Genomic DNA, 63,573 nt, shown 5'->3' with positions numbered 1-63,573 from the left:
CACAAAGTGAATTCACTACAGTCTCCACTGAGGATAATTCTATGAGGAGAGACTTGAAATAGTAGTTTCAAGAAATGTTGAGAAGTGGGAGGAAGCCTTTGGTAAAAACATGAAAAAGTCTCCAAAGTCTTTTGGAAGTGGGCAGCATCAGTAGCAAATCAGCTGCTCCAGGAAGGCGTCGGAAAGGAAGATTTAATGTCCTTGTCACCCACACAGACGTCACCGTGATTTCGCTAAAGTCCAAATCGGTTCACATAACCCCCTTGCTTGAAATCCTTTAAGGGCTCCTCACCTTACATGGGATTGGGCCTCAATGCCCCAGCAAGGCACGCAAGGCCTTTAGTGGGCTGAATCCTCACCTGTCCGTCACTCCAACCTCTCTACTCCCACCCACCCACCTCAGCAACAGGGACCACAGAGAGTTCTCCAAACACATCTTTCCACCTTGCTCATGCTACTCCCACTCCCTGGAACCTTCTTTCCCAGGAAACCCTGACTCAGTGCATCCTCTGTGCAACTCCCCATGACCTTTCCTCTCTCCTCCACAGCAAGAGGAGCTCCTTTATCTTCTGGGTTCCTAAAACCCTTTGTAGACACCCTTCTAATCTATCCCATGACAACATAATTATTTGTTAATTGCTTTGTTTCCCCAAAGGTCTTCAAGGGGAAAGCCTGAGGTCTGAGCTTTTTAAATCCTTAATGCCTAACATTATGACAGGAACATGGTAACTGTTTAGAAAATGTTTGATGAATGAATGAAGGTTTGCCTGCTAAGCCTCTGCCAGAAAAATGTGAAAAACAGAATGTAGTTACACCAACGTTCCACTAGAGGGAGGGATGTAAAACTTTATCCCCTCTAGTGTAGCATTTTAGCCTTGTTCTCAGTCAGATGAATATAATCTGATAAAATATTTCAGTTTTAGGCTAGATCTAATATAAAACAACCTCTGATAAGCTTGAGGAAACGTAATTATTACAGGTCACTCTATGCCAGGCTCTGGGTTTGACAATGGGTAGTTCTTCTGGGTACAGATGAATAGAAAGGGTAGGCACTATATATAACAGTGTTTTACATTTTCAAGTTATGTAGAGTGCATTGAAACGCATTACAAAGCTTTTCTCTTTCCAGACATAATCTTGTTATCTAAAACATGCTCCACCTAGAAAGCTCATTGCTCCTTACACAATAAACGCTGTGGAATCCGATGACTACCCAGCTTTCTAATTTCCTGTTGCCCTATATATATCCCTCATATCCTGTCTTGAACACACACACATGCTGTTCATGAAGTCAGCTGAAACAATTCATACAGCCTAAAATCTAGAATCTAGATTAATCTCAAGTTCAATACCGATGTTCAATGAACGTGACAGACTGACAAACTCTCAAGGGCAGCAGATGACCCTCCCCCTCAGCCCCCCAACCCCCAGCGGCCCCAAAACCCCGACCGAGCTGCTTCCTTAGCACCCAGCATCTATCAGTTTAGCATTTATCACAGTGTCTCGTAACAGTCTGCATACTTATCCATACCTGGGTGAGGCTGAGAGCTCCTTGAAGAGGCTGGACTGGATCTTATTCTTGCCCCCAGCCTCAGCTGCTAGCACAGCACCTGGCACATGGTGTTTAGTACATTTTTTTAAATGAATAAATGAGCTCATTTCATTATACGGGTAGCAAGAGACTGATTTCTGCCAGCAGTCTCAGGAAGAGGCTGGATGGCTTTGGGGTGTATACAGACATGTACGCATACATGTGGTGGAGGAGACGGTCTGATTTGAGGCATCTAGCAGACAGATGTGTGGGTGCACACACACCTTCCCCAGAATCTTCCCAAATCAGTAGCTAAGGTGTCGGAGCTTTCATAATTAGAGAGTCATACCTTTGGATTATTTATGGCTCCTTGTCAACATATCTTGAACACATGTGCCCTTGTCATCACTTATATTATCACATAAATTTCAAAACTCAAACTTCCGCAGCATCTGATCTGTATCCTCAAATTGTGCTCCTTCCCCACCTTCCCATTCCTGCTCTGTTGAGAATCTCAGATAGACTCCTGTTTACTTTCTGTGGTTTGTATTAGGACATAGTTTGTCTTTTCAAATACATCACCATATGTCAAATAAGCTCTTTCAAATCATGTACACCATAATATTTGCAAGGGATTAAAACACATCAATTTGTATAATTCCATGAGTTCATAATGATACTAAAAATTTTTTTGAAAACTTGATTGGTCAACATTAGAAGATCTAGTGAATTGACTCCTTGTGTTGAAAATTAGTAAATGAAAGGAGAGAATCAAGCATTTCTTCTGCTTTTCCTATACAAACAGCACCACTGGGTAAGCAAAATTTAGGGGAAGGAAAAGCTTGCTTTCATAGAAATAGTCCAGCAAGTAAGTGAAGAAGAAATGATAGAATATCACCTCATGATAGAATTAGAATGTGACCTCTAATGAATGAACGAATTTAGACATTGACTACCAATGACTGGTAACATCACAGAATGAAAGGCAACCAGACGGTATACGCCTCCTGATGGAAGTATAAAATATTAGCTATAATGAAATCTGATCAAAGTTCTAAATCCCACAATGTATTCACGAGAAACACAGAGAACAGCAGAACATGTTCAACTAACAGTGTAAAAAAAAAAAAAGACGACAATTATGAGACAATCAGAAATCTGAATACTGACTGGTTATATGATGATATTAAATAATTGTTATCACCTTTTTTTTCCGGGTGAAATAGTGCCATTGTAGCTATGTTAAAGAAAGAACCCTTATCTTTCAGATATTTAAAAATAAATATTTACAGATAAAATAATACACTGTCTGGGATTTGCTTCAAAAATAATACGGGGGCGGGAGTTAGGGGTAGTGTGTGGGCATACAAATGAAACAAGATGGCCTTGCATTGAAGCCGAGGGATGGGAACATGGGAGTGTGTTATACTGTTTTGTCTACTTTTGTATATACTTGAAATTTTCCAAAGAAAAAGTTTTTAATAAAGAAAAACTAACACTTTTCTAAATATTCTGACCATCTTGTCCTAAGGGACAGCCACCCCCCTCCCACCCCTTGAGATCGTTATCCTAGGGAGTCTCCCCGAATTGAAAATACCCAAGTAACATTAATTCATCAGCCTCGCTTTACAAACTAGTACAAAAGATTATTTCCTGGACTGTTTTTACCCCTGAAAATACTGAGTCCCTGAGGGCAAAGGTCAAAGAAAACCCTGCAGGAGGGAAAAGGAAGGGCTGAGTGTGGGAAGAAGAAAAGGAAGAACAAATTTTGCCTTTATTACAATTTTTCCAGGGCCTTCACTAGTTGGCACATGCATCTTCTTTGTGTGGGTTTTACTAAGAGAACTTTCACTGGAGGCATGAAAAATATGTTTAAATTCTGAACTCTCAGGTTAAAATTTCACACAGCATACCCTTTTATGTTGTCAAAGGCTAATATAAATATTTTCAGAAGCAGGCTCAGTGAGCCAATGATGAGAGCACTTGGGTGGAGCTAGGGCACAGTTCTGTCTGAACCTGGGAACAGTCTAGACCTGTCCATAGGACTACAATGACATGGAAACCAGGAGAGAGTAAAGAGTCACATCAAATGCTCAAGAGTATAGCTTTTCATAGCAGATCTCTGGAAGAACACCAAGAAACTGGTTGCCTCTGGGGAGGGAAGCTGGGGCACTTGGAATAGGGTGGGAGGAGAAAAAACATTGTATGACTTTATTGTCATAGCGCCTTGATATGTATGATGACATTTGCAAACAGCCTTTTGTTGATGTAAGTGACTGTACTTTTTATCTTGAAATTAGACAGAAGACAGATGTCTCTTTGTTTATGGGTTCCTTGGCTGGGCCATCTGCTGGCACTACCTGCTGTTTGCATATTTTCTTGATACTCCCTCCCCTCGCCTCCCTACCCCACCCTAACCTCCCAGAATCTAACCACAAAAATAGGATTTTAATAGTTTTAGTGTGACTTCTATAGGTGTGACATGGTATTGGACAAAGGTCAGATTCTCTCACAGACGCTCCTCTAATAGCAGAGCCAGTGAACACTGTCTTTGATGGCTCCTATTTCACCTTATTCAGGTGAATTCTGTGGTTTATGATTGACATTGTAAGTTACTATTAGAAAAAAAGTGTCTCTGTGTTTATCCTGTGGTTTTTAAGTATCCCTGCACACTCTGCCTGTCTCTAGAGTATTCAGTCCAGTTGCATTGTTTTTTCCTCTTTGTTTATTGAGATTATTATTTACTTGCATTAAAATGTACCCATTTTAAAGGTACAGTTTGATTAATTTTGTTAATTGTATACAAGGTGTAACCACCACCACGATCCAGATATAGAAAAGTTACTTACCCTTTAAAAGTTTTTCATCCCAATTTGCCCCAATTCAGTTTTGAGACACTTTACTGAGTTTTACTGCTTTCTCTAACATCGACTCTCCGGGTGATTTAGGAAAGGCACTTTACCTCTCTGGATGTGTTTTTGCTTTTATAACATGAAAAATGCCAGAAGACATTTGTTACCAGGGGCCCTTGCAATACTTTCAGAAAATGAGGGGGTAGGGTAAGGGCGGGAATCTCAGCCTTGCGCCCCCATTCTTCACATAGCAGACGCATGTGGCAGATCCTAGTGGGAAAAGCCTGTGGTCGCCTGTGGTTTCCATCTCCTCTCTTGCTAGTGTGTATGTAACCTTTTGTAAGCATCAGCTTTCTCGTCTCCGATATCAGGCTTATTAACAAGGCCTATTTGTTTACTGTTGTGAGGATGAACTGAGATGCGCCGGCAGCCTTAAATGTTAGTTGGTATTTGTATTATGGCATAATATAAAGGCACTGCATTCAACCATCTCGGTTACTACACGTTTATGCAGTCTGATTCTCACAGCCAAAACAGACGCACAAAGTACACTCACCCATTTACCCACCTGGGTAAGCCCGAAGCCTGCCTGCCGGCCTTCCTTTCGGGGCTCGGAGAAAAGCTGCGCACGCGTGCATGCGCTTCCAAAGAGCCTCGCTAGGGGACGGAATGGGAAACAGAAGTTCTAACGCCTGTCGTACAAGCGCGACGTAAAGCGGGTCTGCTTTACGGCACCCTGCTTCCGCCGTAAAGCGCCGTCAGAAATCCCGCGTGAGTGGGTTGACGAGACTACTTCCAGGTGGAAAGTGCGGTTCTTGGAAGTTGGCTGACTTGACGTCTACCCCATGGGCAAGCGCAGGAGCCGGAGCCAGAGCCAGCTGCTCAACTCCCTAACCAAAAAGCAGAAGAAGCATCTAAGGGATTTCGGCGAGGAGCATCCCTTCTATGACAGGTATGGAGAGGCAAGGCTGGGACCGGCGCTGCCGGCGTCCTTTCCCGGTGGGAGCCCGCGTGTCCCCGCGTTTGGTCCGCCGGTGCCCCGGGGATAGTGACAGGGCAGCTCCCGCCGCGTCCCACGCTGCCCCGGCGCCGGCCTAGCTCGCCCGGGGATCCTGGCGGCTTCCCGCCTGAGATGGGGTTCTTCACTCGTCTTTCTACCTTTTGTTTAGCCGGTAGCTTTATGCTAGACGGCACGCCTCCTGTGTGGCGACTGGGCAGAGATTTTATAAGCTTCTTTTCGTTTTATATGTTTTTAAAGAATTGCTTGGGGGCTTCCCTGGTGGTGCAGTGGTTAAGAATCCGCCTGCCAACGCAGGGGACAGGGGTTCGAGCCCTGGTCCGGGAAGATCCCACATGCCGCGGAGCAACTAAGCCCGTTCGCGCGCCACAGCTATTGAGCCTGCACTCTAGAGCCCGCGAGCCACAACTATTGAGCCAGGGTGCTGCAACTACTGATGCCCGCGAGCCTAGAGCCCCTGCTCCGCAACAAGAGAAGCCACCGCAATGAAGCCCGCGCACCGCAACAAAGAGTAACCCCCGCTCGCCACAACTAGAGAAAGCCCGGGCGCAGCAACGAAGACCCATAGCAGTCAAAAATAAATTAATTAAATAAGTTAAAAAAAAAAAAAAAGAATTGCTTGGGACCCTGGACATCACCGATCTATTCAATGACAATGAGGAAACTAATGTTTGGGTAGTTGTGGGTTCCTCTATTAAGTGTCCAGACTCTCAGTTATGATCTTTGCGCTCATCCCACCACTTTGAGCTGCTTTATCAACAGTTAGAAGGATAGTCTACTTAAGAAATTTGCTAGAAAAGGTGAACCCCGAGGGCTTTTATTTGCCAGAATTTCCCATCTTTTGGATGAGAGCCTGTTACTGTGTGACTGTAGTATTTGTCATGTGGTCTTGTTAGACTTTTTCATTTGTCTGTTATTATCTATTTGGCATATTGTTACAAAACCTGTCCAAATGCATATGGAGTTTTTACTTGACAATAGATATAATGTATTTATAACGGTATAGTCTGCCATGTTCATTTAAAGTTGTATCATTAGACTTTTCCTAAATGCTACATGCTAGTAGTTAAAGTTTAACATTACCTGTTTCTTCTCAGGGTTTCCAGAAAGGAAGCAAAACCACAGAATTGTCAACTGGTAATGCTTTATACCTTCTTTATGATAGTTGATTCTGGACTGTTACTTTTAAGATTATATAGTAATAAAGTTTGGCTATATTTCCACTCTTTGATTTTAGATGTAAGCTATATTTTAGTAATATTGCTTAGTTTTAAGTGCAGATGTCTGTTAAAATGCCATTGTGATAACTAATATAGTATAGAGTATGAAACTGTCCTGAGAGATAAGCCTGTTAGAACCTGTTAAGGAAGCTTACCAGAGGGCTCTTGGTGAATCCTAAGAGGGAACGTCTTGTTTGCTTAACATAAAATAGAGTGCAAAATCATCAAAGGTCTTATTTCATTACCACAGACTCAAAAGTAAACTACACTTTTTAGTTGTAAGTTTTCCTGTTGCTCCTTTAAAGGTGCCACATGTCTGACACATAGGTTAGATCGCCTTATAACCTAAAGCTCCATGTGTTTAGTTGGCTGTCTTTCCACGTGGAACATTAGCAGTTCAAAGAAGAGGAAGAGCTTCTAGAATCATAGCTAGATTAGCTGTTTTAAACAAATTTGGTGCTAGATTTGGTTGAATAGATAGGATTGCATATTTGCAGAAAAGCTAGTGTTTATTTAGAAAAGTCTGAACTTGGTTCCACTGTGGGCCTGATAGTCGTGGGGTAGCAACAAGAACAATATAATTTTTGTTTTTAAAATCCCTATTTTCCTTTTAGTCAGAGAGTTTAGATACTTCAAGTTCTGAAAGTGAAGCAGAGAGTGAACCAGAACAAGTTTCTGGTTACAACAGACTACTTGCCACATTAAAGGATGTTTCCAAGGAAGATGAGGAGGAGGAAGAGGAAGAAGACAGTGTTATAGATGAGACAGAAATGAATCTTGAAGATGGCGATAGTGACATCAGTGTGGAGGAAGAGACGGCAGTAGCGTCTACTGACGTGCAGAAGAGTAAGTGTCTTTGATGTGGGTTTATCATCTTTGCAGGGACCACAGACAGATTGCCCCAGGGGCATGGTGCCTTGTACTGTATGAGCTGGGTGAAAGCACATGGATTCAAAGCAGAGATTCTTAACATTGTTGGGCTCTGTGATATCGTCAAGAATCTGATGAAAACACAGGACCCTCTGGCCATAATAATGCAGAAATGACATTTTTGCTTATGATTTCCAGGATTTCATCAATCCTAGTTCAAATTCCCCTGATTGAGAGGAAAGGGAACATAATTCTGTTTTTGTAATGGTCTCAATTTATGAAAGATTATTGTTCCTCCCCTAGAGGAACCAAGTTTAATGGAAGATAGACATAAAATATACAAAACTTTTCAAGCATCAAATTTGAATGGAACCGATAAATATAAGGTGTTAAAGAGATGCAAAGTGGTCACATGCTGCCAGGGTAAATGAGGGGAGGCTTCAGAGAAGAGCTGGGATTGAAAGCTTCAAGGAACTCTGTCTCACTCAGACATCTAGGTGACTATTTTTTTATTATTATTATTTATTTATTTATTTTTGGCTGCATTGGGTCTTTGTTGCAGTGCGCCGGCTTCTTACTGTGGTGGCTTCTCTTGTTGTGGAGCATGGGCTCTAGGCACGTGGGCTTCAGTAGTTGTGGCACGTGGGCTCAGTAGTTATGGCTCGTGGGCTCTAGAGTGCAGGCTCTGTAGTTGTGGCGCACGGGCTTAGTTGCTCCGCAGCATGTGGGATCTTCCCAGACTAGGGCTCAAACCCACGTCCCCTGCATTGGCAGGCGAATTCTTAACCACTGTGCCACCAGGGAAGTCCCCATAGGTGACTTTTTAATTTAACTTTAAAATCATCTTTATTGAGGTATGAATTACATTCAACAAGGTGTACCCTTTTTAAGTATGTAATTTGATAAGTTTTGACAAATGTGTATATCTATATTGTCACCACCAAAGTCAAGATACAGAACACTTCCAATACCTACAAAAGGTTCCTTCTTGTCCTTTTACAGTCAGTTTCCCAGGCCTGGCATCAGGCAACCACTGACATCTTTCTTTCTGTATGTATTAGTGTTTCCTATTCTAGAAATTCATATGAATGGAAGCATACAATAAGTACCCTTTTGCGTGTGGCTTCTTTGGCTCCTCATGTTGTGACTCATCCGCGTAGTTCATGTTAGTAATTCATTTCTTTTATTACTGGAATAGTAGTCCATTGTCTGAATATATCTGGGTAACTTTTTATATCCTATTATCTTAATGCCTATTTGCATTACTGTATTTTTTTCTATACTTTAAGGTGTCACACACCATTCTTAGTATTTTAATTTATCACTTGTACTGGGATAAAAAACTCGTTGCCTCAGACTTAGGGGTTTTTTTGTTTAATTTTGTTGGTTTTCCAGTTTTCTTTCATGTTTTGGGTTTTTAAAAATGAAAAGTTTGTCTTTTTTAATTATAAAAGTAATATATATTTACTGTAAAATTTAAGAGGGTAATATAGTTAACGTATATCTCCTCCACCCTGAGATGAACACCTTTAACATTTTATAGAACCTTCCAGACTACATTTTTATGGATATGAGTGAATACAAGTATCTACATATATTTGTGTGTATGTGCATAATGGTCTTGTACATTTCTGTAACTTACTTTTTTCTTTAATAATATAACGTGTGTAACTGTGGGTTCACATTAGCTTAATCACATAGTATTTCATTGTAAATAATATGTGGTAATTTAATTAGTACCCCATCGATAGAAATGACGAAATCATTTTTTTTCTAGTTATTTGTTATATCAACGCTGATTTGAACATCTTTACATGTACTGGGTCAGTAGTCAAGCTCAATTTTGAAACTTATGTCTTCTACCTGAATTTGCTTAAAAGTAAATGATAGCCTAAGGAATTCGATTTCATTTGTCAACAGAAGTGTAATTATATTTATGAGTAGTAAATAATTTCACAAAATGTTTTATCAAAACTGCAGATGCGGCCTTACCTGCTGACCCTAAGGGAAAAGATGGGCACGGGCCACCTGGCACATTAGAGGAATCCCCAGAGGAGTTTACAGATGCAAAACATGAGTCACTCTTCAGCCTAGAAACCAACTTTCTCGAAGAGGAAAGAGAAGGCAACTGTTCTCTGAAAGCATTACAAGGTCACAGCACAGCTCGTGATGTTTGAATTCAGCTGGTGCTTAGTATGGGTGGTTGTGGTCTAATACCTGTTAAATCTCCTGTTATTGGAATGAGCAGTAATAGAAACAGATAGTTTAGCAGCTAGATGTAGAGCTGGAAAGAAATGCTTCTCCAAGATCTTTTGTGTTTTTCAGGGTTAGGCAGTGTTGGGAGTGGGCGCGGCTGTTCAGGAGAACAAACAGTTGAAGAATGATAGCAGGGAAGGCCAGTTCCCCAAAGCTCACATCCACAGCTGGAGTCAGGGGAAGACTTCTGATTTTTTTCCCCAAGCAGGGAAGGGAGAGAAAGAGGAGAAAAGTACTTTGCAATTTTCTCTCTATCCTTCACTTGCTCTTCCTCATTGGAGCAGTAATTTTCCAGATTTGTGAGACACGGCAGTGGCTAATCTGATTGGTCCTTATTACCAGGAAGCACCTCAGAAGCCAGAAAGCTCCACCCTGTCTCCCCAGTCTCTCTCTTTATTTTTGGCTGCATTGGGTCTTTGTGGCAGTGGGCAGGCTTCTCGCTGTGGTGGCTTCTCTTGTTGTGGAGCACAGGCTGTAGGCACGCGGGCTTCAGCAGTTGTGACACGCGGGCTCAGCAGTTGTGACACACAGGCTCAGTAGTTGTGGCTCACGGGCTTAGTTGCTCCGCGGCATGTGGGATCTTCCCAGACTAGGGCTCGAACCCGTGTCCCCTGCATTGGCAGGCGGATTCTTAACCACTCTGCCACTGGGGAAGTCCCCATAGGTGACTTTTTAATTTAACTTTAAAATCAACTTTAATGAGGTATGAATTACATTCAACAAGGTGTACCCTTTTTAAGTATGTAATTTGATAAGTTTTGACAGATGTGTATATCTATATTGTCACCGCCAAAGTCAAGATACAGAACACTCTGGGCCATGCCTCTGTCCCCATGACTGTCACTTAGACAAGCCTCTGGTAGGCTGAGACAGGGCTCTGCTGTCTCTCAGATCCCTGTGTCTTAGCCTGTGCCTGGGTGGGCGAGTCAGGTTGGTCTCATTCTGTGTCCTGACTGCCTTTTTTTTGGTCCCAGTGCCATTCTTCAACCAGCTGTGCCATTGAAGTTGAAATTTTAATCCTCCTTTGGTTCTGTTAGCTATTCTAGACAAGAGGAAGAAGTAGCAGGTAGAATTTGGGCACAAACTGCATTCTGAACTCAAAAAAACTTAAAAAAAAAAAAACCTGGAGGAAACACTAGGAAGCTTGACTATCCTGAAGTTTCTCTGGTTGTTTGGTCTGTACTGATATATTATTACCTAGAATTCTTATTTCCTATTGTTCACCTTTATCTTAGGTCTTAATGTAAGGTGCACTGCATTTGAAGTTTTACTACCTGGGTCCTTGAATGGGTCATTTAACTTTGTTTCTTACATGAGTGGGACTGGAAGAGAAGATTGGGTGGCCAGCGCAGAGCACTGATACCCTGAGCAATGACCCTACCATTTTGATCATTTGTTCACCTCAGTTGAGTGTTGAGCATTTATATTTGTCTTCCAGTGCAGGTTAAATCAGACATGGAATCTGCCCTCAGGGATCTTGCAGTCTAGTTAGGTGAGGTAGGACATGCACATATATGTGTTGGTGTGGATAACTGAGGGCAGGGTGGGGCACTTGAGAGAAAGTGATGACTGTCTATAGGGGACCAGAGATGGCTTCTTTGGAGCCAGAACTGTGCCTGACACAGTAGGCTCCTGGGAAATAGCTATTTATTGTGATAGCTATAGGGGGTATAGCTATCACAATAGGGGGTAACATTCAACTGATACTATTTGGATATATAGAAATGTGGTGAACCAGAGAATAGAATTTTCAGTTAAAGGAAGGAAAGCCACAGTGGCAGAAGAATTTGAGAGCCATGTAATTCAAAAATTACATTAGAGAGGTAAGTTAGAGGTGTATGTTGAATTTCAGACCGAGACGTTTCTTCAAAGGTTTTTGAGCTGGGGAATAATGTGATTAAAGAAATGCTTTAGGGAGATGAACCTGTCAGAAACTTTTAAGCTCTGGACTGGGATAAATGATGGGGAAAGTTGATGGGGAAAAAGATGAGTTAACATCATGAAAACAGGATGTCATTCACAGGGGAAGACTGGAAAATCCCTGTCATTTGCTCTAAGTGTTCTAATATTCTTTATTTCTGAATTAGATCCATTTGCACAACATGTAAACAAAGAACTGAAAGAAAAAGAAATCCAGGCTGTTGCCACAAATCCCAAAACTACCCACCAGCTAAAAGTAAGCATTGTTCCATCATCACAGTCACAAATGGAGAAAAGCAGTGGTCTTGGGTTTTAGTGGTCTCCCTGAATGTATGATACACACCCGTGGCAGATGGCTTGATAGGGAGCAAGACAGAAGAAGACTGGAAGAGCCCAGTAAGGCACAGACATAGCTAGCAAAGGCACTGGGAAGCTGGAAGGTGGGGACCAATAAGATAAGAATGCTTTGGAGACAGGTACACCAGGGTTTAGACCAACGTCTTCAAGGGGCTATCTCATGACCTAAGGCAAGTTAATCTACCTTTTTAATCTTCACTGTTCTCATCTGTTAGAGGGGGACAGTAATGCCTGCATCAAAATAAAGTAATTTATTTTACTAGAAGATACATACAAAGTGTTCAGTCAAACAGTAGCTACTGCTGTTCATTTGTTTGAAATATCTGAGATAAGTTCACACCTAAATTATTCAGTATGGAGCAGTTTTTGCTTCTTTTTTTGGTGATTTTTTTTTTTCACCACTGATGCTATTCATAAGAATTGGTCATCCTTGTTTCCTTGTTTCATTGAAATTTTTATTGAGATAATAATTATAGATGCAGTTGTAAGAAATAATACAAAGGTATCCCATGTGCCCTTTGCCCGGTTTCCCCCAGTGGTAGCATCTTACAAAACTGTAGTACAATATCACAAGTAGGAAATTTCCACTGATACAATCTACCTGTCTTATTCAGATTTCCTCACTTTTGCTCCTGCTCCTTTGTGTTATTTAGTTCTATACTGTTTTATCACGTGTAGGTTGCCCTGGCCACCACCACAGTCAACATACAGAGCATTTCCAGCACCAAAGATCCCTCCTCTTCGCTGGTGCCATTTTATAACCACACCCACCTCCCTTCCCCCATTCCTAACCCTTGGTAACCACTAATCTGTTCTCCATTTGTATAATTTTGTTATTTCAAAAGCGTTATATAAATAAAATCATACAGGTTGGCTTTTTTCACACAGCATAATTCCCTGGAGATTCACCCAGTTGTTGGCATATATCAATAGTTAATTCTTTTTTATTGCAGAGGTCATCCTTTCTTTATTGCTAAGATCAGCAGTTTTGTTACAGTGCAAAAATTCCCAGACTGGTATTCCACAAAATATTATTCTTTACGATTCTAATATATGTCTCCCCAAAAAAAAAAAAATCCAAAACAACAACAAAAACCTTGTTCTATATCCAAGTAAATTTGGAAAACTCTGGGTCAAACGAAGTGGAACAGAGTCCTTGTTACAGGACTCAGCAGAACCTTTAGTGTCTGATCTTCATGTGACTCTTCCTGAGGGGGATTAGGTTTTGTGGTGTTTACCGAAGTTATTTGACCGTCGGGCCCCCTTTTCTTTTGTCTAGAGTAAATTTTGACTTCCTACAGTGTGGTCCACAGGACAGTTTGTGACCCACTGATCTAGTGAAGAGCTCACAAGGTTTCTAAAGTCAGAAACCTTGGGCTCTAACCCTTAGCTCTGTTCTCCCCTGTTTGTCTGACTCCTATAACCTCTGAATCTCAGCATTTCCTAAACTGCAAGAAGAGCATTATAGTGTTTACCTTGTAAGGTTGTTGTGAGGATAAAGTGAGAGGATCTGTAAGTTGTGAAAGGCCTTGGTAAATTATAAAGCACTATATGAATGTAAGGTACTATAATTCATTTCTAACTTAGTTCTTGATCATTTCTCCCACAGTGGCCCATCCTGGGCCAGCTTGTCTTTTCATCCAGGTTTCAACAGTTGGAAACCTTTAAACCCCCAAAGGACATTGACTTAAAGTCACTTCATCTCCAGAAGCCTCTGGAATCCACCTGGATCAAGACCAACAGCCAGTTCCTCTCTGGCCCCCCAAATTCAAGTAGCCCCTTCACACCCCTCCAGAAAGAGCTCTTCTTAATTATGAATTCTTACCGGGACCTATTCTACCCAGAAAGGACTGCCCTGAAGAATGGGGAAGAGATCCGCCACGTGTACTGCCTGCATGTGATAAATCACGTCCTCAAAGCCAATGCCCAGGTGCTTGCCAACAACAGCAGATGCCGAAGCCAGAAACTTGGGGTGGGTGATGATGATGACTTCAGGGACCAAGGGCTAACGAGGCCCAAGGTGAGTGGCAGCAGCAGAACTTTGCCCTCAAAGAGGCTGTAAGGCACTAACATATAGGTCCTGGCACTTAGCAGGTTCTCAGATGTTTTAATGATTGGAATAATGAATGAGTCCAAGAATGAGCATATTAGATGGGCCAGGTAATGTCAGAGCAGTGCTGCAGACAGCTCAGTGGACTGTCTCTAACAGCAGATCTAACTGGAAACTGGAAACATGGAGGTACCTCCATGATAATTCTCTCCTTAAAGATAAACCCTGATCGTACATAAGTAACACTCCACTGTAAATCTCTTCTTTGTGATTGTCAGAGCTGGATGGGACCTTAAGGAGCCTTTTATTCAATCCCTACTTATTACACATGTGGACAGAGACCAAGGACTCTCTTCACTAAGCCACATAAATATGTAAACCTTGGAAAACAAAATCCCTATTTTTGCATTGTATCATTATTGCTGCTTAAAGTGATGATTACATTTATGTGGGCTCATAAGCCTAAGCTCCAGTGGATTGGGGGCTTACATCTTTTAATTCTGTCTACATTTTTCATGATGTCCTGGAGCTAGATACTGTGCCGCCCATACCCCCTTACCCCTTAGCCTCTGTGTCTATATTGAAGAAGCCTCATCTTCTTAGATTCTTCTCATTGAGCTTAATAGGATTTTAGGATTTTAATAGTGATATGGCTCTTAGAGATTTCTTAGTCCAACCCTCTTGTTTGATAGTTGGGGAAACCAAAGCCTAGACACTTACTTAGTGTGACAGCCGGGACAGTAACTTGGCCCTCTTCAAAACTGATCCATCATCCCTGCACTGTACCAAACTGAATCACTACACCCATCTGGCTGTGCTGGTTGCCCTTCTGGGAAACTACCTCAGAATCTTGAACATCAGGATAATAAGATTATCTGTTTCCATTTAGAATTGCAAAATAGAATATGAGGTAGATTACCCATGAATCACATTCAGAATTTGGTGAATTGCCTGATCTGACTGGGGTTATATCCATTGATTGTATTGTTTACACAAGGGTAGTTAGAAGTTAATCATTTGTTAAGCATCTTCTGGGTTTTTACCTCAACAGTTAAAATTAAGCACTTTTGGAAATGTTTGGAAAACTGAATCCTATATTTCCCATTGAAATATGATCTTATTTCAGAAATCGTTTATCATTTCTGAAAAATATACTAGGAAATGTACTAGAAAAGTAATGATGTTTTAGTCCTTTCCTTACTAGCTTTATTCTCTACTTAATACATCTAATTCATTTGTTCAGCATATTCCTTGGGTCTTACGGATCAAAATACTGAACTTAGTTCTGTGGGAGACAGAAATGAGTAACATTTCTTGTCCTGAAAGACCTTTGTGTGTTTATGCCCTTGAGTTTTTGCTAATGGACACCTCTGTTAAAGGCATTGACTTAACCTCAAAAAGTATTTCTACGTTCTGCTTAAGAATTGCCCCCCCCGCAAGGAGCCATGAGATTGAAGTCCATAGGACATGGTGCTGTGGGTCGGAAAGATGCTCAGCCTTCAGTACTGAGCCAGGTCCTGTGTAAAGAGGGTGACACGGATGTGGTCCTTGGCCAGGGGCTGCGGAACAGAGGGCTCCTTAGGTCCTCAGCAGGCTCACCTCGAGCTGTCCTTCCTTCCCCTTGCCCGTCCAAGGCTGCCCATCACTCCCTCCACAGGTGCTGATAGTGGTGCCATTCCGGGAAGCTGCTTTGCGGGTGGTACAGCTCTTCATCAGTCTTCTTGAGGGCGACAGCAAGAAGAAAATAACTGTAAGCAACAAAAAGAGGTTTAATGGAGAGTATGGCTCAGATCCCGAGGAGAGACCACCCAACCTGAAGAGGCCTGAGGATTATGAAGCTGTATTTGTTGGCAACATCGATGACCACTTCAGGACTGGTAATTCCTCCTTGTCAAAACTGAGACCCTGAGGGACCTGAGGTGTGAGGTGCGCATAGCTGGAAGCTAGAAGCGTGGAATTAGGCATTCCTTCAGAGGGTCACTGACTCAGCCTCCTAGCAGAACCAGGATGCATTTGAGACGACTCATCTGCCAGGGGAGAGTCTTGCCTTGGCTAATGGGGTACATACTCGGCTAATGGGATGGAGTGTCTGTGAAGGCATGTATGAAAGGCACATGCATGTTTATAACAAATGTCTCAGCATGCCTATAGCTGGTAGCTCATGGTCAATGCTACAGGGGTTCTTGGGGGAGTTGGAGGTGATGGGGCTGGGTGGGTCAGTCTGGGGAAGATGAATAAACTAGATCATCTGTACATAATGGACTTCCCTCCTGCCTGCCATGTGGAGTGCCCACATCTGAATTATCTCCACTCTGTACTTACTGACTCCCACCCAGCTTTGCACATTTTTGCTTGTCTGTCATTCAGCTCCCATGTACTTGGCTGGTTGTACATTGAAAAAGTTCCTGGAAAATATTTTTAGTCACGTATGCCCAGTTACCAATTATTAAGCATCTACTATGTGCCAGGCACTGTTAAGAAGCTGGAGACATGGTATTAAAAGTTACTGTTAAACAAGTCCAGCCTTAAGACAAATCAGACAGTATGGGATGAGATGTGTTATGGTTAGAGGATAGTGGGTGTTCTATTTAAAGTATTTAAAGCAAATATCCTTACTCAAAATGGGCACAGGACTGTTAGGGAAGGCCTTCTGTTGGAGGTACCTTCCATACTAAGTTGAAACCTGAGTAGGATTTAGCCAGGTACAAAGTGTGGTGATGAGAGTGGAAGAAAAAGTTTCAGACAGGAAACTGCATGTGTGGAGGCATCAGGGCGAATAAACCAAATAGACCTAAGATTCAGAGGCTGTAGCATGGCTGGAGTGTGCAGTGCAAGGGGATGAGAGCTTATGGTTAGTTTTGAACATATGCAGGTGGCCAACAAGCAGCTGGTAAGTCAGTCTTTTGTTTAATTGATATATAATTGACATATTAGTTTCAGGTGTACAACATAGTGATTCAATGTCTATACCTTACAAACTTATCACAACAATAAGTATAGTTACCATTTGTCACCATACAAAGTTAATGCAATATTATTGACTATATTCCCCATGGCATACATTGGATCCCTGTGACCTGTTCACTTTATAACTGGAAGTTTTATACCTCCTGATCTCCCCCATCCATTTTGCCTACCCTCCAACCCCGCCCTCCCTTCTGGCAACCACCAGTCTGTTCTCTGTATCTATCACTCTGGTTTTTTGTTTGTTTTGTTTTTTAGATTCCACATCTAAGTGAAATCACATGCTATTGATATTTGTCTTTGTCTGACTTATTTCACTTACTGTGATACCCTCAAGGTCTATCCTTGTTGTCACAGATGGCAAGATTTCATTCATTTATGGCTCAGTAATATTCCATTGTGCGTGTCTGTGTGTGTGTGTGTGTGTGTGTGTGTGTGTGTGTGTGTGCGCGTGTGCACGTGCACACCACATCTTTATCCATTCATCATCTGTGGACACTTACGCTGCTTCCATATTCCATATCTTGGCTATTATAAATGTTACAGTGAATGTAGGAGTGCATATATCTTTTTGAATTAGTGTTTTTTTTTCTTTGGATAAACACCCAGAAGCTGAATTGCTCAATTGTATGGTGGTTCTATTTTTAATTTTTGAAGAACATCCATACTGTTTTCCATCGTGGCTGCATCAATTTACATTTCCACTAACAATGCACAAGGATTCCCTTTTCTCCACATCTTTGCCAGCATTTGTTATTTCTTGTCTTTTTGATAAGACCTATTCTGACAGGTTTGAGGTGATATCTCATTGTTTTTTTTTTCTCTCTATGCTTTGGTTAATAGCAACTTATAATACATGGTGGCTATAAGAATTTATAACTCCAAAATCACAGCCTATCATTTTATATTATTTCATTTTGATCACAGCACTTACTAGCCACCTGATACATTCTTCTTCTTCTTCTTCTTCTTCTTTTTTCTTTTAATTGGAGTAGGTATAGTTGATTTACAGTGTTGTGCTAATTTCTGCTGTATGGCAGTGACTCAGTTATACACATATATACATCCTTTTTTATATTCTTTTGCATTATGGCATATCCCAGGAGATTGGATATAGTTCCCTGTGCTATACAGTAGGAACTTGTTGTTTTCCCATTCTAAATGTAATAGTTTGCATCAACTAACCCCAGACTCTCAGTCCATCTCTCTCTCCCCACCCCTGACCTTGGCAACCACAGGTCTGTGAGTCTGTTTCTATTTTGTAGATAGGTTCATTTGTGCCATATTTTAGATTTCATATATAAGTGATATCATATGGTATTTGTCTTTCTCTTTCTGACTGACTCCTCTTAGTATGATAATCTGTAGTTGCATCCATGTTGCTGCCAAATGGCATTATTTTGTTCTTTTTTATGGCTGAGTAGTATTCCATTGTATATATGTATCACATCTTTATCCATTCATCTGTCAATGGACATTTAGGTTGTTTCCATGTCTTGGCTATTGTGAATAGTGCTGCTATGAACATAGGGGTGCATGTATCTTGTTGAATTATAGTTTTGTCCAGATATATGCCCAGGAGTGGGATTGCTGGATCATATGGTAATTATATTTTTAGTTTTCCAAGGAACCTCCATACTGTTTTCCATAGTGACTGCACCAACTTACATTCCCACCAACAGTGTAGGAGGGTTCCCTTCTCTACACACCCTCTCCAGCATTTGTTATTTGTAGACATTTTAATGATGGCCATTTTGACCAGTGTGAGATGGTACCTCATTGTAGTTTTGATTTCTCAGTGTGATTTTGATTTGCATTTCCCTGATGATTAGTGATGTTGAACATCTCTACATTTGACTGTTGGCTATCAGTACGACTTCTTTGGAAAAATGTCTATTCAGGTCCCCTGCTATTTTTTAATTGGATTGTTTGGGTTTTTTTTTTTTTTTTTGCAGTACGCGGACCTCTCAATGTTGTGGCCTCTCCCATTGCGGAGCACAGGCTCCGGACGTGCAGGCTCAGCAGCCATGGCTCATGGGCCTAGCCGCTCTGCAGCATGTGGGATCTTCCTGGACTGGGGCACGAACCCATGTCCCCTGCATTGGCAGGCAGACTCTCAACCACTGCGCCACCAGGGAAGCCCTTTAATCCATTTTGAGTTGATTTTTGTAGATGATGTAAGCTAGTGGTCCAGTTTCATTCTTTTGCATGTAGCTGTCTAGTTTTCCCATCACCATTTGTTGATGAGACTGTCTTTTCCACATTGTATATTCTTGCCTCCTTTGTCATAGATTAATTGACCATATAAATATGGATTTATTTCTGGGCTCTCTATTCTGTTCTGTTGAACTGTGTCTGTTTTTGTGCTATTACCATACAATTTTGATTACTGTAGACTTGTAGTGTAGTTTAAAATCAGGTAGTGTTATACCTTCAGCTTTGCTCTTCTTTCTCATAATCAGTTGGGCTATTCAGGGTCCTTTGCAGCTCTCTACAAATTTTAGAATTATTCTAGTTTTATGAAAAATGTCATGGGTATTTTGATAAGGATTGCATTAAATCTGTAGATTTCTTTGGGTAGTATGGACGTTATTTTTGAATTTTATTTACTTTTTTATACAGCAGGTTCTTATTGTCCATTTAATACATATTAGTATATACATGTCAGTCCCAATCTCCCAATTCATCACACCCCCACCCCCACCACCACTTTCCCCCCTTGGTGTCCAGTATGGACATTTTAACAGTACTAAATCTTCCAATCTATGAGCATGGTGTATTTTTGCATGTTTGTGTCATCTTTAATTTCTTTCATCAATACCTTGTAGTTTTCCAAGTACAAGTTTTTTACCTTCTTGGTTAGATTTTTTTTCTAGGTATTTTATTCTTTTTGATGCTATTGTAAATGGATTGTTTTCTTAATTTCTCTTTCTAATAGTTCATTATTAATGTATATAAATGCAACAGATTTTTGTTAATTCTGTATCCTGCAACATTACTAAATTTATTTATTAGTTCTGACAGTTTTTTGGTGGAGTCTTTAGGGTTTTCTCCATAAAGTATCATGTCATCTGAAAATAGTCAGTTTTACTTCCTCCTTTCCAATTTGGGTATCTTTTATTTCTTTTTCTTGCCTAGTTGCTGTGGCTAGGATTTCTAATACTATGTTGAATAAAAGTGGCAGAAGTGTGCATCCTTGTCTTGTTCCTGATTTTAGAGGAAATGCTTTCAGCTTTTCACCACTGAATATGATGTTAGCTGTGGATTTATCGTATATGCCTTTGTTATGTTGAGATACATTCCCTCTGTACCCACTTTGTCAACCCATCCTTGCATCCCTGGAATAAATTCTACTTGATTATAGTGTATGGTCCTTTTAATGTATTGTTGGATTCAGTTTGCTAATAATTTGTCAAGGATTTTTGCATCTATGTTTATCAGGCATAGTAGCCTGTACATTTCTTTTTTTGTGGTGTTTCTGTCTGGTTTCAGTATCAGGGTTATGCTGGCCTCATAAAATGAGTTTGGAAGTGTTTCTGCCTCTTCAGTTTTTTGGAATATGTTTGAGAAGGATAGGTATTAAATCTTTAAATATTTCGTAGAATTTACCAGTGAAGCTCTCTGGTCCTGGTCTTTTGTTTTGGGGGAGTTTTTTGATTACTGGTTCAATCACATTACTAGTAATTGATCTATTCACATTTTCTGTTTCTTCATGATTCAGTTTTAGAAGATTGTGTGTTTCTAGGAATTTATGTATTTCTTGTAGGTTATCTGACTTGGTGTATAATTGTTCATAGTGGTCTCTTATGATACTTTGTATTTCTGTAGTGTCAGTTATAACTTCTCTTTCATTTCTTATTTTATTTGGGCCCCTTCTCTTTTTTTCTTATTGAGTCTGGCTAAAGGTTTGTTAATTTTGTTTATCTTTTCACAGAACCAGCTCTTAGTTTCACTGATTTTTTTTTTTGTCTCCGTTTCATTTATTCAGTATTTCTCATCTGGCTTTTATTATTTCCTTCCTTCTTTGTTGGAAGTTTTTTTTTCCTTTCAGCATATTCGAACATATCATGCCATCTCCTTCTGGACCACAAAGTTTCTGATGAAATATCAGCTGATATTCTTATGGGGATTCCCTTATCTGTAATTAGTTGTTTTTCTCTTGCTGCTTAAGATTCCCTCTTTACCTTTGACTTTTGACATTTTAATTATAATGTGTCTTGATATGAATCTCCTTGGGTTCATTTTGTTTGGGACTCTTGGTGCTTGCTGGACCTGAATGTCTGTTTCCTTCACCAGGTTAGGGACATTTTTAGCCATGATTTCTTCAGATAAGTTTTCTGCCCCTTTCTTTCTCTCTGTCCTCCTTCTGGGACCCCTATAATGTGGATGTTAGTACCCCTTTCTCTCTCTTCTTCTGTGACCCCTTAACACCGATGATAGTACACTTGATGTTGTCCCACAGTTCCCTTAAACTGTCCTCATATTTTTAAAATATTTTTTCTCTTTGCTGTTCTGTTGGGGTGATTTCTACTACCTTGTCTGCCAGTTCACTGATCTGTTCTTTTCTACCATCTAGTCTGCTGTTGATTCCCTCTAGTGTATTTTTCAGTTCAATTACTATAATCTTCAGCTGTGTGAGTTCTGTTCAGAACTTTCTTATATTTTCTATCTCTTTCTTGAGTTTCTCACCGTGTTCGTTCATTCATCTCCCAAGTTTGATGAGCAACTTTATGACAATGACTTTGAATTCTTTATCATTAAATATTTTTTCTGGGGTTTTATCTTGTTCCTTCATTTGGAACATGTCCTCTGCTTCCTCACTTTGCTTGACTTTCTGTGTTTGTTTCTATGTATCATGCAAAACAGTTATTGCCCCCTGTCTTGAAGGAGTGGCCCTGTGTGGGAGATGAACTGTGTTTTTAACTTTTTCCTAGTTCTTGGTTGTCTTATAAATTCTCTCTCTGTTTGTTTCACTCCCATGGAGTCTAGAAATGCAGTCCCACCCCCATCTGCCTGAGCCTGGTGCTCAAGGAGTGTCCCCTGTGTGGGCTGCATGCGTTTGTTGCCTCAGGTCGTGTCCTGCAAGTGGCATGAGATGGGGTAGGCATGGCTGCTGGTTGGCCATGTTTGTCAGTGCTGCACACAAGTAGTGCAGGGAAGTGGGGTGGGGGTACTCACCCACCACCACTGTTAGCAACTTAGAGTGAGAGTGCAAAAAACGGCACCCACCCGTGCCATCACGGTAGAGGGAACCTGTAAAAGTAGCATCTGCCAGCATTCTGTCCCCAGAGAGAGTCCTAGCCAGCTTCTGCCCCTCTGGTAGGTGCTTTAAGATTAGCAAGTGAATCTCCTTCACGTATGATCTGGGCTCTCTACAAACTGCTACTTGTTGCTTAGGAGAGAGATGTCGGCAGGAAATATAAATTTTTGTGATGATAATGTCAAAGCCATAATTAGTGAATATATTTATCCAAAGCTTTATGTAGAGTGAAAGAGAACTTGTGGGTGAATCCAGGGATTTGTAGAAGAGCTCTTTGAATATGGAAAAATAGATAAGGACCAGGTCAGTAATAGGAGAAGTAAGTGTTAAAGTCGTGGAAACCACCGGTAAGGAAAAGAACATTTCAAGGAGGGTGTGCTTATGCGTTCGTGACAAGAAACACTAAAGTGCCATTGAATTGGGAACTGAGAGCTGTTGGTGACCTTAGCAAGAGTCATTTCAGTGGTGTCCTGAGACTCAGAGGCAGATTGCAGTGCATTAAGGAGTGAGTGGGAGATTTTAAAGTAGAGACAATTTTCTGGAAGGTTTGCCAGTGAAGGAAAAGAAGAGGGTGGGAGCTAGAAGGGACCGTAGATGCAAAGGAGGGATGATGATGATGATTTTAATAATTAAAGCAGTTTGAGCACAATTATATGCAAAGGGGAAGATGTGGAAGGTACAAGGGGAGGCTGCAGTTTGAGAGGGTGGAAGCTAATGGCTTGGTGGTGACTCATGAACTGATGTGTGCTTGGCTGTTTTGTGTATAGGAGTGGCAATACTGCAGAGAAGCATCCGACTTTATGCCCCCTTCTATTCGTCAGACATCCTCATTGCCTCTCCTCTGGGCTTGAGGACCATCATTGGTGGAGAAGGAGAGAAGAAGAGAGATTTTGACTTTCTGTCTTCTATTGAGCTTCTCATCATTGATCAAGCTGACATTTACCTGATGCAGAACTGGGAGCATGTCTTGGTAATGCTGGTCATTAACATTTACAGACAAGAAGCTCAGTGGTTTGAGTCTGAAATGGTTATTAAAGTCCATATTAAAACTCAGCTTGGAAATGGAAATATTCCACATTTTCCAATTTGAAAATGGGAAATGTTGTCCCCTCTTCTACCCACAAGTTGGTCAGTAAAGTATCCAGAAAGATAAAAATTCTTGTCAACATTTTCAAATCTCCAGAAAAGATTTCTTCCCCTTAAAAGTTGCTTCTAGTAATAGACCAGTTTAGTGTGGTTGGTTGGTTGGTTGGTTGAAATTCCTCCTCACCAGGAATGTTTTTATCTAAAATAGTTCCTCCTATTTATGCTCGTTCTCTTTTGTTTGGTCTTCTCTTCAGTGGAGATGGGAAAACATTGCTCATGGTTTCTTAATTTGTGATGCTTTGCAGAGAAATGTAAGATGTTTTTGTCCCCCTACTATAATTTGTGCTGTAATTTTTTTTCTCCCTCTCAACATACCCTGCAGTGTTTTGGGGTTTAGGGTTGTGCTTTGGAACAATCCTCATCACAGAACTATAGGTTTATTTTTCTAAGGCATGTGAGAATTTACCTTTTCTGCAACCCCAGGACTTGGAGTAAGTTTGGGACAAATAAAGGGGAGTACTTATTTATAAAGTAGGGAATAATCTTATAGTACTTGTGACCCTTCAATATACATTACAAGTTAAAAATATGATTAAAATAAAAAAGGCATGTCGATGGATGAGTCATCTTTATTTTGAGCAAAAGGCACATGTAGTCACTCAGGGAATTTTCTAACATTGTTGGGAACTAAGTCATGGAAGGACAGCAGCTCTGTTTTCCATGTCATTTCCCTTCTTGTCCAAATCTGGAACTGAGTTGCTTATAGAGTGACCAGAGTGGCATTTCAGAATTTCCTTTAAAAGAAATATTCTGTATAGGTAGCATCTTGATCCTTTTTGAAAGATCCACGAGGTGGCCAGTTTGAGCTTTTCTTCTTGTTCACTTGACTATGGGCAAGTCACTCAGCCATCTGAGCCTGTTTTCTTGTAATTTGGGAGATGATAGTATGTACTTCATGGGGTTAAATAAGATGATGGGCTTATAGAAAGGTTAGCAATGCCCAACAGGTAACTGTTCAATAAGTATTAATAGAGTATTATTTCTGCTCAAAGCATTTGATGAACCACATGAACCTACTGCCCTTGGACTCACATGGGGTGGACTTTTCTCGAGTGCGCATGTGGAGCCTCAATAATTGGTCCAAGTACTATCGTCAGACGCTGCTGTTTGGGGCCCTGCAGGATGCCCAGATCAACTCTGTATTCAACAAGTACTGCGTCAATGTGCAAGGCCAGGTGGGTTCTCTCCTTCTTTCTCTGAATTTTCATGAAGTATTGTGTATTGTTTGGGTCATGAGGCAGAAGGAGAGGATAGCATTTGGTCAACAATGGGGATAGCTCACTTCCTAATGTTCTCACTGACTCCTGGCAGGTGGCTGTGAGGAACGTCCCGATGACAGGCTGCATCAGTCATGTCCTGGTGCAGCTCCCACATGTCTTCCAGAGGATGGAAGCTGAAAACCTAGCTTCAGTGATTGATGCCAGGTACCCTCCCCTGTCCCATTGGACCCCTGGGGGTCACAGAGAGGGATTTTACTTGGGCATTCAAATTTAGAATTGTATTCCATGTTGGCTTTATTAGTTAACCATTTACAAAATGAAATGAGATAGTTGAATCCAGTCATGCCATTGACAGAGGAGGACACTGAAGGCCAGAGAAGTAGTGTCTTGTCCTAGTTCCAATAGTGGCAGGGTTAGTAAATCAGGGGTACTTTCCCCTAGACTGTGGCATTTTAAAATTACATTAATTTTTTAATGCCACATGTCAACAACTTAATTCTAAGCCCTTCAGGGCAAGAACTGTTTTTCTAATTCTCTATGTAATTTTCCCCTGTCTTCTCATTGTGTTTAGTCAGGGGACCCATGGTAGCAGAATGGTGCTTAACACATGGTAGGTGTTCAGTAATTATTTGTTGACTGACTGATTGACACCTGAATGAATGAATGATACAGTTATGTACTTCCTAGAATAATTCTCTGGGATATACCAGCATCACATCTATTCTTCATGATGAATAGTGTTAGCACTTGCTTTTTAATGTGCTTAACAAGTTTTATCCTTACATAATCTCTTTGCAATGAGGTAGGCCAAGTTGGCCTCTTAGGGGAGGTAGAAGGAGATTGTGACTTGCCCAGGGTCATGCAGTCGGCAGTGGCACTATGGCTCACCTCTAGACCACTGACTTTGCCCTTTGCCTTTCCAAATCAGGTTTAACTTTTTCGTCAACAAGATTTTGCCTCAGTATCGTGATGCAGTCATGTCTCACACGCTTATCTATGTCCCCTCCTACTTTGACTTTGTGCGTCTCCGAAATTACTTCAAGAAGGAGGACCTGAACTTCACTCATATCTGCGAGTACACCCAGAAGTCTGGTGTCTCCAGGGCCAGACACTTCTTCCTTCAAGGAGAGAAGCAGTTCCTGCTCCTCACAGAGCGCTTCCATTTCTACAAAAGGTAAAGTAGGGCCAGGTTTCAAGTGTCCTCTCTGGAGGGCCTGCTTCCAAGTGCATGGTGGGCTTTGCTGTGTTATAAAGTCCTCCCTTGCTTCACCTCCTGCAGACAAGCCAGAGTCTGGGGGGCTGGACAGACTTTTCTTGATTGGTTGGTTGGTTTTCTTCCAAAATGGGCATTGTTGGAAAAGGTGGTAGAAACGAATGAGTGACTACAGCATAACCTGTATATAGATCTGGAGTGGGTCCATACTTAGGGTACCTCCTGTAGCTGTGGGTATACCCCTCAAGAAAGACATTACAGAGTTGAGCAGCTCTCAGCTGAATACAGGAAAGGGAGGAACCTGTCACAGAAGCACAGATGAAACATTGGGGACTGTGTGGTCTGTGCAGATGGAAGTTGAGTACAGTGTCAGTGTTCAGAAAGTTCTCATTTGTCCTGAGGCAGTGCACACACAACTTCTGCACCAAGGAGAACCAGGACTAAGGGGCTCCTTGAAGTTTATGAGAAGCAAAAGGTGAGGGGCTTAAATCAATAGAATTAGAAATGAAAAAGGAGAAGTAACGACTGACACTGCAGAAATACAAAAGATCATGAGAGATTACTACAAGCAACTCTATGCCAATAAAATGGACAACCTAGAAGAAATGGACAAATTCTTAGAAAGGCACAACCTGCCAAGACTGAATCAGGAAGAAATAGAAAATATGAACAGACCAATCACAAGCACTGAAATTGAAACTGTGATTAAAAATCTTCCAACAAGTAAAAGCCCAGGACCAGATGGCTTCACAGGCGAATTCTATCAAACATTTAGAGAAGAGCTATCACCTATCCTTCTCAGACTCTTCCAAAATGTAGCAGAGGGAGGAACACTCCCCAACTCATTCTACGAGGCCACCATCACCCTGATACCAAAACCAGACAAGGATGTCACAAAGAAAGAAAACTACAGGCCAATATCACTGACGAACATAGATGCAAAGATCCTCAACAAAATACTAGCAAACAGAATCCAACAGCACATTAAACGGATCATACACCATGATCAAGTGGGGTTTATTCCAGGAATGCAAGGATTCTTCAATATACGCAAATCAATCAACGTGATACACCATATTAACAAATTGAAGGAGAAAAACCATATGATCATCTCAATAGATGCAGAGAAAGCTTTTGACAAAATTCAACACCCATTTATGATAAAAACCCTGCAGAAAGTAGGCATAGAGGGAACTTTCCTCAACATAATAAAGGCCATATATGACAAACCCACAGCCAACATCGTCCTCAATGGTGAAAAACTGAAAGCATTTCCACTAAGATCAGGAACAAGACAAGGTTGCCCACTCTCACCACTCTTATTCAACATAGTTTTGGAAGTTTTAGCCACAGCAATCAGAGAAGAAAAGGAAATAAAAGGAATCCAAATCAGAAAAGAAGAAGTAAAGCTGTCACTGTTTGCAGATGACATGATACTATACATACAGAACCCTAAAGATGCTATCAGAAAACTACTAGAGCTAATCAATGAATTTGGTAAAGTAGCAGGATACAAAATTAATGCACAGAAATCTCTGGCATTCCTATACACTAAGGATGAAAAATCTGAAAGTGAAATCAAGAAAACACTCCCATTTACCATTGCAACAAAAAGAATAAAATACCTAGGAATAAACCTACCTAAGGAGACAAAAGACCTGTATGCAGAAAATTATAAGACACTGATGAAAGAAATTAAAAATGATACAAATAGATGGAGAGATATACCATGTTCTTGGATTGGAAGAATCAACATTGTGAAAATGACTCTACTACCCAAAGCAATCTACAGATTCAATGCAATCCCTATCAAACTACCACTGGCATTTTTCACAGAACTAGAACAAAAAATCTCACAATTTGTATGGAAACACAAAAGACCCCGAATAGCCAAAGCAATTTTGAGAACGAAAAATGGAGCTGGAGGAATCAGGCTTCCTGACTTCAGACTATACTACAAAGCTACAGTAATCAAGACAGTATGGTACTGGCACAAAAAAAGAAATATAGATCAATGGAACAGGATAGAAAGCCCAGAGATAAACCCACGCACATATGGTCACCTTATCTTTGACAAAGGAGGCAGAAATGTACAGTGGAGAAAGGACAGCCTATTCAATAAGTGGTGCTGGGAAAACTGGACAGCTACATGTAAAAGTATGAGATTAGATCACTCCCTAACACCATACACAAAAATAAGCTCAAAATGGATTAAAGACCTAAATGTAAGGCCAGAAACTATCAAACTCTTAGAGGAAAACATAGGCAGAACACTCTATGACATAAATCACAGCAAGATCCTTTTTGACCCACCTCCTAGAGAAATGGAAATAAAAACAAAAGTAAACAAATGGGACCTAATGAAACTTAAAAGCTTTTGCGCAGCAAAGGAAACCATAAAGAAGACCAAAAGACAACCCTCAGAATGGGAGAAAATATTTGCAAATGAAGCAACTGACAAAGGATTAATCTCCAAAATTTATAAGCAGCTCATGCAGCTTAATAACAAAAGAACAAACAACCCAATCCAAAAATGGGCAGAAGACCTAAATAGACATTTCTCCAAAGAAGATATACAGAGTGCCAACAAACACATGAAAGAATGCTCAACATCACTAATCATTAGAGAAATGCAAATCAAAACTACAATGAGATATCATCTCACACCAGTCAGAATGGCCATCATCAAAAAATCTAGAAACAATAAATGCTGGAGAGGGTGTGGAGAAAAGGGAACCCTCTTACACTGTTGGTGGGAATGTAAATTGATACAGCCACTGTGGAGAACAGTATGGAGGTTCCTTAAAAAGCTACAAATAGAACTACCATATGACCCAGCAATCCCACTACTGGGCATATACCCTGAGAAAACGATAATTCAAAAAGAGTCATGTACCAAAATGTTCATTGCAGCTCTATTTACAATAGCCCAGAGATGGAAGCAACCTAAGTGTCCATCATCGGATGAATGGATAAAGAAGATGTGGCACATATATACAATGGAATATTACTCAGCCATAAAAAGAGACGAAATTGAGCTATTTGTAATGAGGTGGATAGACCTAGAGTCTGTCATACAGAGTGAAGTAAGTCAGAAAGAGAGAGACAAATACCGTATGCTAACACATATATATGGAATTTAAGAAAAAAAAAAAATGTCATGAAAAACCTAGGGGTGAAACAGGAATAAAGACACAGACTTACTAGAGAATAGACTTGAGGCTATGGGGAGGGGGAAGGGTAAACGGTGACAAAGCAATAAAGAGGCATGGACATGTATACACTACCAAACGTAAGGTAGATAGCTAGTGGGAAGCAGCCGCATAGCACAGGGAGATCAGCTCGGTGCTGTGTGACCGCCTGGAGGGGTGGGATAGGGAGGGTGGGAGGGAGGGTGACGCAAGCGGGAAGAGCTATGGGAACATATGTATATATATAACTGATTCATTTTGTTGTGAAGCTGAAACTAACATACCATTGTAAAGCAATTATGCTCCAATAAAGATGTTTAAAAAAAAAAAAAAAAAAAGGTGAGGGGCTTAGAGTTGAATATTTAAGGGTTTCAGGGTTTGCTTAGCTTCCCCACCATATGCCTTTGACAAAATAAGTTGTATTGACCTTTTTTTTTCTTTTTCTTTTTTTTAATTCTAATTAGAGTGTTAGTAATATTGAGCCTTCTGTTACTATTTGGATTAGTTGCAGCCCTTTGTGCCCCCAGAGTTTGGTTATTTTATTGTTTTGCTAATTCTCTCTGCTGCCAAATGTAAAAGCCCCTTTTAAGCTCTTACCTAGAGAGACTGGAAATTGCATCCTATAACCTTTTCTTTCCTGATTCACAATAATGTCCAGTGAGTTTAAGTTCTGACTTTACTGTTTTATTGATTCTCAATTATAAGCTAATGAGGGGCACGTTTCCTCAGAGAATCCCTAACATCTAAGCCTGAATCTTCTAGGCTTTGGAACATATTAGATGATACACCTTGGCATTGCATTGCCTTTTAGTTCATGCCGATATTAGGATGGTGTTCCTCCGAAACGTTCTCCTTACCAGGATGGGGAGGGAGGGATCCAGCAGCCTGCCGGAGCGCAGCAAGCTGGCGTGACATGACTTCTTTGGGTATTCTGCTGCCTAGATGACCTGCTAGTGGAGAGTTGAGGAGTGACTACATTTGTGTTTGCTGGGCTTCATTCTTGGCTACCCAGACAAGGCTGTTTGGCCCAAGAGTGTTAACGAATGCCTTCTTGCTGGTATCATTATTTGCTTTGTTCCAGTGAGTTGTTGTTTTCATTCATGTTGGAGATGGTATTTTGGGGGAGTTTGCACTCAGCAGGTCTAATGAGCCCTTAGTTTTCCAAAAGCTTGATACATCAAAGCAAGTCCTTTAAATGAAGTGGATGGATTGGGAAACTTCCCAGCGTGATTGTCTGTAGCAAGTGTGAACTAAGCTGGGATGAGGACTGCTCTCAAGTAGCAGCTTTTCAAGGAGAGGGCATGATGTCAAAGGAGCCCTTTCTCTTAAGTAGGCAGGACAGTCTCCTGTCTTACACTGTTCATTTATTGACCAAACTGTTTTGTCCCCAAAGTCACTATAAAGACAAACCGAACACATGCCATTGGCTTTATACCCTGGACCAGGTTAGTGGGTGTTTAAGTTGAATGGAGATAATCTACAACTGCCAATTATCTCAGAGTTCCTAGCTATAGATTTTTTTGCTTGAGAGGTCACCAAGGTGATGATGGGTATTTTGATCTGCAGTGTCTTTGTGATTTGAGTTTTTTCATTTTACCTTGGGAAAAGTACATGTATTTTAAACTTTAGTATCCAGCTTTAAAATTCTGTATTTATATTCTCTATGGAAGTAGGCAGTGTTAGACATATTGCAGTTCGTTTGTGAGCGAGCAAAAAACTTTCAACCTGAGGATTTGTTTTCTTTGGGGAGATGAAACCAGTAGATTCTTAGGATGGGATGGGCATTTGGTCATGATGGCCCTCCTGAGGGGAAGACAGTTCACAGTTCTTTCTTTGAGCATTATCAGTGGGTTAGCACAGGAAGGAGGATTCTTAAGCAGGGGGCAATCAGAAACTCTGGAGGTAGGATTTCTGGAGGTGGGAAACGCTAGTGGGGTGTTTCTGAGTGTTCCCTGCCCCAGGGAGAACCCCAGTTGTAGAAGTAACAGACCTAGTCTTTATAGACTGTATGCAGGAGCCAGCCTTGCAAGTCAGTTGTGGGTGCCTCATTTATCTTTAACAGTTGTCAGATAACATAGACATCTGGAATGTCCTTAGTTTTAGGTCCTGTCACAGTGTTATGCCATATTTGTAGGGGTCACTGAAGACCCAAAGCACATACAGGAGAGGAGGAAGGCAGGGGAAGAGGTGCAGAAGATCATGGGAGTTGGTACTAACTGCCCCTCTGAAGGGGTTCTGGTCACGTTCTCTTATTTCCAGGAGATGCCTAGTCTCTACTGTGGACGATTTGGTACTAAGAGAGATTTTTTTGGTTTTTAAATGTAATACCTATTGGAATTGGTTTTGTTGTTTTATTTTGCTTTAAAAATACTCTCATTATAAGAGTATTAAACAATTATTGTAGAGAACCTAGAAAATCTAGGTTAAAAAAATGGGATCACCGGGCTTCCCTGGTGGCGCAGTGGTTGAGAGTCTGCCTGCCGATGCAGGGGACACAGGTTCGTGCCCCAGTCCGGGAAGATCCCACATGCTGCGGAGCGGCTGGGCCCGTGAGCCATGGCCGTTGAGCCTGCGCGTCTTGAGCTTGCGCGTCTGGAGCCTGTGCTCCGCAACGGGAGAGGCCACAACAGTGAGAGGCCCGCATACTGCAAAAAAAAAAAAAAAAAGGGATCACCTATAATCTTATTGATATAAATACCCATTTTGGTGTATTTCTTTCCTGTCTTTTTAATGTAAAAAACGTGCACGTGCACAGACACAGGCATTTTAAAAAGGATACCAAAATTGGGATCACAGTGGACACATTTGGATTTTTTTCTTTTATCTTGAATATTTTATGTGCTTATTGAAAAAAATCTTAAACAAGTTAGCATTTTGGTATATATTTGTATGTTATGGATGTATTTTTAAGTTAATATATATATAGTTCTACTATATGTTGCCCCCACTCCAACTTTTTATTTGGGAAGATTTCATTTCAAAGACATGCCCTTTGCCTTTTCTTGACAGTGAAGACTCTCCCAGTGAACATCTCTAACTCCTTCCACTTAGACTCCACCAGCTGTTAGCATTTTGCCACATTCTCATGCACCCACATTCTCTGTCTCTCCTTCTCTCTTTCCACTCACATCTCGTATTTTTTCTTCCTGAACCATTTGAGAGTAAATTACGGGAGGCTTCATGACACTTATTAACTCCTAAATCTTTCAGCCTGTAGAGCCTAAAAACAACATTCTTTTATCTAACCACAACACCATTAACATACCACTTGACATTACTGCAGTAATACCATCTAATATTTAGTCTGTATGCAAATTTTCCTAGTTGTTCCCAAAATGACTATTACAGCTGTTTCTCACCACCACCACCCCCAATCCAGGATTTAGTTAAGAATCCTACATTGCATTTGCTTGACATGTTTCTTTAGTCTATTTTAGCAGTTCTCAAGCAGGAGCAGTTTTGCTCCCCAAGGGACATTTGGAAATATCTGGAGACATTTTTGGTTGGTACAGTTGGAGGGTTATTTTAGTGGTCTAGTGGTTCAAGCGGGTCAAGGCCTGAGTGCTGCTAGACGTCCTACAGTGCACAGGACAGCCCTTACAACAAAGAATTACCTGGCTTAAAATGGCAGTAGTGCCAGGGTTAAGAACCCCTGATCTAGAATAATTCTCTTCCTTTGTTCCTTGTTGTGATACTGATATTTTTTGAAGAGTCCAGTCCAGTTTCCTGTAGAATGTCCCACATCTGGATTTGGCTGTTTTCTTATTATTTAGATCAGTGTTCCCAAACTTTGCTACATATTAGAATCCCCTTGGGGAACTTTTAAAAATCTGAATGCCGGGGCTTCCCTGGTGGCGCAGTGGTTGAGAGCCCGCCTGCCGATGCAGGGGACACGGGTTCGTGCCCCGGTCTGAGAAGATCCCACATGCCGCGGAGCGGCTGGGCCCGTGAGCCATGGCCACTGAGCCTGCGCGTCCAGAGCCTGTGCTCCACAACGGGAGAGGCCACAACAGTGAGAGGCCCGCGTACTGCAAAAAAAAAAAAAAAAACTGAATGCCCTGGTCATACCCCAGTATCAATTAAATCATGGTGTTTGGGGATGGGGACCAATTACAGGTATTTTTCAAAAACAAATAGGTGATTCAATGAGCATCAGAGTTCAGGGACCAAAGATTTAAACATTATTTTAGTAAGAATTCTACATAGAGGATATTGTGTTCTTCCCCCTGCATCTCCTCAAGAGGCCCAAGGTGTCAGTTTATCCCATTTTTGGTGATACTAAATGTAATCATTTGGTCAAGGTAGGTCTGCTAAACCTTTACATTGTAAAAATACCTTTTCTGTGTAATTATAAGTAATCTTTAAGGTGTGTATAGCATCCTTTTTAATGGTTGCATAGTGTTACATTGTATGGGTATATAATTAAGCCAGTTTCCTTTTAATGGGCATATTGACTTGTTTTCTGGTATTATATACAATAATGCCAAGAGCATCCCTATGCGTAGTTGATGGCATAGTTGCCTGGGCATTTCCTTAGGATAAATTTGGAAAGGAAAACTTACTTGTTCAAAAGCTGTACCCAGTTTACAATTTGCTGTGTGTTGCCACTCCCATCTTCTCCCCTCCCCGCTAAAATACACACTCACAATAATTTATACTCCATTAGCCTATTTCTGTAAAACCCTACTTTTTTCCAGTGACTTGATAGTCAAAACGATACCTCATGGTTTTAATGTCTTTTTCTTGCTTCTGTGTTTTTTGTAATTGTCAGTTGAACGTAGTGCCTGAGTAAGTAGTTGGCCTGGACACCTCTTCTGTCAGGCCACTAGTGTGGCAGGTGTGAATCTAGTTAGGATTTGGTTGTTACCATAGTTACCTTCTATTTACCACAGACTGCCAGTTCCTCCAGCAGACAGTGGCCCACTGTGGGGCCCGGTGCTGGAGGGCCTTGTCTCAGTGTCCTGCTCCCCTCTCAGCTTTCACCATGCCCTGCACCCCTGTGCCGAGGGAGAGCCTCTCCCACGCTCGGGCCCCTCCCCCAGCAGCAGGCTGCTCCTGCTCGCTCCTCCCCTAAGGCTTGAAGTGGGGCAGGTGTTCTCCTCCTGGTCCAGCTCAGATGCAGGCAGGTTCTGTCCATCCTGGGCTTTGGAGCTGGTGCTTTCTCAGGGCTCCTGCACCAGCCTCCACGGCGGCCAGCCTCTGCCTTGTTCTACGAGGGGTCTTGGTGGGAAAGAGTTCCCAGCTTCTCTGCGGTGGTGGCAAACATCTGCTTCCATCAGTGCAGGATCTTGGACTGAACAGGCTTCATGCCCTTTCCCCAGGACAGACTGCTCTTTTCACTGGATGTAAGTCCTGTGGTGGGGAGGAATGGGGTGAGGGGTTAATGCCCCTCCCTTAAGGCACACAGTTTTGCTGCTTCTGACTCCACCCTGGCAGTTGACCTTTGCCCCTCTCATTGGCTTCAGGCTTTAGCTTCATGTACAACATGGCTCTGGGAAGAGAGTGAGTTTTCATGTCTGCACCACCATCGGGGTGTCTCAGGTCTTCTGCCTTGCCTCCAGTCTCTCCAGGGCTCCCAGTGGAGACCTAGGAAAAGCCCTCATGACTGTGAAGTAAAGGAGTGTCCGGGAATCCCAGGGATTCTGAACTGCCGTGCAAGCCCATAATTGCCCTTTAAGAACTTGTTAAAAGTGTAGCTTTTTTCTTCCTACCCACTTTCTTAGCAGCTGCCCTCTTCCCCACTGTGCTCTGCCAAAGGTGAAATGGTTCATATGTCCTGTCTTTCTTCAGACAATCTTGTCACTCTTTGGAATTCAGTCAGTGATGGGCTGAAGCTGGCTCATACCAGCTCTTAAGGTATGGTTGCACATCTCTTCCCAGTTCCAAGTTCAGCAACATGACACTGGTAGCTTGAAATGGAGTATTTACACCACAGAAATTGGCAAATGCTTCAAATCAGCACCTATCCTCCCCCACTGAGAATCAGTTGTTAAACACACACCAGGGCACCGTTGAATCAGTTCACTTGGTTTCCCTGTGACATCAGCTGTCTAGGCTCAGGAAAAGGAACACTGTTGTAGATTATCTTTTTCTTGTTAGCATGGGAGCAGTATTCTCTTGAGTTTTCTACATACTAAGCAGAAATGGAACTCTGTGTTTGTTTGTTTTGATAACTACTGAGATAGAACTGTGTTTTTTCAACATCATTAGCCATTAAAATTCCTTTATGGAAAGAGGATGTGGAAAGATGAACCAAGTAATTGACTGCAGTTATATTTTGGGAGAGGAGGGTCTCCAGAGACATCAGGATGAGCTAAGGGATAAAAAGACAAGGAAAACTTATCATCCATGAATAAAATAAAATTCCCGAGGGAGTCTGACATCAGCCCTGTATGAGAGTCTAACAGGAAAAATCAGAACCTTGTCAACGTATAAAATCTTTGGTCATGGAGCCCAAGAGGAAATGATTGATCTCAACCTGAACCGTAAGGCGAGTCCCTAGGGTCTGCATGCACCCCCCCCCCCCCCCCACCATGCAGGCCTGTGCAGCAGGGAAAGAAGCGAGGAAGCTGTTGAAATTAATTGCCTTCCCATAATGCCTAATGGGTCCTCGGGCAGGATTTTGTAAATGGGTGAACTTGGGACATCTGCCATGGAGTTAACATGTCTACAGAATGACAAGAAAAGACTAATGGGAGTGTATTTACAGTTTATGCAGTTTATTTTATGTACTGGGTCTGGTCTGACCTCATCTCCATTATAGAACACTGTTTTGCCTGATTATAATAAGGATAGTTAAATTGGAAATGCCTGCTTTTCAAATTTTCTGCGGCAGATTTCTAATCCTTGTCTACTATTCTTCCCCACCCTACCTCAGTCTGCTCAGATTAGGCTCAAGAAGTGCAAATTCATTTTATCATTATCTTAAGCCAAACATTAGGAATTCAAATACGCTGTCACAAAAAATGAGCCCCTCCGGCTCAAATTAGAGTAACTTTTGGTCTGTGTGTTATTTGTGCCATGGTCTTTCTCCTTGCGTGAAACAGCGAGAGTGACTGTGTCCCTGTAAAACTCTTCGGTGGCTTTTCCATAAAATTTCTCATGTAGACATAGCCTCTCTTTCTCCTTCTAACAGATACACAATAAAAGGCATCAGGAACCTGATTTTCTATGAACTGCCAACATATCCGCACTTCTACAGTGAAGTCTGTAACATGCTGCAAGCCACCACCAGAGGAGAGGAAGCTGCCTGGACCTGCACTGTCCTCTACTCCAAGTACGATGCCCAGAGGTTGGCTGCTGTGGTCGGGGTGGAGCGGGCTGCACAGATGCTGCAGTCCAAGAAGAACGTCCACCTCTTCATTACTGGAGAGAGATGAGAATTGGTTGGACAGGAAATGGTGTTTGGTGTGATATGTCATGCTTGGTTCTGTGTCGCTTGGACCTGATTCTGATCACTTACACCAAGAAGGGCTGCAACAAGGAAGGAGCACCAGGCAGGTTCTTATCAGATACTTCTTTCTTTTCAGATGATATATACCTGAAAAGTTCAGTGTAAACCAGATTTTGGTAAAACCCATCTTTCAGAGGTCAGGGGAGAGCTCATGGGACTCTGAGAAGTTGATAGAAGGAATCTTCTACTTGTGAATTTTTTTGTACGCCATAAATTCTTTTGTTGTGACTTCACCTCTAATTTATTACACTTGGTAAATTCTTTCAGATTTGCCTGTTTCTATTTGACACCTTCTTAAAGTGAGGCATGCATTTCTTTGCTTGTGAGAACTGGTTATGAGAAATTGGAATACTTCTTGCTGTTGAATATCATCTTAGTTTTGGATCACACAGGTTTTGCAAAACTGTTATTTTTCCCCAGCCAAACTTTTTTAAACCTTAAATATTCTATTTTAATTCGACCTAGAAGAGCACATTCGTTCACTGATCTTTTTTTAACTCCTAAATGTTTTGGTGAAAATATATACTTAAAAATCACATTATATAAAATAACATTAATTTCTACTTTATTTCAAGAAATAATTTTGTGAAATTCTTGATGTCGCAAATTCATCTTCAGCATCACTGTCTTCATTGCTATAGTCATTTTTTAAGTCATATAACATGAAAAGGAAAAGAAGTTACAGTTTTTAAAACATTTTTAGGATGTTCCCTGGCGGTCCAGTGGTTTGGGCTCGGTGTTTTCACTGCCGAGACCCAGTTTCAGTTCCTGGTCAGGGAACAAAGATCCTGCAAGGTGCGCAGCGCGGCCAAAAAAAAAAAAAAAAAATTGAACTATTCTCAGACAGAAAAATTACAAATTCAGAACCTGAATCATCTGAAAATAAATTGCCAAGTTGCTGGGCCTGTCACTCCTAAAAATCACTCCTGAATTTAGTATGTATTTCATGTAAACAAGACATTTTTCTATGTAACCTCAAAACAACCGTCAAATCAGGAAATTGCCACTAATCCTTGGGCCCCATTCAGATTTTGCCAGATGTCCCAATAATAACCTTTATAGCAAAAAGATGCAGTTCAGAGTTACATACTGCTTTGAGTAGTCATGTCTCTGTAGTGGCCTTTATTCTGAATGGTACCTCAGCTTTTTCTTGGCTTTCTTGACCTTGACACTTTATTTTTTTAATTTTTAAAAATTAAAAAAAAATTTTTAACATCTTTATTGGAGTATAATTGCTTTACAATGGTGTGTTAGTTTCTGCTTTATAACAAAGTGAATCAGCTATACGTATACATATATCCCTGTATTTCCTCCCTCTTGTGTCTCCCTCCCACCCTCCCTATCCCACCCCTCTAGGTGGTCACAAAGCACTGGGCTGATCTCCCTGTGCTATGCGGCGGCTTCCCACTAGCTATCTGTTTTACACTTGGTAGTATATTATAAATCCATGGCACTCTCTCACTTCGTCCCAGCTTATCCTCCCCCCTCCCCGTGTCCTCAAGTCCATTCTCTACATCTGCGTCTACCTAGCCTGCCCCTAGGTTCTTAAGAACGTTTTTTTTTTTTCAGATTCCATATATATGCGTTAGCATACGGTATTTGTTTTTCTCTTTCTGACTTACTTCACTCTGTATGACAGTCTCTAGGTCCATCCACCTCACTACAAATAACTCAATTTCTTTTTTTTTTTTTTTTTTTTTGCGATACACGGGCCTCTCACTGCTGTGGCCTCTCCCGTTGCGGAGCACAGGCTCCAGATGTGCAGGCTCAGTGGCCATGGCTCATGGGCCCAGCCACTCCGCGGCATGTGGGATCTTTCCGGACCGGGGCACGAACCTGTGTCCCCTGCATCGGCAGACGGACTCTCAACCACTGCGCCACCAGGGAAGCCCTCAATTTCATTTCTTTTTATGGCTGAGTAATAGACGTTGACGCTTTAGAAGATTACAGACCAGTTATTTTGGATGGTGTTTCCTGTCAGATTAGGTTAGGTTAGGTTTAGTTTATGCATCTTTGGCAGGAGCAGCATAGAACCGATGCTGCATCTTCCTTGCTGCATCTCTTCAGGCGGTGCATGATTTCCACCTGTCCCATCATTATGACGCTGACTGACCACTTGTTTAAGGTGGTGCTTGCCAGACTTTTTCACTATAGAATCACTCATTCCCCCTTTATTAATTTATATTAATATTACAAGTATGGATTCTTCATTTTTTATTCAGTGAGTTGTAATTGGTTATTATCGTTATTCCTTTAGATGCTTAAATGGTCTCAGATATGGCCAGCAGGAACACCTTCAAGCTGGCTCCTGTGTCTTCTTGACACATCCCCCTTTTACTTGGGCATTTCTTTATTTTCTGACACTATAAGACATTCCAAGTTTGTCTTATACTTTCCCTATTCCAGCCCTGCTTTCTTTAGTGGAAAATTATCTTAAAGCGAAGATTTGAGTGCTAAGTGTACTCAATACCGTTGTGGAGCCACTGGTGGTCCCAGGCCATCTCAGTGGTCAGAGCTGGGGAATATCTGCATGTGTGTATATGTATACACATACCTATGTGCCCACGACATCTAAATTTATTTCTGTGTCCATATATTGAAAGCCATGAATGTACACCATACCTCCAATTTCAGACTGACAACACAGGGTTCCTTTTGTTTTCTCCCTTTCCAAACTTGTAACTCCCTTCTCACATAGTGAGACATGTGGCTCCCATTAGGCTCAGTGGAACAACCCATATTGGTACAGATTTTCTTCCTCTTGGACATGCTTAAAATTGCTCATCAAAAAAAAAAAAAAGTGAAATCACTTTTGGGGTACTTTTCCTGCTAGATATTTAAATAAGCATTTTTAGTTCTCTCTCAACATGAAGAGTAGAACTATTCATTCCATATATAGATGGGTTCCTAAAGTTTTGCAAATTTATAGGCTTAAGCCAGCCAAATTCATGCTACAAAGAACATTTTTTTTAATATATATTTTTAAAATGGAGTATAGTTGATTTACAATGTTGCATTAGTTTCAGGTGTACAGCAAAGCAAATCAGTTACACATGTATCCACTCTACAAAGAACTGTTTTATCCATAGAGTGCCCGGTGGGTATTGGCATATTTGTGCTGTGTTTACCATAGAGCCTGTGTATTATGAGAAAAGAAACGAGTTATTTGCCTAGTTCAGAGATATGAGGAAGAAGGGACTCTGATTACCCCCATCTTCTATTTCCGTATTCTTTTCCCTGTGAATTGTAGCTAATTCATGGCTTTCATTATCACTATTCACAAGACTCTCAAATCTCCATCTTCTCTGGACCTCCACTCACATGTGAGCCTGGATTTCAAGTCTGTGATATAGCCCCAGAAATACATATTCTTTTAAGCATTCCTACTGATATTAATGTTAGCTTATAGCCAGCTAACTGCTTCTCACCTACAGAGAACACTGAGGGTTTCAAGTGCGAACCAAGCAGTATTGCTTCTGTTCCTGGCTCAGCACCTGGGAAAGAAGGTAAGCCTCGGCAGTGGCCCTGGCTCCTGAGTTGATTGCAAAGAGTTGACTTTTTGGAGTGGTTTCATTAAAAACATGCCTTAACATCAGGTCTCTCACTCACACAAAATAAGGGAGAGAAGAGGGTCTACTGGACCACGGATAATAAAACCTGAGCTGGAATTATACCCAATCTTGATATTTCTTAGCAAGGCTCATCTTCAGCAAGCAAGTACCTATGTAGTGCTGGTAGAAAATAGACAAAAGAATGGTCCCAATCCTGGGAAGAGGTAGAATTTTAAGGTAGGGAAGGGAACTTAACCAGAAAGTAAGAGTTTTAAACTTTTTTATTTTCTTCCCATAGTAATAACAGCTTAGCACTTTTCTCTTTGAGGGGAAAAAAGCTTTGAGTCATGAATGCTTTCTGCAGCTGGCTGCACCATATGCAGTATTCAAAAGACAAGAACTAGCTAATCATAGAGAACCAGCGGCAGCTTAACAGCCCTCTGCTGGCTCCCAAAGGGCTTATAATTGAGTGCAGATGGTCCCGGCAGGATGGGTATGAATCCCTGCTGACTCCTCACATCCCAGAGGGCCAAGGGGGGCTCATGAAGCCTCTCAGCCCTGATTGTGCCCTCGTGGGGGCCACTGAGGAAGGAGGGGAGGCAGGTGGTGCGAGAGCCTGCTGGCTGCCTTCTGCCCAGCCTTCCCTCGGCTGCCTGAACAGATCTTCGGGCTGCAGAGTGTAGCTTTGATGAGTCTAGGGTCTCAAGATTACAGAAGTCCTGGGGTAAGGGAACAGGGTTGGGGGTTCTTTATAATCATTGGAAGAGCCTCATTGTGCAACCTGCAGGTGGCTGCAGGGCGCCAGAGCCTCACGGAGGAGGGATGTAGTGGGCATGCACAGACGGCTCCTTTCAGGGAGCATCCTCCTGGGGGTGGCGCCCTCACAGCTGGCCCGCCCTCTCCTTTCCCACTCTCTTGCCCATCTCTTTCCCAGCTTCCCTCTTTTTTGGGGGGGGGATACGCGGGCCTCTCATTGTCGTGCCCTCTCCCATTGTGGAGCACAGGCTCCGGATGCGCAGGCTCAGCGGCCATGGCTCATGGGGCCCAGCCGCTCCGCAGCATGTGGGATCTTCCTGGACTGGGGCACAAACCCGTGTCCCCTGCATCGGTAGGCGGCTTCTCAACCACTGCGCCACCAGGGAAGCCCCCAGCTTCTCTCTCTAAAGGAGTTATGGTAGTCATCCTTGCACCATTCACAAAAAGCTTTTCTGGCTTTTCTAGCTAAACAGAATTCTAAACTTCAGTCTCATTCAAAAAACTTTTCTAGCTAAGTAGAATTCTAAACAAATTTCAGTCTGCTCTTAATACCAGAGTCAGTGAATTGGGAGTAGATACACAGATAATCCAAAATTCATGTAGTCTTTGGAGGGGGAAAGAGAGAAGACAGCTCCCTCTCCTTTCCTTGGGGCCTAGCCATCCCTCCCACGTGAATCTACCACGTCTAGCTGACAGCACAAAGTGCATTTCTTTCTAAAGACTTGTATTTCTTCCTCTTATGCCATATGCTCCAGCCAGAGCTGCAGTAAAATTCTATGTATCATGTCCTGTTTCTGAGCTGAACACGCGTTCCTATCCCCTCATCGTTTGCCTTGTTTCTGTGAGGACCCTCCTTTCTTCAGATGTGGGAAGGAGTTCCCTCTGCATTGCTTGCATTTCAGTATAATTCCTGGATTTGCCTTTCACCCCTGGCCACGTTGCCATCATTCCTGTGGGAGGTGAGAGCATGAGAAAGAACAGAGGTCTGGGCCTCAATCAAACGGGCCGGCTGTCTCAGTCGTTAGAGTCCTATGCGCCAAAGGAGTCAGGGCTGAGGGTGGATTGCTACAAGCCTTGCTCGCCCTGCACAGAGAAATCTGAACCTGGTAGGCAGCTCCACTTAGGTGTCACCCTCACTGCTGGGAGGAACACCCGCACTTGCTTGTCCTCCTGGCTCCCACAGTGGGCGGGGCATGGCACAGTCCTGGCCAAGTTGTCATGGTCTCCAGGCTTGGGTCTCTGCAGCTGGCTGGGACCGGTGGGAGCTGTAGCCTCGGCTGACACAGGGAAAGAAGGCAGTCTTTGCTGCTTGGCTGATTTGGAAGCTGTGCCGAATTCCTGCCCATCTGTTCTCCCAACTGAGCCAAGGCCAAAGCTGTCTAGCTCTTGCCAACCCAGGGAATGACATGGAGCCCTGTGTCCTGCAGCCCTCATTCTCACTGCCCTCTGCAGCCCCTCTCATCTGTCAGTTTGACTCCCCACAGAGATGGCCCTGGGCTCACAGCTGCTCTTTGCCCACAGATGTTCATGGGTTTTCTGCCTTGTAGGTTCTCCATCATTTTTCAAAACCGACCCCGAGCTGGGTGTGGCACCGACATTACCACCAACCCACTGTGGCTCTGTGCAGGTCCTCCTGGCCACCTCTCAGCTTTCTTATCTTTATAAAGTGGGGTAGAGTCTCCACTATCCTGACAGAGGGACATGAGAGAAAGTAGAAGAGACTGCTGTCGTTTGCCCTGTACTCGCCTCCTACTTCCCTAGTAAGAGGACCCTGGATTTTATTGGCTGACAAAGTGCCCAGTCCCCCTTGCGGTAGGGTGTGGCCAGGGAAAAGAGCCCTAACCTTGGGGCAGACTCTTAGGAGAGCCCTTTGAAACTGGTAGGGACACCACTTTTTCCTCTTGTTCTTCCCTTTTTCCTGCCTGCAACACAGAAGTGATGGTTGAAGCTCTAAAGGACAGAACTCTATGCACAGAAGATGGTGGAGCCAAAAGACAGAAGGAGCCTGGCTCTCAGGTCATATCCTGAAGCTGCCGTCCCAGCTCTGCGTGGTCTCTCTTCACACTTTTCTGTGAAAACCTAAATCCCTCATTTGTTTCAGCCACTGAGGCCAGGCTGTATTGTTGGCCTCAGGCTGAATTGCCAAGTCCTAACGGCTACAGAGGACAAAAATGGGATCACAAGTCCTGAAGTCCAAAGGCTCTGCCTATTCTTTCTTCTTTCTTCTTGTCTGCAGGAAGCAGCATAGACATTGTGCTTCAAGGTTGACGCCTGGCCATTTGGTGACAGTGCAGAGTGAGCGCTAAGACGTGTCTGGCTTTGTGCCATCACTTCCGTAATCTCCAGTTCAACTGGATCTATAAGAATGAGGGAGGACATATGTCTTCTCATAGGGTTTATGGAAACTGATGGTAGCAGAAAAATAACTGGCAAGAAAACAGACTTCAATTCTCTGAAAGTTGGTGACCGCCTGTTTTTCATTTCTCCAGGTGTATTGCAAAGCAAAATTAGGAAATGAGTCCGGATCCCCAGTTTGGTGGCAACTTAGAGAGGTCTTGTGGTCCAATCTGCCGCTTGACCCCTGAGTCGCCTATAGGTTGTCTCTGAGAGGCCTTCTTAAAAAAAAAAAAAAAAAACAGGACTGTCATACAGAGTGAAGTAAGTCAGAAAGAGAAAAACAAACATCATATATTAACACATATATGTGGAATCTAGAAAAATGGTATAGATGATCTTATGTGCAAAGCAGAAATAGAGACACGGATGTAGAGAACAAATGTATGGAGACCAAGGGAGAAGGGGTGGTGGTGGGATGAATTGGGAGATTGGGATTGACATATATACACTTTTTTTTAATACTTTTTTTTAACATCTTTATTGGAGTATAATTGCTTTACAATGGTGTGTTAGTTTCTGCTTTATAACAAAGTGAATCAGCTATACGTATACATATATCCCCATATCTCCTCCCTCTTGCGTCTCCCTCCCTCCCACCCTCCCTATCCCACCCCTCTAGGTGGTCACAAACCACCTAGCTTACTTCTCTGTGCCATGTGGCTGCTTCCCACTAGCTATCCACCCTACGTTTGGTAGTGTATATATGTCCATGCCACTCTCTCACTTTGTCACAGCTTACCCTTCCCCCTCCCCATATCCTCAAGTCCATTCTCTAGTAGGTCTGCATCTTTATTCCCGTCCTACCCCTAAACTCTTCATGACATTTTTTTTCTTAGATTCCATATATATGTGTTATCATACAGTATTTGTTTTTCTCCTTCTGACTTACTTCACTCTGTATGACAGACTCCAGGTCCATCCACCTCACTACAAATAACTCAATTTCGTTTCTTTTCATGGCTGAGTAATATTCCATTGGACATATATACACTATTAATACTATGTATAAAATAGATAACTAATGAGAACATACTGTATAGCACAAGGAACTCTACTCAATGTTGTGTGGTGACCTAAATGGGAAGAAAATCCAAAAAAGGGGATATATGTACATGTATAGCTGATTCACTTTGCTGTACAGCAGATACTAACACAACATTGTAAAGCAACTATATGCCAATAAAAAGTCATTAAAAAAAATAACAGCTAGGATCTGAACCCAGGTAGTATGATTCCCCCAAACCCACATTGTTTTTCACTAGTTGATGCTTCTCTAAAACAAAAAAAAGCACTCAATAGATTGTAGCTATTATTATTACTACCCCTTTAAAAGGAGAGATCTGAAATTGTTGAACTCTTAAAAAGACAGGATTATAATACATTATTGGTGGTGGTAGCGTTGTTATAAACAAACACTAAATTGTTTTGTATGCCATCCTTCTGGATTGTATGACATTCTAAAGGGTGGTCTAGGCTTCTGAGAAGCTTAATGCCTCATATAGCAGATGATTATTGAAGGCATATTTTTAACTTGTTTGCTGCTCTGTTTATCCTTGGTCCATTGAGCTTTACCCAGGGAAATTTAATTCTTAATATCAGGCCAAATAAAAATTAAGAAGATACCTTTTCTTGAAACATGCACCTACACGGAAAAGCAGCGTAACAGTGTTTAAAATCATGGACACTGAAGCAAGGCTGCCTGGGTTCAAATCTTTGCTTTGCTACTTTCTAGTGATTTTTATGAAATTCCTTAAACTCTCTGTGTCTCAGTAGCCACATCTGTAAAATGGGCTTATGGTAATAGTAATACCTGTCTCTAGAGTTGTTATAATAATTAAGTTACTTAATCCATGCAGGGCACTTAGTACTGCTTGGCACATAGTCACTGCTCAGTCAGTCTGAACTAGTATTACCTACAGACCTTCCGTCCCACAGTACAAAGCTCAAAGAAAACAAAGGAAAGTCGTGGGGCATCAGCTTCTGTTTGGGGTTATTCTTGCCTACAAGCCTTATTCTTTTTAAGTGAGTGAAAAAGAAATTTAGAGAGCGAGGGCTTCAGAAAATAGCTGTGAGGATTTTACTCAGCAAATTCCAGGGGTTAAGGACGAGGAAGTGTGACATTTTAATGAGTTATAAACACCAGGTGGTGCTGTAAACAAGTTCAGTAACAGGCTCTTCACCTCCCCTCTAGCTGCCTCTGGGCTGCCACTGCCCTGTGCCCTCTTGAGCTGAAGAGACCCAGAAAACCAAGCCTCTTTTTTTCCTTCTTCTTCTTCTTTTTGAAACAATTCCAACACATAGGAAATATGAAAATTCAAAGACAGTTACAAAAACTCGTGGTATAATTTAATTGTTTATAAGTTAACACCTTTTAAAAATGATTCCACAAATAACATGTTTATTTCAGGAAACAGTTTGTATAGAGCAGTGTACATTATGTTTTAAGAAATGGAAAATCACTACTAGGTGCAATCCATAATTAAACTCACAGATAACTGTTAAAAATTAACATTTTAAACACAAACCCCAAATTATAATAACTTGATGAATAACTTCCTTTGGAAATACAACCAAATTTGTATGTATGAGGCCCAAGTCAAATGGTCCCCTGCTTCCCGTTCACCAAGCTCTGGCTACACCTTTTGTGCAGAGAAAAGATTGGGGACATGACTTGGAATTCTGGTTGCTTGTCTGAACCTTCATTATAGGGGGCGGTCAGAGTTTTCCTCATAGAGAAAACTGCTGGGTACTTTCCTAGCCTCTTATCCACCCACCTCTTCCAGGCCTGGCTTGTCACTCACTACCTTCCTGAGACTGTCCATTTCCATACCTGCCCCAGAGCAGATGCCGTCCTAACACTTCATCCCTCTTTGGTCCTCCTCTTGGGAACAGTATTTCCCAGACTGAAAGATAGCAGGAGGCCACGGGGAAAGAGCAGTAAGTTAATATTTATTGAACACCTACTATGGGCCAGGAACTGTCCTGGGTGCTGTATCTGCATCATCTCATAACAACCGTAAACCTAGTATCTGTCACCATTTTTTTCATGTGGGGGAAACATGGTTGGAGAAATTAGATATCTAAGGCTTCCAAAGTTAAACAGCTAGTTAGTGGCCAATGCTGCATGTTTTTTCTGTCATCCCCATGTGATTGAGAAGGAGGTCAGGACTGGCGGCTCAGATGGAGATGAATCTGCAGGGGATTCTCTCAGTCTATGGCCACGTCTGGTCCATTTTGTTAAGCACAGCAACTCTTAAGCATGAGCTCTTCTCTCTGACTCCCTTTCCCACGGCTTGGCTTAGTTCAGGCCTTTGTTAGCCTCTTCCTGTGGTACAGTCCAGACTTTGGAACCTGCTAGCTTAGGCTTCAATCCCAGCTTTACCTTTTACTGGGTGTGTGACCTTTGTCAAGTTGCTTGCCTTTGTCTTACCTCAGTTTCCTTATTTGTAAGATGGAGATAATGACACCTTTCTTAGGGAGTAGAATTGTGGGGTTGAAATGAAACCACATAAGTACTTCTAGATCTCATCAAATCCCATTCTCTCCCTTTTGCTTGGACTGCCTACTGATTCATCCATGCTACAAATATGTACTGTGCACCCACCATGTGCCAGGAATTCTTCTGGGCACTTAGGATAGACCTGCTTCCTGCACTTGGAGAATTAGAGTGCATGGGGGAGACAGAAAATAAACAACTAGAAGCTAGATAAAAATATCATTTCAGATGGTGCTAAATGCTGGAAGAAAATAGAGCAGGTCAAGGGATAGAGCTCTTTGGCTATCCTGTTTCCTCTGCACAGAATGCCCTGTCGCCACTGCGGAACTCTTACCTTTCAAGACCCCCTTCAAATGATCCCCTCCGTGAAATCATCACGGCTCACTATCACATTTAATCATGGCCTCTCTAGACTTTCCCATTGGCTGTCCAAATCTATCTGTCTTACTCCTTGTTGTGCTCTGTCTTACTCCTTGTTGCACTTTCCAAACCGCTGTCCACCCTCAAGAAAAGCTCCTTGGATATACTGCAGAGGAGAGCTGACACTATCACCCTGAGAAACTGCCTGATGTGCCAGTTTGTGAGTGGCAAATCCTCGCGTGGAGAGAGAAAAGAAAGGGAGCAGACATCCTGGAACCTCTACAGGGGTCAAAGGAACAACCTTCCAAACAAATGGCAGAATGAAACATCCGCACTGTGTGTATGGGTGTTTCTAGCCGGAGGGACACTGGTTCTCTTTTCTCGAAAAAGCCCAAGAAGGCTTCCTGCAGGAAGCTGGCTTTCTGGGAGCTACTGGAATGAAGGCCCTGTACATTAAGGACACTGGGGGCTATGAGTCCACCTGACCCTCACTGACCCCCTCAGCCACCTGGGTCACCCATGCTCCAGCACCACAGTGGCAGATTCATCCTTTTTCATTAGGTACTCAGGGTCTGAGCACAGCTTCCCCCTGGGGTCCTCATCATTTCCTAGAAAGTGGCCACCCTGCACCCTGGAATTGGAGGTTTTGCCTTTTTTCCTTTCCACCTCCAGCTACACAGGGTGAGGAGGTGTGTTTGACAGGAGGAATGGATGTATCTACAACACCTGTCACAGAGTTCTTCCCAGCCACTGGGTGTGGGCAGGGAGGTGTCCTGGTTGTGTTCTATCTGTTATGAAACCTCAGGCAAAGACAAAATCAAGCTGTGCTGACTCAGCTCCCCTGGTCAGAAAAGCAGCTTGGGGCTCTTGGGCACAGAAAGGAATGTAACCCAGCAGCCATCGTTTGTAGGATTGCTTGATCCCCCCCAGGAATCTGAGTTTAGAGGAAACACCAGCCGAGTCCTGGGCTTGCTCCCTCCATGACAGAATTCCAGCTGCACTGCCCCTGAGATCCAGCTCTCAAGAGAGGAAACTGTGGCAGTTTCCTTAAACTGCATCAAAACAAAGCAGTTCTGGTGACTTACCCAGATACTAATTTATGCTCTGTTTTCATTGCTGTAGATGTTCTTGCCAATTCCCACCAAGAAGTTAGCATTCCTTTGTGTTTCTCTGCCTTGGGGAGCACTGGGGGGAAGGTGAAGCAGCATTTTCTAGGCCAAGAGAACTTTGTTGGCTGGTCCCGGAGGTAGAGGACATTGAGGCCGGGCTTGGAGGAAAAGAGGCAGAAGCAGCCAAAGGAAAAGAGTATTGAGGGGCTTCCCTGGTGACGCAGTGGTTGAGAGTCCGCCTGCCGATGCAGGGGACATGGGTTTGTGCCCCGGTCCGGGCGGATCCCACATGCCGCGGAGCTGCTGGGCCTGTGAGCCATGGCCGCTGAGCCTGCGCGTCGGGAACCTGTGCTCCACAACGGGAGAGGCCACAACAGTGAGAGGCCCGCGTACCGCAAAAAAAAAAAAAAGTATTGAGGGCTTCTTCCAGACAGGGAAGGGTATTGCAAAGACCCGCTGTGCCCAAGCCTGGTCCAAAAGCAATGCAACTGCTCTCTTTCAGAGATCACACAAGTCTGGAAAGTGAGCAGGTCAAAAGAGGCCAGAGTGACTGAAGACCAGTTCAGAAGGCCTTTCCTCGATGTTGTAGACTGTAAGATTCTGTAAGACCTTTGCACAAATCTGGAAAGGGGAGGCCCAGCTGTGACTGAGATTGAATTTCTAGGCAACTCAGAAGGATGAGGTTCAGTACAGATTCAATCCGTTTTGAAGAAATAAAATGAAATCTGATATTGTTTAGAATTCTAAATTTTACGGAGCAGGGAATTCCCTGGCGGTCCAGTGGTTAGGACTCTGCGTTTTCACTGCCAGGGGCCTGGGTTTGATCCCTGGGGATCAGGGAACTAAGATCCCACAGGCCACGTTGCATGGCCAAAAATATAAAAAAATAAAATAAATTTTATGGAGCAGAATGTATACTTGAATCAAAATATTAGTATAGCACCTCATACACTCTTCCTATGAGTGAACAATAGGGCAGAACTGGGAAGCAAAACCCCAAATGGGACTCAAATAGCCTTATTCTCAGCCTTCTAAAAAAAGTCGGGGTGGGGAAGAATTAGGACCGAGGTGGAGGAGAAGGGTGAGCAACAGACATTCTGGAATGGGGAGGTTTTAGTTTGCTAGGGCTGCCATAACAGAATGTCACAGACGGGGTGGCTTAAACAACAGATATTTATTTTCAATTCTGGAAGCTCAACATCCAAGATCAAGGTGTCTGCAGAGTTGATTTCTTCTGAGACCTCTCTCTTTGGTTTGTAGGTGACTGTTTTTTCTCTGTGTCTTCGTATGGTCCCTCTGTGTTTGTCTGTGTCCTAATCTCTTCTTCTTCTTCTTCTTTTATAACACCTTTATTAGAGTATAACTGCTTTACAATGTTGTGTTAGTTTCTGCTGTACAACAAAGTGAATCAGCTATATGTATACATATAGCCCCCATCTCCTCCCTCTTGAGCCTCCCTCCCACCCCTCTAGGTCATCACAAAACACTGAGCTGATCTCCCTGTGCTATGCAGCAGCTTCCCACTAGCCATCTATTTTACATTTGGTAGTGTATATATGTCAGTGCCACTCTCTTACTACATGCCAGCCTCCCCTTCCCCGCTGTGTCCTCATATCCATTCTCTACACTGCATCTTTATTCCTGCCCTGCCACTAGGTTCATCAGTACCATTTTTCTAGATTCCATATGTATGTGTTAGCATATGGTATTTATTTTTCTCTTTCTGACTTACTTCACTCTGTATGATAGTCTCTAGGTCCATCCGCCTCACTACAAATAACTCAATTTCGTTTCTCTTTATGGCTGAGTAATATTCCATTGTATATATGTGCCACATCTTCTTTATCCATTCATCTGTCGATGGACACTTAGGTTGCTTCCATGTCGTGGCTATTGTAAATAGTACTGCAGTGAACATTGTGGTACATGTCTCTTTTTGAATTATGGTTTTCTCGGGGTATATGCCCAGTAGTGAGAATGCTGGGTCATATGGTAGTTCAATTTTTAGTTTTTTAAGGAATTTGCATCCTATTTTCCATAGTGACTGTATTAATTTACATTCCCAACAACAGTGCAGGAGGGTTCCCTTTTCTCCACACCCTCTCCAGCATTTTTTGTACCTCTTCTTCTTATAAGGACATAAATCATAGTAGATTAGGGCCCACCCCAATAAAACCCATTTTATCTTAACCACCTTTTTAAAGGTTCTATCTCCAAATTAGTTACAGCTTAAAGTACTTCAACAGTTAGGACTTCAACAGATGGATTTGGGGGAAACACAATTGGTATGGACGACATCTGTGGGCTCCCCAGCAGATGGGGAGTGACCATGAGGAAGCATTCATTCTCCTGGCTCCTCCCTGATGGGCTGCTGATAGGCAGTGACTGCTTTCACTCTGAAAACCACAGACCCTGTTGGCCACCCTCTGCTACTACAGCCCACTCTCTGGATTCCCTCCTCTTGCCCTTGGGACACTCCACCTTGTTAATTTCCCCTAACCCTTCCTATACCTTTGTGAATAGACTTTTCATTGATCTCTCCTTCATAACTCATCTAAATGTTCCATGGTTTCCTCTCAGGACTCAGAACTTTCCTATGTGCTAAGTACTGCTATAAATATAAACATACATCTTCGCTTTTTTTTTTTTTTTTTTTGCAGTACGCGGGCCTCTCTCTGTTGTGGCCTCTCCCCTTGCGGAGCACAGGCTCCGGACGCGCAGGCTCAGCGGCCATGGCTCGCAGGCCCAGCCGCTCTGCAGCATGTGGGATCTTCCCGGACCCGGGCATGAACCCGTGTCCCCTGCATCGGCAGGCGGACTCTCAACCACTGCGCCACCAGGGAAGCCCCATCCCCTTTTTTATAAAAAGCTTTATTGAGATATAATTTATATACCATACAATTCACTCATTTAAAGTACACAATTCCATTGTTTTTCGAATATTCACAGATATGTGCAAACATCACCATGGTCATTTTTAGCACACTTCATCAACTTCACAAAGAAACCCCATATCCTTTAGCTATCAACTCCTTTAGCAACCCCCATCCACCTCAGCCCTAAGCAACCACTAATCTACTTTCTGTAGATTTCCCTATTCTGGACATTTCATATGAAAATATTCATATAGTATGTGGTCTTTTGTGACTGGTTTCTTTCATGTACCCTAATGTTTTCAAGATTCTTCCACATTATAGCATGTGTCAATACTCCATTCCTTTTTGTGGCTGAATAATATTCCATTCTATGGTTATACCATCTTTTATTTATACATTCGTCAGTTGATAGACATTTAGATAGTTTTTACCTTTTTGCTACCATGAATAGTGCTGCTGCAAACATTCAGGTACAAGTTTTTTGTTTTCATTTCTCTTGGCTTGGAATTGCTGAGTCATATGGTAAATCTACGTTTAACCATGTGAAGAACTGCCAGACTGTTTTCCAAAGGAGCTGCCCCATTTTGCATCTCTGATGTAATCAGATTTCTCTACATCCTCACCAACAATTGTTTATTATCTAAACTTTTAATTCTAGCCATCCTAATGGGTGTGAAGTAGTAGCTCATCGTGGTTTTGATTTGCATTTTCCTCATGCCTAATTATGCCGAACATCTTTCAATGTGCTTATTGGCATATATGTCTTCTTTTATGCTAACAACTAGTTTATGAGGTAAGTGGCTTATTAGCTCCATTTTACAGATGAGAAGACTGAGGCACAGTGAGGTGAAGTGACTTACCTAAAGTATACGGCTGGTGAGGGTTAGACTAGGATACGAACTCCAGCAGGCAGCTTTCATGTCCCTAACCATTACACAACACTGCCTTTGCATAAAAGAACAAGACCATTTGGGGGATAGCAGAGCAATAGGGCAGAATAGCCAAGGGACTTTTAAGAAGAGGAATATCTACTACTCACTTTTAAATAGTTTACATGCTGCATATAAATCTCTTTCATCTCCATGTGCGAATGGTTGTTTTATGGAAAGGGGACCAAGTTCTTTCATGTTTGGGTTAAAGCCAGGGTGAAAATAACAGAACAGTCATAAGATATAGGGCAGAGAACAAGAACTCAGCAGGGGCAGAAAGTTAGAGCCAGAGCTGAACAAGATCATATAGAGCCCCTAGTAATTCACAGAAATCTGGGAGAGGGCTCTCTCTTTGGAATAATCCAGGCAGTTCAAACAAACCTTATCTGGATCCGAAGGGACTGGGAGACCCCAGCTGGGTTTCACTGATAAAGTAGTTTAATGGAAGTATGGCCAGATGTGTCTCCACCTCCTCCCCACTCTACCCCAACCCAGTCCTTAGCCTCTTATCCAAATGGACATGTGGGTGCCAAAGCACACTCTTTGCTCCTTCTCTCTTTGTATCAACAGTGAACACACTGGCCTTTGTTTCTGACCTTGAAGAGACTGTACAATCAGCATCATTCTCTAAAATATTTCTCAAAGACGGGCCTATAAAAATTCAGAGACGTTAGGGCTTCCCTGGTGGCGCAGTGGTTGAGAGTCCGCCTGCCGATGCAGGAGACATGGGTTCGTGCCCCGGTCCAGGAGAATCCCACACGCCGCGGAGCGGCTGCGCCCGTGAGCCATGGCCGCGGGGCCTGCGCGTCCGGAGCCTATGCTCCGCAATGGGAGAGGCCATAACAGTGAGAGGCCCGCGTACCGCAAAAAAAAATTCAGAGGCGTTAGAGGACACCCCATTTAGAAGCTTTCTTCCCTTAAATTCATCCCAGGAATCTTCTCGCTTTTCGTCCAAGTACTCCCACCCCCACCCTACACACACACACACACACACAAATACTCCTCCTGGTTCACTGCCACACTGCCTGATGATTCTCTCTGATTGAGAGGCTAAGCAAGGTAACAAGAAGGGAGGAATGAGTCTGTGAATCAAGTATATTTTCTGAATTTCCATCCTGTATCCCCAGCATCTGTCTGCTGATTTATCAAGAGAACCAGCGATGGTTTAGGAATGATGGACAGTCCTCTGAGGAAGCAGTGCCAGAAGCATGATGAGCAGAAATGCTGAACAAGATGCTGGCTGGAGGGGAAATCAATCTCCGAGGCCGATTAGTTTGGGTGAGAGCCAAGAGAGGCAGAAACTTGTTACAGCTACACTCATCTTTCTTGCTACCTTTTTTTTCTAGATCCTAGAATAAAATTAGATTAGCCTCAGAGCTCAAGGTAGCTAACTGGTCTGAGCATATCATAGCAATGTCTCAATGTAGATGACTATTAAAAAATGCGTAAGATTCATCTTCCCAGTTCATCTGTAAGATATGTAAGGACAGGGCTCTGACCTATCTTCTGTAATTCATGGAGTAAACAGTACAACGCGGGGCCCAAAAGGTCACTAAGCAACTTGCTGAAGTGAATTAGCTTCAAAGTAGAAACAAAAGGAACTTTCATTTTTTGAAAAACAAAAAGACTGTCTAATCTGCCAGCTGAGTCTAATTCGTTATGATGCACAGAGAATAAGATGGATAATTATAAACAGGGAAGCCCGCAGTGAATTTTGGTGGGGGTGGGGTTCTATAAAATGTTAAAAAACATGACTGTCATACAGACATGTAGTCAAAGATTTATCTAATTCATTAGTGAGAGAATCAGCAGGATGACAAAGCCCAGTCAATCAAAGGAGGATACAAGGGACTGTTTCATATGATCCTTAAAAGAAAGGATGTGGAAGTAGGTTTGCAAAGAAGATATAACTAGTTAATGTCATATATGGCAACAAGATCAGACCCTTTGAGGTTATGTTTTCTTTCTGAAAGAATTCATTTGCATTTCTACTGAATAGACGTCATTTGTACCTAGCAATATTCTCAAGTTAACATCTAACTTTACAGAGTCTGGGCCCAAATCATTAGTAATTAGTAAGTCTAACTATAAGTTACCTCTCTTTGAGCATCAGATGATCCTTAGGTGGGCTTGTTAGACAATGTGATGGCATGACATTAAATGGCATGTGTAATATTTTTTTGTCTTATTTCTAAGTTTTAGATAATTTTTCTTTTTTTAAATATTTATTTATTTGGCTGCGTCGGGTCTTAGTTGCGGCACACGAGCTCTTCGTTGCGGCACACAGGCTTCTCTCTAGTTGTGGCACGTGGGCTCTCTAGTTGTGGGGCACAGGCTTAGTTGCCCCATGGCATGTGGGATCTTAGTTCCCCGACTGGGGATCAAACCCGCGTCCCTTGCATTGGAAGGCAGATTCTTAACCACTGGACCACCACCAGGGAAGTCCCTAGGTAATTTTTCTTAATACACAGCTTCACTCCTTATAAGATACCATTTGCCTACAAATAAAGTCACCACACATGATCACAGGTAAGCCTAGAAAATGGTTTTCAGAAGTTATCTAACCCAAACTGCAGACCCTGCCTACTTTCCCTGCCCTCACTCTTTTGCCATTTTCACACCTCCGTCCATGGTCTTTAGTTCATGGCAGTAACCACCCATGTGGAATGAAGAGACTTACCTCTCTCTGTCTGACTTATTTTAAGCCCTATTTACAAGCCAATATTTATAAGCCAATATTTCCTACTATGGATGGGAATCACAGTTGTTAAGCAAGTGTTTGTTTTCTTTTGCTTTTTCCCTCACAGGCCAAAAGCCATTCCTTTGGATCCCACTCAAGTTTAGGTTGGCTGTGCCAATACCATCAACTACATTGACTATTTTTAGGCAGTGGTATCTGACAATGAGGGAATTGCTTGTTGGATGACTTGGAGTTTATCCCCGCCCTATTGAACCAGGGTTAATAAACTCAGCAACAGAGCTTCGGAGGCGGAACTGTCCGCGTCCGAGGATATGGCTTGGGAAGAGCCCGAACTCGCCCTCTGCGGTGCTCTAACACCAGCCGAGACGGGTGAGGGGATTCGCACTGCTAACTGTCAGTGCCACCTGCTCTACCAGCCAGGGATAAAAACAATAGCATTTCACCTGTTCAGCCCCCTTTGCTGTGAACCCTCCAGCCTCGTCATAGCCCTCCCTGATGGTTCCAGGAGACCCCAAGGGGCGTCTCACATGCACACATAGAAGAGTCCTCTGGGTTATCACTAGCACTGGTCATTTTTTTCCAGTCCTGCCCCAGCCTGCTGGGCTGAGGTCTATCAGAGAGCTCGCTTATGCCCTTGAAGCCACCTGGAGGCAACCACAGACCACCACTCATTGTGCCGAAGCCCCCAACTGCAGGCCCACAAATCCCCTGTCTTATGCCCTCCTTGCCCCTGCCAGGTGCTGTGGAACTGCTCACTTAGTTTTAATTCTTTCCTTATTGCAGCCTTTCATCCTAGGACTCAGGCAGGTGTCCTTAGTGCATGGAGGGAGAAGCATCTGCGTGTCTCTCCTCCTCCCACAGGGACTTATCCTTTGCTCCATAAGATGAACTCTTTCCTGGGAGACTCATGGGAAACCCCTCTTAGGAGGCCCAGTGCTATGATTCTCCAAACACGCCCAAGTTTGTCTGAATCCAGGCTGGACAAAGTTCAGATTCAGGCTGAGACCCCATTACTCCTTCAAATGGACACACATGGGAAAATAGGACATCACCCGGCAGCTCTGAGAGGCTCAGGAATGTTCCCCTGGCAAAGCAGAGGAACACGGGACAGTTTCCTACCTCTTCTGACTCATATCTCTAAAGTGAGCTCTTGTTACTCAGGTGAAGAAAAAGTGAGGTAATGAAGAAGAGATACAGGGCAGTGGAGACCCAGAGCATCATGTCAACTGTGTTGTTAACAAGTCTGGGCAAGTCATTTCCTCTCCCTGGCCTCACTGCCCTCACATGTAAAATCAGAGTGGTGCTCTGTCTAGATCAGGGGTCGGCAAACCTTTCCTGTAAAGGGCCAGATAAATATTTTAGGCTTTGCGGGTCATACAGTCTCTGTCATAAGGACTCAAACCTGCAGTTGTAGCACAAAAGCAGCTACATATGGACACCATATGGCTGCATTCCAACAAAATATGATTTATAGAAACAGGCAGTGGACTGGATTTGACCCGCAGGCCATAGTTTGTCAACCCTCTGTCTAGGTGGTCTCCAAAATCTCTTTACGTTTCAACAGTTCCTTTAGGTTAGAAGTGAATTGCTTCGATACCAGACACCAATACATTTAAATGTAAGATCCCAAATGTAAGAACACCACCAGTTTACTTGTTTTTTAGATAACATCTTTTCTTTTGTCTTCCCTAGTGATGAACTAAATTTCAGCTGCATTTATGAAGAGCCTAGAATGTGCCAGGAGGTGCTCATGCTGTAGGGGAATCTAACAATATAATGACTAAATTGTACACCTCGAGTTATTCACAGGGTAATGAAAGAGATAATCAAGTAATTACATAATTACAAAACATTACAATTATTGCGATAATTGTGCTATAATCAGTTATCGAGACAAGTCAAGTTCCATTACATCTCAGTTTCAGAGGATAGAGGGGACCGGGTTCAAGGACTTTGCCATGTCACACCTGTAGGATATACAGAATATCAGCTGGACTACCTGAAGTGCGTTCCTGTGAGAACTGATGGTCATGATTTCTCAGAGAGGTCCTGACTCAGGCTGGGACTGGTCCACAGAGCAATGTCATGACAGATTGTACTTGAGGCCTGAGGGGCGGCCAGTGGAGGTGAAAGTCAGACTTTCTGTAGGTGAGGAGTAGCCTAGGGTACAGAACACGTGAAGGGAACCTCTCATTTTGGAATGCGTCCGCGACATTACATATAAATGGGAAACAGTGGCGAGAGTGTGTGTCAACCCTCACGGGGCACCGTCCCCAGCTCCACAAAGCTTTGTATTTCTCGTTATGCTTCTTTTTTCAGGGAGATGAAGTGTTGGTAGAGGAGATGCTTAGACCACAAGCAAGATATTGTGCCAAGATTTCTGTCTTTGACATATTTATTTCTGAAATGTCATCATGACTTGATATATCCTTTCCATAAAACCTGCAATAAACTCAGCATGCCTTTGACAGTGTGGCTAGAGGATCCAAAGTCTTATCTTAGCCAAGTCTTCAATGGCCACATGTATGTCATTGGAGGAGCAACAGTGCAGATAATTGAAAACACCCTCAACCCATTTCTACTTGACTTTGGGATGCAGCACATTTGTGCAGGAATAAATGTATATTTTTCATATTTTATGGACTCACTGAAGCTTAGAATTTTACCAGAGCCCTTCATCTTACAGATGCTAAAAGGCAAGTTTAGTGAAGGGTTATTCAGTACTTGCTTTCAGTCACATAGTTAGTTGACAGAAGAACCAAATTTAGAACCTAGGTCTTCCAATGCTGCCTTTAGAGCTGTAAGAACTGCATTTTATACTGTGACCCAGTGTGCATGCAAGAGCACACCTACATTCCTAAACTGATGTTTTCTGTTCTTTTCTCCTCCATTCGATTATCACCTTTTAAAAAGTGCTGGTCATGGGCTTCCCTGGTGGCGCAGGGGTTGAGAGTCCGCCTGCCGATGCAGGGGAGGTGGGTTCGTGCCCCGGTCCGGGAAGATCCCACATGCCGCGGAGCAGCTGGGCCCGTGAGCCATGGCCGCTGAGCCTGCGCTTCCGGAGCCTGTGCTCCGCAACGGGAGAGGCCGCAACAGCGAGAGGCCCGCGTACCGCAAAAAAAAAAAAAGTGCTGGTCATGACCCACTCAGTTGACTTTACAACCCAGTAAAAGGTCTCAGCTCAGTTTGGTTTTTGATGAACACTGCTCTAGGCATTACTCATATGCCATCACAACCTCACACCAAACGAAAAGGAATACTTTCTTACAACAGTATGAACAAATATATCCCTTTAAAAGATTACATGTGTATGCTACATTCCATAAGTGAGCAGAAAGAATTGGGAATATTGGGTTTTCTTGGGTAAAAAGAAGTTTAAATATGCATAAAGGGAGCCACAGATCTGTCAAATATTTTCAAACCACTTTCAAAGATCACTTTCTCCGTGAATTCCTTCCAGACTAAACTCATGGAGCTCTGATCCTCTCAACACTGACGTACATTTTTGCGGTCACTAATCCTAAACCTCATCTTTACCTCATTCCTTCTAGGAAATTGCAAAGAAAAAAAATGCCTATTGGTGTCTGGGAGACTCATGCCCTGCTAATTCCCAAGTCTGTGAGAGGGGGGATGGAGGCGCCAATCTGTAATGCAGAGTGACATGTCATCTCTACAGATCCAAATTCTGTATATTTGAGTGCTGAAAATGTAATGGCAGTGCACCAAAAATGTCCAAATCGTGCTGGTCTGGAATGGAACATAGGCTCTTATATGTATATATAATTAGATTTCCAATGCCATTGTAGAAACTTTTCAGCCTCTGGACAGCACAGACCAAACTTGATTCAACCTGCCACTAGTACTCCACCCCAAACATCCTTCAGAGTTATACACTTTCAGCAAGGATCCCTTTGAAATTCATTTTGTTTTCTCAGCTACCAGAGCTGCAGGAGGTCATGACTAGGGGGTAAGGAGCAGAAGGGAGAAGCACAGGAAGCAGAGAGCTTGAAAAATCCTTGTGCTGGAGAATCAGTCTACAAATAGGGGAATCACAGCCTGAGACAGTGGACTCCCGGAAGATTGTACAAAATGGCCCTCAGGCCTGATCTGCTCCTTTCGCAGCTTGAACTGTTCTTTCCTAAAGTGGTTTCAATTTCCTCCTTCTCTGAGAGGCGGCAGCAGAACGGAGGATGCCAGGAAGGCAGAGGCCCAGTGCTTTTCTCAGTGGCTGCCCTGGCTGTGCTCTGATAACTGAGCTGATGGGAAAATGGCTCCTAATTAAATCATTTCATAAAAAAGAGACCATTTTCCACCTGAATGCACCCCGCAGCTCTCGTATTGTGTAATTTTTGTCCTAATAAGCTGGAGAGGTTGAATTCCAAGGTTGTAGCCGCTGACGGTCCACAGAAACAGGGTCCATGCTTTGGCAGTGCCCTTGCCCTGTGGAGGGTAATGAGGAAACCTGACAAATGGCAGTTCCTTGTAACAATTCTGTTCACTGGAGACCTGGGGGCTGAGATTTGTGTTTCCCAATCCTTAGGTTTAGGATGATTCTATGTCACTGAGATAAAACAAACCCAGAAAAAAAGTCTCTGTGCCTTCTGTTAACTGAAAAAGAAGCAGGAGAGGACTTTTTGTTTTTTTGTTCGTAGATCTTGAAGTGATGGGGAAAGGCGGGTACTCCTTCAGCTATATTTGAACAGAAACATGGGAAATCTTCACCTCTGTTCAGCTGCACGGTCTTAGGACAGCTGGAGGGGCGATGCCACCCAGTGTAAGTCTGTGGACTCTGAAGTTAGACCAAGTGTCAGTTCCTGCTCTAACACTTAGCAGCTCTGTGGCCCTGGGCAAGTTGTGGCCTTGGGCAAGTTGTGGCAATCGCTTTAAGCCTCATTTTCCTCACCTGTCAGAAGACAAGAATAACACCTCCCTCTTGGGGTGGTAGTGAAGAATAAAGCAGATTGTATTTGAAGAGTGTGTGCAATAGAAAACACTTATTAAATGGTAGAGAGAGAGACCGTTTTCTCCACGTTACAGAAGAGGAAATGGAGGATTAGAGAAATTAAGTAGTTTGAACAAGGTCATAAAACTAGTGAGCAGTAGGGTCAGGGTTTTGTTTGACTCTAAATCCAAGCACCATGGTTTCACTGTTGGTGCGCATCGAAGCAAACATTTAAATACATACAGTTTTAGGGCTTCCCTGGTGGCGCAGGGGTTAAGAATCCACCTGCCAATGCAGGGGACACGGGTTCAAGCTCTGGACCGGGAAGATCCCACGTGCCGCGAAGCAACAAAGCCCATGCACCACAACTATTGAGCCTGTGCTCTAGAGCCCGCGAGCCACAACTACTGAAGCCCGCGCGCCTAGAGCCCGCGCCCTGCGATGAAGAGTAGTCCCCGCTCGCCGCAACTAGAGAAAGCCCACACGCAGCAACAAAGACCCAACACAGCCAAAAATAGATAAATAAAATAAATAAATTTTAAAAATAAATAAATAATACATACATACAGTTTTACTGGCTGTGAACTGAGCAGAAGTATTCTGATCTGTCTAGAGAAGGCCCATCACAGACCATACAGATTATACTCCCTGGGGTGTATCTTGGCAAAGATGATGCCAATTCCCTTTGGTTCTTGGGCCCAGCTTGCTCAAGGATTCCATTGCTCAGAGTCCCTGAGCCCATTTCTCTCTAAATGCTGGAACATTTGGTCTCTTGGGTACCCTGTATCCAGAGTCTGCGGCTTCACTTTTTTTCTTTAGCATCTAAAAAATATTTCTTCTCTTATTTCCTGAAACCCAAAAGAAAATTGGTGGTCCTGGCTCCCTGCCTTTTTACCTCCACTTTTCTCTCAAGTTTCTGTTTTAGTTTGGCTTCAGTGGAAAATTCCACTGCGGCCTTCTATGGATGAATGCAGACTCTTTAATTATATTGAATTTACAGAGATCAATTTTTATAACCCTAACAGGGTTAGTTCCTGAGTTCCTCTGCTTGTTAGATGATCGCGGACGCATTCCTCTGGGTCCAAAAGACCCTCAGGGAGGCTAATTGACAGTGGCCAGGCATCTGTCATGAGTCATTTCTATCGTGTTGGAAAAGAGAAATTTATGGCTTTGATCAATATGTATCCTTCAGGCTCGGCATCTCCTGATTCCATTCTCTTGCCGGCACTCTGGAGCAAAAGCATTTTTTTCCTTTTCTATTGGAATAAATTCCTCCTTGCTACAGTTTCTCTGAGGGCCTTGACTGCAAAATAAATCAGAAACCGTACCATAATTTGGGCTCTGTTAGTTCTCTTTCTCCCTCCTGATTTTCTTGCCTTCCCCTCCTTCCTTCCTTTTTCTTTTTCCCCCCTTCCTTCACGTGCCTTGCTCTTCTACCCTCTCCCTCCCTCTTCTTATCATCTCTCTCTGAATTACTCCATTCTTTTCAATTCAATAAATGTTGATTAGATACCCAATCATTTGGGCTAGGTAACTGAGCATCCAAAAATGAGAATGTATCTGCCCTCAAGGAACCCATAACCTACAACCTAATAGAAACTTTTCCTATATTGCCTTTCTTTTTCCAGTTCATACTGAGGACTGAAAAAAATCTAGATATTATTTAGGGTCAGTAAAGATTATCACAAAATGTCAAAAACACTTTGAGAATTATGTGTGGATTAGTCATTCACACATTAGTATGAATTAATTCAGGAAGATTGCTTTCTCTCATACCTAGTTAAGCGGCTGCCCTGTAAGAATAAAGATTCTTGTTGGAGAAGGAGAAGTGGGGAATTGGGGATCACAAAAAGTTGGAGGTTGGCAGCTTCAGGAAAGCACTTCAAACAGAATATGGACACTGTTTATTAAGAGAGAAATTTGTTTCACCCCAAGGCTTGTCAAACATCTCTGTGAACTGTTGTCATAATTTGAACCAAGGCTGAATCAGAGAATTTGGTGGGCTTATAATTTTTATTTCCTCAGCTGTAAAAATTTTTGACCCTACTCTCAGCAACAGTAGATGGAACTTGTTTACTGAATATCTCCCCCACTAGACTGTAAGCTCCATGAGATCAGGACATCATCTGTCTTATTCATAACTATGTCCTCACGGCCTAGAACAATGCCTGGTCTACACATAGTACGCGCTCAGTAGATACTTGTTGGATGAATGAATGAATGAATGAGTGGAATGACAGTAGCATACAAACTGCTATAGGAGTACAAGGGAGGAGGAAACTACATCAGGTTGAAGGCTTGGTTTAGAAAGAGCTTCATGGAGAAGGTTTTTCAATGAAGAGTTAGGGGACTGGATGCCTGGAGTTCAAGGATAACCCAAGAAGAAAATAACTTTGCTGAGAACAAACAGGGGACACAACCAGTTGGAACAGTAACACTTTGAAAGAATGAACACTCTAACAATTAACTCTTGCTTGAACACAATGGAAACTACAATCAGATGTGTGCCTGTGTGGGTTGGTGGGATGATTTTACCTTCCTCTGACTAGTCTGGGAAATTGTCAGGAAAATGGAGGTAGCTTCAGGCCAAGAAAGGATTGCTAAGAGGACTGCCTGGTGGCCTGCAGGGTCACTTCAAGCTCCACAAGGCAAGGCCTCTCACTGAAAGCTCCACTGACCATTGGAATTCTCACAAGAGATGACAGGTGCTGTCTCTCTCAAGGGTTGTCATTGCTTGAATCCAGGAGTCCTTCCCAAATTTGTTTTCTACAGGGTTGTGCTACCCAGAATGAGTGATGGGGTGACCATGCAGTCTCCTTTCAGTGAAGTCTTCCCGACCCAGGCTGGTATGGGCATGGGGATGATTCAGCCCCAAGGCAGGGAGGAGCCCAAATGTCCTTCAGAGAGCCCATTCAGCCTGAAAATACAAGATTACTCCTTGCAACTGGCGGCATACTGAAGACCTATCTTTCAGCTCCCTGAGTGATGGCAAGTGTGGTTAACTCAACTCTTTCATCTTCCGATGTGCATCAGTCCCCACCCCCCAACCTAAACCTGGAGATTATTCCTTCCTTCCTGGTGTCCTTTTTTTTCCCCCTTTGTCTCAGAAATAACGAGATATCATGAGTTTGCCATCCATCACCCTATCAGCAGCAAGTGGTGACTTCTGATTAGTGGGATACCACAGGTGCAGCAGGAGGGACCATGGCAACACCGGCTGCTCCTCCTGGCAGCCCTGTCACCCCTCAGTGACTGGCATTCTGTCTGTGTCAACAAGAATCTGTCTGAGGATTATTCATGCAGCTGGACATAATGAATTCAGCTGTTTGCTAGTGCAGCAAATGGGTTTTTTGCCAGTGATATTAGGGTCAAGCTGAGTAACAGGATGTGTCCGTACCAGAGGAATGTCCATTTATTAGCTTCTGTGGCAACACACATATTAAGAAAATCACATTTTGCATGGCTCTGTAGCTGAGGGAACTGCTTGTTAAAAATTTCCACTCAAGCAACCTCAAGCTAAGGATTTGTATTCCAAAGAGCTGGACCTATTTCACCAAAAGTATTTACTTGAGAAGTAGAAAAATCCCACAGGCTCAAAGAGCAAAAATAACTCTGCCTTATATAAAACCTCTGAAGGAAAGTTAGCCTTAGTGCAGGAGAAAAGCTGGAGGTCTACAGAGAGGGCAAATGGCTGACACATGATGTCTTTCAACATAATGTCAATTGGTTTTTTTTAATGACAACGTGGGATTGACTTTAATTGCCTGTGAGTTTACACTGGGAGCAAGAACAGATTTCTGTCATCGGGAGAAGTAGCTGCTTACTTCATTTCAGGGACTGGGGGAAGTTTCCTTAGTCCTCCTCAGAAACCCCTCATCTGCTCAAGTGATGACTAAAATCCCACCATTTCAGATTTTTTCCTTGGCTTGATATTT

General features: G+C 42.6%; 1 protein-coding gene across 3 annotated transcripts; it reads left to right on the top strand.

Annotated features, from left to right (window-relative positions):
• Positions 1–5,118: 5,118 nt before the first annotated feature.
• UTP25 (UTP25 small subunit processome component) lies at positions 5,119–37,738 on the top strand. Of its 3 annotated transcripts, XM_067729081.1 has the most exons (13): positions 5,119–5,335; positions 6,499–6,538; positions 7,236–7,467; positions 9,472–9,642; positions 11,835–11,923; positions 13,634–14,044; positions 15,732–15,951; positions 23,066–23,268; positions 24,437–24,619; positions 24,756–24,868; positions 25,236–25,274; positions 25,593–25,838; positions 36,204–37,738. In XM_067729081.1, the coding sequence occupies exons 1-13, from the start codon at positions 5,229–5,231 to the stop codon at positions 36,445–36,447; spliced, it is 2,298 nt and encodes a 765-aa protein (XP_067585182.1). In that variant the 5' UTR covers positions 5,119–5,228; the 3' UTR covers positions 36,448–37,738. The 3 variants fall into 3 exon arrangements, with proteins under 3 accessions (XP_067585182.1, XP_067585183.1, XP_067585184.1); XM_067729082.1 differs by lacking the exon at positions 25,236–25,274; XM_067729083.1 differs by lacking the exons at positions 6,499–6,538; positions 7,236–7,467 and having other exon boundaries at positions 5,177–5,335.
• Positions 37,739–63,573: the final 25,835 nt, after the last annotated feature.

The sequence above is a fragment of the Pseudorca crassidens genome, chromosome 2 (genome assembly GCF_039906515.1).
Source record: "Pseudorca crassidens isolate mPseCra1 chromosome 2, mPseCra1.hap1, whole genome shotgun sequence".
NCBI classification, from domain to species: domain Eukaryota; kingdom Metazoa; phylum Chordata; class Mammalia; order Artiodactyla; family Delphinidae; genus Pseudorca; species Pseudorca crassidens.
Note: the sequence above shows the minus strand (reverse complement) of the source record. Positions and strands in the feature narration are given on the sequence as shown.

What these genes read in the sequence shown, in the direction of transcription:
- UTP25 (XM_067729081.1), top strand. Translation starts at nt 5,229, where the DNA reads ATGGGCAAGCGCAGGAGCCGGAGCCAGAGCCAGCTGCTCAACTCCCTA. An exon ending in GAGCATCCCTTCTATGACAG is followed by an intron (nt 5,336 to 6,498) that starts GTATGGAGAGGC and finishes GTTTCTTCTCAG; the next exon opens with GGTTTCCAGAAAGGAAGCAA. An exon ending in AGAATGGTGCTTAACACATG is followed by an intron (nt 25,275 to 25,592) that starts GTAGGTGTTCAG and finishes TTTCCAAATCAG; the next exon opens with GTTTAACTTTTTCGTCAACA.